The following is a 61720-nucleotide window of genomic DNA, read 5'->3' as shown; positions in this document are numbered from 1 at the left end:
GAAGCAGTATTGTAACAAATTCAATAAAGATGTTTTAAATGGTCCAAATCAAAAAAATCTTAAAAAAGAAAAAAATCCCTCAAGCTGACAAAAACCATTTAAGCCACTTATGCAAAACTAAGTGGTTCATTTCATGAACGTAAGTGAAATGTAATTTAGGTTATTTTTTGTTAATGTCTTTGATAATCATAAAACTTAAGTCATCTTCCCCAAATGGTATAAGATAATCACTTTTCACCAACCTCCTTCAGTCTGGAAACCCCCAATGTAATAACTAATCATTGTAAAGGCTAAACAATATCCTCCTTTTCACTTTAGAAGATATCCTGTAATGCCATGCCTCTGAACTTTATACCAGTTTTGAGTCTGAAATCTCCCCTTTCTTGCTTCTCATTCAATAAATTATTCATATCAAGTAAAGTTCTCTGAGTTTTCTTTTGACAATACAAACAACACTCCACTAAAAATCAAGGAAAGAGGTGCTTTAAGGGTTAGAAACAGGGCTGGCTTCATGGGTGTGACCCAGGCCATTGTGTTCAAAAGGGCCCTGTGCTTGGTTTAATGTTCTGCTATAGCTGTCTTGAAATTAGCAGTAATTTCTGAACAAGGGGCCTTGCATTTTTATTTTGTGCTGGGCTTCTCAAATTATGTAGATGGTCCTGGTTAGAGAATATATATAACAAGGAGAAAGGGATGAAACAGTGATGAGCATTGAAGAGATGTCAAGAAATTGATCAGAGCCTGATGGGTATGTCCCCCTTATGCTTGTGCAGAAAGATATGATACTGATGTATTAACTGATGCATTTTTTCCCCCTGTCCACCTCTGTCTCTTATCAATCTCCTTACCTCCACTGGGGCAGCTTCTAGGAAGATAAGTAGGCAATTCTCTGAGTATTAAAACAGGCCTTTGGAATAATAGCAGAAACAACTCTCTTGAGATAAAAGGTGTTCTGAGTTGCAAGAGCCTGTATTCTGAAGGCTTTAGAACAGAATAATGGTTTTCGAAGAAAATATTCTCAGTTCAAGACAGTTTATCCATCCTCTCAACTATGATATCCATGAGAGAAGAATCAGAGCACACTTAGATACTGTTGTGTTCTGGAGAGGGTCCTCTGCCTTGGTGCCCACTTCTGGGGCATGCCCTGGAAAAGTTTTGGGGCTCCAGTGACAAAGAAGAGCTGTGCTTCACTTCCTGAGTTGAACTGGGAGAGATAGCAAGTTTTATGGGTCTCCCCTCAGCACCATGGTGGGGAAGCAATAGATATGGTAGAGGACTGTCTGCCCAGGGGAGCCTGAGACACCCTCACATGGTCCCCCAAACCCAGGTGGGCTGGAAGCAGCTGAATGCTTTCCTGAGAGACCAAGTGATGGGCACAAGCCTCCAATAGAGAGGACTTAAGAGACTTTGTGGTCAGGAGTAAACAGGATCCATATGTACCCATGACCTGAGGCCAGGTGGGAAAGAGGATATTTCAGAGGATGCCATTGAGGGCAGACAGGATCAGGGACCAGAGACCCACCCGGATGCCTTGGAATTACCTACATACCCTGAGCAGGGGCAAAGTGCATCAGATATCAGGGTAATAGAACATAAAAATAGAAATTAAGTCAGCTGAAGAAAAATGAAATACATTTTAAAAGCTTGCACTTGTGGCCTGAGAGTCTTACCTGCTACACATACTTTTCATAGGTGCAAATATTTGAGCTTAGATAGTCCCTTGGAGCTCATCAAACACCTGGAAAAAAAATGTGATTTAAGAATAAACACCATCTGTTCTTTTAAATGTTTTTACATTTCATGAATAGTTGAACCAGTGTCTGGCTCCTGAGATACTTTGATAAACATCTCAGAAATTGACACGTGATGTTCACCTTTTTAGAGGAGTTATTCTTCAGATTTGGCATACTTTTAGCAGTGGAACCCTCTCTTCAAATGAAATATGAAGTACCTCGATATACAAACAGCTAGGTGGGGTGTTCTGATGGGAGATTAGAGTCTCTCCCTTCCTCACTGTCCCCTTTCACCCTGAGGTGGTCCTAGAGACACCTCCCCCCGCCACCACCACCCCCCTCCACACACACACTTGTAATCCTAGTGACTTGTGTACAAGTTGGAAAACCACCACTTGTTCAGACTGTTCTAGTTTTGATGGCCTCATAAATAAGAAGGTGGAGGAAGATGACCTTTGAGGATTGCTATCAACCATAAAATTCCACGAATAGGAATTTGGGGAGAAGAGATATTTTCTCACATTTTAACCAGATCTTTAAGTGACTGGAATAATTTGCTTGTCTACCTTAATTTGACGAACCAGTTGGAACAAACTCTGGTGGGTAGGAGAGTCTTTTGAGGACTCATAGGCAGTAGGAATAATATATTTTCAATTTCACTGGTGTTAAATCCAACAATGAAGCAGAACGAATTATATTCTCCTAAGAAAGTAAGAATGTCTTTCCAGAAAAAAAGAGTCCTTGGAATAATTATTTGTCCTCGGCTCTTTGGAAAATCACGGTTTACTGCCAGATGGGTATAGAAGAGGAATGATTTTATTCATGTGAATGTCAATATTGCCTTTAGGAGGTAGGAATGTTAAAAATAGTGTTTGAAAATTTTGGAGTCTAGTTACCATATAATGAAATCTCAGCTATAATCTTGCCCTCTCTGAGAAAAGTATTATTCTATTTTTGTTAAATATTTAAAAATTAACCCATAAGGAAATGAAAATCATCATTTTAATCTTGCCTCATATTTGTTTAATAATCTCAAATGATTAATTTTCTAATTAAGGAAATGGAATTGATTTTGGAAAGTTACCATGTAGCATTCATGGTTGAAGTGTTCAATATTTCATTATGACATTTAACCCAGTTTAATAAAAATTCTGCAGTTTTCTAGGAGAGCATTCCCCAAATGTGTCCTATTGCTGCTGTAAGAGATTAATAGAGGTCACACACAAAGTATTTCTATATAGAAAGAAGTTTGGGAAACACCACATACCTATATATGTTTGGGTTTGCATTTCAATATCCTAATTAAAGCTCTTAACAATTTCCTTTATAACAAGTGCTTTCGCTTCAAGACTATTTATAGACATAGAATAAGAGGCAAAGACAGGTTTTTTTTTTTTAAAGTTATTCTCAGCCCCTATTTATTCTCTATTTATTCAGAGACCATAACAAGGGGGAACCCACTTCTAATTCTTCGTTCTCCAAATGCACACATTGACAGATTATATGGTCATTCTCAGCTGAGACTCTAAAGCAGATGAAGGTCTGAGTATAATGAGGTTCCTCTCAGAATTCTGAGGAGGAGTACAGGTGAAAAGACACAATTTTGGGTTGAGTTGTTGATTTTTATCCCTTCATCAGGATGAACTCTGACATGTGATATAGTGGCTACACTGTCCAATATGGTGGTCACTAGCCACATGGAGCTATTTAAATTTAAATGTAATTAATTAAAATTCAATAAAAATTAAAACTCAGCTCCACACTTGCACTAGTCACATTTCAAGTTCTCAATAGTCACAGGTGAATATTTCCATCATAGAAAAAAGTTATACTGGAAACAAAGGTCTAGAACACTTGTCCCAGCCATTGAACCCTAACTCAAGATAAGAATTTTGGGGGCTTCCCTGGTGGCGCAGTGGTTGAGAGTCCGCCTGCCAATGCAGGGGACACAGGTTCGTGCCCCATTCTGGGAAGATCCCACATGTCACGAAGCGGCTGGGCCCGTGAGCCATAGCCGCTGAGCCTGTGCGTCCGGAGCCTGTGCTCCGCAACGGGAGAGGCCACAACAGTGGGAGGCCCGCGTACCGCAAAAAAAAAAAGAAATTTAACAGTGGTCATCTATAGGAAGGGCATGGAATGTAAATAGGGGAATTAACTATACCTTCTTATTATTTGATCTTTTAAAAAAACCACAAGCGAGCATACTTTCATAACTTTTAAAAACGAATTAAATGGTGAAGAAATAAAATAATTGGCAAGGAAAAGGAAAAAGAAAAATTTAAAGTAATGTGTTCTAAAACAATCCCATATAATGTAGTTAAATGATCATTTTAATCTGAAGCACATGGCGGTCAATAGTTTTATGATACACAAGAAAGAATACAGAGTTTGGAGCCAGACGGATCCAGGATTAAATTCCAGCTACCCAGTACTTAGAGTAGAGCTTTGGGAAGGTCACTTTCACTTTTAGAAACTCAGTTTTCACATTCATCAAATGAATATAATCATACCTTCCTGACAAGGAAAATTATGTTGGTAAAATACATGGCATACTGCCTGTGCCATAGTATTTGCTCAATAAGGGTTGCTGCTGTCTTTCCACTATATGCAAGCTGTCTGGATCGAAGTCTCAACTTCAGTTTCTACATCTGAAAACAAGAAAAATTAGTTCCCATTATATGGGCTATAGAGAGATGAGCTCAGGCAATCAGCAAATTGTATTTTTAATATCTCTGCACAAATTTCCTAAGAGCTAATTACAGATGATTTCAAACGCACAGAATAAAGGAAAAAAATATTAGTTTCCATTAAATCCACTTCATAATCAGCCTACAAAAGACCATTCTAGTTGAATACCTTCCCAATGGTATTCTCTTATTTTGTTGCTCACAGCATTCTGAGTTGATTCCTGTGTTGAAGACTGCTGGCTCACATAGTTGGGTACTGATGACAGTGTACATCTTAGCGAACTTATCTTAGTTCAAAATCTCCCCTTAGACCATGTTTAAGAAATACTTTTTTAAATACAATTTTTTCTTATGGGTTTTATTAGTCAGGATCCTCTAGAGAAACAGAACCAATAGGATACATATGGATATATATGAGGAAATTTGTAATACGCATTGGCTTATGCAGTTATGGAGGCCAAGACATCCCACAATCTGCCACCTGCAAGCTGGAGAACCAGAAAAGCTGGAGGTATAATTCAGTCCAGGTCAGAAAACCTGAGAACCAGGGGAGCCCATGGTGTAACTCCCAGTCCAAAGTTGAAGGCCTGAAAACCAGAGGGCCACTGGTATAAGTCCCAGACTCCAAAGGCCAGAGAACCAGGAGCTCTGATGTCCAAGAGCAGGATATTCGGATGTCCAAGCTCAAGAAGAGAAAGAGGGGATTCACTTATTCTCCTCCACTTTGTTCTACTCATGCCCTCAATGGATTGGATGATGCTCATCCACAGTTGGTGAGGGTAGATCTTCTTTACTCAGTCTACTGAGTCAAATGCTAATCTCTTCCAGAAACACCTTCACAGACACACTCAGGGATAATGTTTTACCAGCTATGTGGGCATCTCTTAGCCCAGTCAGGTTGACACATAAAATTAACCATCACATGGGTTTTCTGATTTCCCTCTGAAAATATTCCCACCCATCCACAAATGCATATACTATATTATTTTTTCCCAAAATATTTTTTGCTCACATTTAGAAAAAGAAAGAAGAATCATCTATTAGTGGTTTAAAAAAATGGAGTATTTGTCTGTGCTTGACCAAGGCCTCTGACAAAATTCCAAGCCAGCTTTCCATGGGCAATGAGGCAGCTTTATTTATTTTGCATGTGATAAATCATATCTTTATCAATCACTTCTCTATAATATCTTTGTGTGTAGGAAGAGGCATTTGGTATAAAAATATTAAAGGAAATATATTTCTTAATCTTTTCCATTTACTCTGTGAGTAAATTCTATAAAATGTTGTAAAATTTAACCCATAAACCTTTTAGTCTCTATCTCTAGTAGATATCACCACATCGAACAAATTTAGCAATGATTCCTAAATATCATCCAATGTACAGCCTATGTTCAAATGTCCCTGGTGTCTTAAAATACATTTTTCAATCACATTACAAACAAGTTCTGCATATTATATTTGGCTATAAGTCTCTTAAATATATAAAGCAAAACTTACAGACCTAAAAACAGGAATATCCAAGTCTACAAGAATAGTGGGAAAATTTACATATTTTTTCACTAGGTGATAAAACCAGCAGTCAAAAATTCATCCTTGATAATGTTGGTGGGAATATAAATTGCTACAGCCATGATGGAAAATACTTCCTCAAAGAATTAATAATAGAACTATCAAATGATCCAGCAATTCCACTCTTGAGTATATATTCAAAAGAAATGAAATCACAAGAGATACCTGCACTTCCATGTTCACTGCAGCATTACTCACAATAGCCAAGATATGAAAACAACCTAAGTGTCCATCAATGAATGAATGGATAAAGAAGATGTATATATATACAACAGAATATTATTCATCCATGAGAAAGGAGGAAATCCTACCATTTGTGACAACCTGGATGAGTCTGGACAGCATTTTGCTAAGTGAAATAAGCCAGACAGAGGAAGACAAATAACATATAGTATCACTTTATATGTGGAATCTAAAAAAATCAAACTTACAGAGACAGAGAGTAGAATGGTGGTCGCCAGGAGCTGGGGGTGGGGAAAATGAGGAGATGTTAATCAAAGGGTACAAATGTTCAGTTATAAGATAAATAAATTCTGAGGATCTAATACACAGCATAGTGACTATAGTTAACAACACTGTATTATATATTTGAAATTTGCTAAGAGTGTAGCTCTTCAGCATTCTCACCAAAAAAAAATTTTTTTAAGGTGAAAATATCATTAAAGGTAAAGAAGATTTGAATAAGAGGATTAACAGACTTGACATAAATGACATATGCAGAACACTCTACCCAACAGTGAAAGAATTCACATTCTTCCAGGTGTACATGGAACAAACCTTAATTAATCCCATGTTGGGCAATAAAGCAAGTCTCTACAAATTTGACAAGACTGAAAACATACCAAATATGCTCTTTGATCATGTTGGGATTAAACTAGAAATCAATAATAAAAAGAAAATTAGAAAATAACCCCAACTGCTGGAGAACAATCACATACAGTTACTTAACTTCTGAACCAAAGATGTCACAGTGGAAACATCTGGAGTATAACAAGGCAGAATACTTTAATAAACTTAGGAAGGAGATTTCTTAAACTGGAAACAAAAAGCACTAATTATAAGGGAAGCATTGTAAAACTGAACTACATTAAAATGACAAATTAAATGAGTACTTTCTTTTGGGAAGAGGGTAGAGTTAGTGACTTAGAAGAAATACAAAGGAAACTGCTTAAGGGGTGAGCCTGGTAATGTTCTATTCTTGATTTGGTTAGTATTTACATGAGTATATTCATTTTGTGTAAACTCATCAAGCCATAAATTTATGACATACCCTTTTTGTACATGTATGAAAATTTACCAAAAAAATTATTCTAAAATATAAGGTTCCTAGGCATAAAACTACCCCCCCCCCAAACACAACTCCTTTAAGGAGAAAAAACTAAAACTAAAAAAAAAGGTGTAAAGACAAATTAGAGATTTACACTACATTGAAAGATGGAAAGATCCAATAATGTGGAGATGTCAAAGATATGGATAGGATATTCTCCACTTAAAACTTTATATGAAGAAACCATGACCTACAATGAACCCATGGGCTTCCCTGGTGGCGCAGTGGTTGAGAGCACACCTGCCGATGCAGGGGACACGGGTTCATGCCCCGGTCTGGGAAGATCCCACATGCTGCGGAGCAGCTGGGCCCGTGAGCCATGGCTGCTGAACCTGTGCGTCCGGAGCCTGTGCTCTGCAACGGGAGAGGCCCCAACAGTGAGAGGCCCGCATACCACAAAAAAATAAAAATAAAAAGAATAAAAAAAAATAAAATGAACCCAGACACTATTTTTTTACTTAATTTTTTTATTGTGGAAAAATACACTTCACATTGAAACCTATGAGACATTGCTGCAAAAACTATACTAAAGACTGAAAGTGTTAGCCTTAAATGCTTTCATCATTAAAGAAGAATTAACAAAAAAATGATGGATTCTTAGTATACATATTAAGAACATTGCAAAAGATCAACAAAATATACCAAAAGAACTAGAAAGATGGAATTTAAAGATAGGAAACAAAAAAATTAATAAATGTAAAGCAAAAAAAAATCAAAAGATAATAAAATCAAACTCTTCTTGAGTCTCATTAAGAAAAAATTGAGTAGTCCCCAAGGGCCCTTCAGCCAGCCACCCTGGGACCTGGCCCTCTCACCAGTGGGTAGAACCAGCCCTGGGTCCTCTCGAGCTGCAAAGACAGCCATGCCAGGGACTGCACCTGTGTACCAGTGGGCCAGAACCAGCCCAGGACATCCCAGGCTATGCAGCAAAATTCCAGGACCCAGTCCTGCACACTAGCAGGTCAGTAGCTGGTCACACCATAACAGAGGGCCCATGCAGCCCACATAGGGGGCACCCTTAGAGCATATAACTCTGGTTACTAGAGAGAAGTATGTTGCTGTGTTTCATGGGATGTCTCCCACATAAGGCCACTTCTCCTAGATCAGGAAACATAACCAACTTACCTAATACATAGAAAAAAAGACAGATAATTAGGCAAAATAAGGAGACAGAGAAATAAGTTCTAAATGAAGGAACAAGGCAAAACCTCAGAAAAAGAACTAAACGAAGTGAAGATAAGCAATCAACCTGATAAACAGTTTAAGATAATGATTGTAAAAATGCTCAACAAACTCAGGAGAAGAACGGATGAACACAGGGAGAATTTTAACAGAGAGTCAGAATATACAAAGAAGAACCAAATGGAGCTGAAGAATACAGTAATTGAAATAAAAAATACACTAGAAGGAATCAAGGGTAGATTAGAGGAACAGATCAGCAAACTGGAAGACAGAGTAGTAGAAATCACTCAAGCTGAACAGAAAAAAGAAAAAAAAATTTAATGAGGAGTTTAAGAGAGCTCTGGGACAACAACAGGCATACTAACATTCACATCATAGGGGTCCCAGAAGGAGAATAGAGAGAGAAAGGGGCAAAGAACTTTTTTGATGAAATAACAGCCAAAAATTTCCCTAACCTGGAAATGGAAATGGACATCCAGGTCCAGGAAGTGCAGAGTCTCAAACAAGATGAACTTAAAGAGGTCCATACCAAGACACACTGTAATTAAAATGGCAAAAATTAAAGATAAAGAGTAAATCTTAAAAGCAGCAAGAGGAAAGCAACTAGTTAAATAGAAGGAAACTCCCATAAGATTTTCAGCTGACTTTTCATAGGAATCCTGCAGGCCAGAGGGGAATGGCAAGATATATTCAAAGTGCTGAAAAGAAAAAACTACAACAAAGAATACTCTACCTGGCAAGGCTAGCATTCAGATTTGAAGGAGAGATAAGGAGTTGTACAGACAATTAAAAGTCAAAAGAGACCAGGACCACTAAAACAGGTTTACAAGAAATGTTAAAAGGACTTCTATAAGTGGAAAAGAAAAGACCACAACTAGAAATACAAAAATTACAAAATGAAGAATCTCATTGGTAAAGGCAAATATACAGTAAATGTAGTAGATCAACCAATTATAAAGCTAGTGGGAAGGCTAAAAGGCAAAAGTAGTCAAATCATCTATATCCACAATAGACTGTTACAGGATATACAAAACAAAAATATGTAAATTATGATGTCAGAAACAGTAAACATCGGGGGGGGGCTAAAAATGCAGGACTGTTAGAATACATTTGAACTTAAGAGATCATCAACTTAAAATAAGCATGTATTTAAATAGGTTGTTATAAATGAACCTTGTGGTAACCACAACCCCAAAATCTATAATAGATACAGACACAAAATAGAAAAAATAAAAGAGAAATTTAAACATAACACTAAAAATAGTCATCAAATCACAAGGGAAGAAAGCAAAAGAAAGGGGAAAAAAGCACTACAAAAACAACAAGAAACCAATTAATAAAATAGCAATAAGTACATATCTATCAGTAATTACTTTAAATGTAAATGGACTAAATGCTCTAATTAAAAGACACAGGTGGATGAATGGATTTTTTAAAAAGACCTATATATATGCTGCCTACAAGAAACTCACTTCAGAGCTAAAGACACACACAAACTGAAATGGAGGGGATGGAAAAGGTATTCCATGAAAACAGAAACAAAAAGTAAGCTGGGGTAGCAATACTTATAGCAGAAAAAATAGCCTTTAAAACAATGACTGTAACAAGAGACAAAGAAGGGCATTACATAATGGTAAAGGGATCAATCCAACAAGAATATACAACAATTATAAATATATATGCACCCACCATAGGAACACCAAAATACATAAAGCAAATAAACATAAAGGGAGAAATTGACAGTAACACAATCATAATTGGAGGCTTTAACACCCCACTGACATCAATGGACAGGACATCCAGACAGAAAATCAAGAAGGAAACACTGGCCTTAAATAACACATTAGACCAGATAGACTTAATATAAACCACAAAGCTATGAGAACAGAAATAAACTTCAAAAAACACAAACACATTGAGGCTAAACAATATCCTATTAAACAACCAATAGTTAGTGAAGAAATCAAAGGGGAAACAAAAAAATACCTGCAGACAAATGAAAATGAAAACACAACAATCCAAAATCTATAGAATGCAGCAAAAGTGGTTATAAGAGGGAAGTTTATAGCAATACAAGCCTACCTCAGAAAACAAGAAAAATTTCAAATAAACAATCTAAACTCACACCTAAAGGAACTAGAAAAAGAAGAACAAAGAAAACTCAAAGTTAGTAGAAGAAAGAATATAATAAAGATTAGAGCAGAAATAAATGAAATAGAGACTAGATAAGCAATAAGAAAAATCAATGAAATGAAGAGCTGGTTCTCTGAATAGATTTTAAAAAAATTAATAAACTTTAGTCATGCTCATCAAGAAAAAAAGAGAGAGGGCCCAAATAAATACAATTAGAAATGAAAGAGGAGAAGTTACAACTGACACCACAGAAATACAAAGACTCATAAGAGTTTACTACAAGCACTTATATGCCAATAAAATGGCCAACCCAGAAGAAAGGGATACATCTTCAGATATATGCACTCCCTCAAGACTGAATGAGAAGAAATAGAAAATATGAACAGATTGATTACTAGGAGTGAAATTGAATCAGTAATTTAAAAACTCCCAACAAATGAATTCCAGGATCAGATGGCTTTACAGATGAATTCTACCAAACTTTTAAAGAAGAGTTAACACCTATCCTTCTCAAATTAGTCCAAAAAATTTGAAGAGGAAAAATGCTTTTGAACTCATTCTATGAGGCCAGCATCACCCTGATACTAAACCAGACAAACTCCCCCCACCAAAGAAAAAGAAAATTATAGGCCAATATCACTGATGAACATAGATGCAAAACTCCTCACCAAAATATTAGCAAACCGAATTCAACATGATTAAGTGGGATTTAATCCAGGGATGCAAGGATGGTCCATATCTGCAAATCGATGTGCTATATCACATTAAGGAATTAAAGAATGATCATCTCAATAGATGCAGAAAAAGCTTTTGACAAAATTCAAAACACACTTATGATAAAAACTCTCCAGAAAGTGGGTATAGAGAGAAATAACTCAACATAATAAAAGTCATATATGACAAACCAACAGCCAAGATCATACTCTATGATGAAAAGCTGACAGCATTTCCTCAAAGGTCAGGAACAAGACAAGAATGCATGCTCTTGCCACTTTTACTCAACATAGTATTGGAAGTCCTAGCCATAGCAATCAACAAGAAAAAGAAATAAAAGACATCCTAACTGGAAAGGAAGAAGTAAAACTGTCACAGTTTGCAGATGACATAATACTATACATAGAAAATCCTAAAGGTGCCACCACCAAAAAGTATTAGAACTAATAAATGAATTCAGTGAAGTTGCAGGATACAAAATTAATATACAGAAATCTGTTCTGTTTCTATACATTAATAACAAACTATCAGAAAGAGAAATTAAGTAAACAATCTCATTTACAAGTGTATCAAAAAGAATAAAATACCTAGGAAATAACCCAACCAAGGAGGTAAAACATTTGTACTCAGAAAACCATAAGACATTGATGAAATAAATTGAAGATGACACAGACCAATGGAAAGATATACTGTGCTCATGGATTGGAAGAATTAACGTTAAAACGACCATACTACCCAAGGCAATCTATATAGTCAATATAATTTCTATAAAAATACCAATATCATTTTTCACAGAACTAGACAAAATAATTCTAAAATTTGTGTGGAAACTCAAAAGACCCTGAATAGCCAAAACAATCCCAAGAAAGAACAAAGTTGGAAGCATGATGCTCCCTGATTTCAAACTATACTACAAAGCTACAATAATCAAAACAGTATTGTACTGCCACAAAAACAGACACATAGGTCAATGGAACAGAATGCAGAGCCCAGAAACATACTCGCACTTATGTGATCAGTTACTTTATGACAAAGGAGATAAAAATATACAATGGGGAAAAGAAAACCTCTTCAATAAATGGAATTGGGAAAATGGGACAGTTACATGCAGAGGTATCAAACTGGAATACTTTTTCACACACCATATACAAAAATAAACTCAAAATGGATTAAAAACTTAAATGTAAGACATTAAACCATAAAACTTTTAGAAGAAAACAGAGGCAGTATGTTCTTTGACACTGATCTTAGAATAATTTTTTTGGATATGTCTCTTCAGGCCTAGGAAACAAAAGCAAAAATAAACAAATGGAACTACATCAAACTAAAAGGCTTCTGCACAGTGAAAGAAACTATCAACAAAACAAAAAGGCAGTCTACGAAATGGCAGAAGATATTTGCAAATGATATATCCGATAAGGGGTTAATATCCAAAATATACAAAGAACTCATACAACTCAACATTAAGAAAAAAACAACCTGATTAAAAAATTGGCAGAGGACTTGAATATTTTTCCAAAGAAGATACATGAAAAGATATTTTTCCAAAGAAGATACATGAAAAGATGTTCAATGTCACTAATCATCAGGGAAATGCAAATAAAGACCACAAGGAGATACCACCTCACACCTGTCAGAATGGCTATTGTTTTAAAAAAAAAGAAAAAAGAAAGAAAGAAAGAACAAATATTGGTGAGAATGTGGAAAAATGGGAACCTTAGTGCACTGTTGATGGAGATTTAAATTGGTGCAGCCACTATGGAAGACAGTAAAGAGGTTTGTCAAAAAACTGAAAATAGAACTAATATATGATCCAGCAATTTCACCTGTGGGTATTTACTGAAAGAAAACAAAAATATTAACTCGAAAGATATATGCACTCCAATGTTCATTGTAGCCTTATTTACAATAGCCAAGATATGGAAGCAACCTGTGTCCATCAATAGATGAATGGATAAAGGAGATGTGGTATACATGTTATAATGACAGATTACTCAGCTGTAAAAAAATTAAATCTTTTCATTTGCAACAACATGGATGGATCCAGAAGATATTATGCTTAGTGAAATAAGTCAGACAGAAAGATGAAATACCACATGATCTTACTTACAGGTGGAATCTAAAAAACAAAACAAATAAATAAAACAAAATGAAAACAGACTCAAAGATACAGAGAACAATTGGGTTTGCCAGAAGGGAGTGGGTTTGTGAATCAGTGAAATAGGTGAAGGGGGTTAAGAGGTATAAACCTCCAGTTATATAATAAATAAGTCATGGGAATATAATACACAGCATAAGGAATATGGTCAATAATATTGTAATAACTTTGTATGGGGGCAGATGGTTACTAGGCTTATTATGGTGATCTTTTCATAATGTATGCAAATGTCAAATCATTATGTAGTACACCTGAAACTAACATAATATTGTATGTCAACTATATTTCAATTTAAAAAAGAAAAAATAAAATAGATACTACAGATTTTTCTTGATTCTAAGAAGGACTCATAGGATTCTGTAATGAAAAAAATAACTCAGGTGAACTAATACAGATAGCAAAGTAGGGGGAAAGTTTTCCTAATCTAAGGGTGAGGACTCAGTCTAGATCTAGGATATTTGGGTGTGGTTAAGGGAAGACTTCTAGGATGTTCTTGAGGTCAGAAAGAGTATCGTGTGTTCAAAACACTCAGTTTCCATACCTGGGACCAAGCAAACAAGGATCATATAGGGTAGAACTTTGCTTGAATGCATGAATGATATCACAGAATCTGTCTCTGCAAATAGCCACAGGGTGGCAACAAGACAAAAAAGAAGAAATATATCTTATTACCAAGATATATACTATTGAAATATATGATATTATTATATGTAGATACAAACTGGATAAAGAAGCTCTGGATAATATCTGAACACTATTCCAGAGGGAAAACTTTTTTTTCTCACTCTTGTAAGCTTTCAACTCAGAGAATTCTACCTGCTTTGCTTATTTCATCATGCAACTTAACACCACATATGTTAGTCACTCCCTGTGTGTCCAATCTACTATGTGGATAAATTGGATCCCTAGCAACCAGGAAGTACATGAATAATCTCTGTGAAGCTCTTACAGTGCGTTAGTGATTTGAATACTAATTAGTATTTGTAAAGTAGGAGGAGAAACAGGAGTTAAGTGTTGGTTGATTTTCTACCTGATAGTAACAAACATATCACAATATTATTGCAAAGAAGAGCATCCTACTGTCCTTTCGTCCTGCCAATTTAAAGAAAATGAGTCTTTACCTCAATCTACTTGGAAAATTTGAAACAGATAAGGATAATTAAAACATGGTCTTCAAAAGGCATAAAAATAATAGTGAAACCTATGCTTCCACTCCTAACCTAAAATCTTTTCTACTTGTCACACTCACATACACAAGGACTTATTTTTTTTTAACGTATTTATTGGAGTATACTTGCTTTACAATGGTGTGTTAGTTTCTGCTGTATAACAAAGTGAATCAGCTATACATATACATATGTCCCCATATCTCCTCCCTCTTGCATCTCCCTCCCACCCTCCCCTATCCCACCCCTCTAGGTGGACACAAAGCACCAAGCTGATCTCCCTGTGCTACGTGGCTGCTTCCCACTAGCTATCTGTTTTACAGTTGGTAGTGTATATATGTCCATGCCACTCTCTCACTTCGTCCCAGCTTACACTTCCCTGTCCCCATGTCCTCAAGTCCATTCTCTACGTCTGTGTCTTTATTCCTGTTCTGCCCCTAGGTTCTTTAGAACCTTTTTTTTTAGATTCCATATATATATGTGTTAGCATATGGTATTTATTTTTCTCTTTCTGACTTACTTCACTCTGTATGACAGTCTCTAGGTCCATCCACCTCACTACAAATAACTCAATTTCGTTTCTTTTTATGGCTGAGTAATATTCCATTGTATATATGTACCACATCTTCTTTATCCATTCACCTGTCAATGGACACTTAGGTTGCTTCCATTTTGTAAATAGAGCTGCAATGAACATTGTGGTACATAACTCTTTTTGAATTATGGTTTTCTCAGGATATATGCCCAGTAGTGGGATTGCTGGGTTATATGGCAGTTCTATTTTTAGTTTTTTAAGGAACCTCCATACTGTTCTCCATAGTGGCTGTGTCAATTTACATTCCCACCAACAGTGCAAGAGAGTTCCCACAAGCACTTATTGAATAGATTCAGCTGGATATCCACAGCTGAAACTTGTTCAAAATGTTAGTCATCATCCTACCCCCAACTCAAAAGGTACACCATGGAACTCTCCATCTCTCCCTCTAAATCTACTCTTCTGCATTTTCTATCTTCATGTTCAGTACAAACACTGACCCACTTTCTAATTCAGAAATCTGGGAGTCATCTTATCTCTTCAACTTTTGCCATGTCCATAAAAAAACTCTCCCCTCCTATTGATTCTACCTCTTAAATTATATTTAAATCCCATATCTTCTTCATCTTCACTGCCACCACTTCAAGCCATTATCACAACTTTCAGATTCCTGTAATAGCCTCTTAATTTCCTCCTGACTCAACTTTTGCTCTTCCTCCAATTTATTTGGTATGTATTGGTTCCAATCAATCCTTATAAAATGCAGATCTCATTGCCTCTCTCCTCAGTTTAAAATTCAACATTGTTCCCTATGATATTTTGGATTAAACACAAGACTTTTAGTTTTGTCTCTAAACATATAGTACAACATATAGTAAATACTTTGTTGAATGAGTTAATGTATTCACAAATACCAACATTCTAACCCTGAACAATGAAAATATTCTAAGTGTATTAGCTGGGATATAAATTCAGTTGCATGTGACAGGGACAAAAAGCATTAATGGCACAAACCACAAAAAAGAGTAGATTTCTCTCTCAAGTAAAAGTCTGAGCTAGTATGGTGGCTCTGCTCCCTGAAAATGTGGGGGGTCCAGACCCCTTTTTCCTCTCTTTTTCCTAAGGAGTTGCCTTTGTCCATGTAGCACAAGATGGTACACCACCATGTGCATATTCCAACCTCTGGGAAGGGGTAAAAAGGAAGGGGCGAGCAGATACCGACCCTTTGACGATATGACCAGGAAGTTGTCCACATAATTTCTGGTCACATTTCAAGGGAAACCATATCCACACATAGCTGTAAAGGAGGCTGGAGAATGTAGATTTTATTTTGGGCAGGCTTGTACCCAGGTAACAGTTGAGGGTTCTTTGACTATGGATGAAAGGGAGAATGGATACTAGGGGACAACAGTCCGTGTGTAGTGAAACCAATGAAATAATTTACATATTGAGAGCAATGTAAAAATACGGTTTAAAAACTTCAATAAATCAGACTTCCATTTCTCAGTAAGACATGGAAAGTCCTGTCAGGGTAACACTACTACTGCAACAACTAGGAAAGACCAAATAAATTTTTTTTAAATCATATTTTAAAAAACTCAGTGAACTACAAAAGCAATGAAGACTATGCTACTCCGGCTGCCATAACAAAATACTTTAGAGTGGCTTAAGCAACAGAAATGTATTTCCTCACAGTTTTAGAAGGTGGAAGTCCAAGATCAGGTTGCCATTCATCAGGTTGTGATCAGGTTCAGGGGAGGTCATTCTTCCTGTCTTACAGATAGCTGCCTTCTTTTTTTTTTTTTTTTTTGCGATACGCGGGCCTCTCACTGCTGTGGCCTCTCCCGTTGCAGAGCACAGGCTCAGCGGCCATGGCTCACGGGCCCAGCTGCTCCGCGGCATGTGGGATCTTCCCAGAATGGGGCACGAACCCGTGTCCCCTGCATTGGCAGACGGACTCTCAACCACTGCGCCACCAGGGAAGCCCGATAGCTGCCTTCTTGCCGTGTGCTCCCATGGCCCTTCCTTGGTGCATGCTCATGAAGAGAGAGAGAGCAAGCTCTCCGGTGCCTCTTCCTATAAGGGCACTCACTAATCTCATCATGAGGGCCCACCTTCATTATGTCATCTAATCCTAATTACCTCCCCAAAGCCCCATCTCCAGACACTATAACACTGAAGCTTAGGGTGTCAACACATGGATTTTGTGGGGGATATAAACATTCATTCAATAACAAGGCCTACTACTCATTCCCAGATGAGCTGTCAGTCACCAGCTGTTCTTTCCTTGGAGGCATTTGCTGATCCTGGGTTCAGAATGAAGGTCTGGCTTAGCCAAAAGGAGAGCCTCTGCTCAGGGAAAAGATAAACCAGTAAGCTTTTAGTGGTCATGTGGGATGGAGTAACACATTGGAGACTTGAGGGGCCTCAAAAGCACAGTAAATTCTGGAGGCAAGTGGGACATTGGGGAGTTAGGCTTCTAAAAAGCAAGGTGAAATCTCCTGCAGTTTTACATACTTGAGAAAAGAAGATCAGCCAGGGGAGAAGTCCTGTCTCAAGCACAGGATGGTTTCCACATGAAGATGTTTGAGTGAGGCACTGTCTTCATCCAACGGTGATTCTTGGGGAAGGACCAAGCTATGTTCTGTGAGTGTATAATGCTCAAGGCAAGAGGAGAAGTACCTCCATCTTCAAAGAAGAGTCTTGGGGCTTCCCTGGTGGCACAGTGGTTGAGAGCCCGCCTGCCGATGCAGGGGACACGGGTTTGTGCCCTGGTCTAGGACGATCCCACATGTCACGGAGCAGGTGGGCCCGTGAGCCATGGCCACTAAGCCTGTGAGTCCGGAGCCTGTGCTCTGCAACGGGAGAGGCCACAACAGTGAGAGGCCTGCGTACCACAAAAAAAAAAAAAAAGAAGAGTCTTGGTAGTATACTCCAGCAGCCCCTGCACAATGAAAGTTAGAAGATAACTGATGAAATCTTCAGAGAGCTATAAAATTACTTCCAACCTATAATTCTATATTCAGTGAAAATATCTTTTAACAGTGGTGGTGGGACTTCTCTGGTGGTCTAGTGGTTAAGACTTCACGCTTCCAATGCAGGGGGTGTGGGTGCGAAATCTGGTTGGGGAACTAAGATCCCACATGCTGCACAGTGAAGACAATAAATAAATAAATAAATAAATAAATAAAACAGTGATGGTGAAATAAGTACATGTCAGACAAACAAAATTAAGGGAATTTGTTGGTAGAAAGTTTTCTCTAAAAGTAAAATTTTAAAGTGTCTTCAGGTAGAGGGAAAATGATACCAAACAGAAACATGAAAATGCAGGAGGAAATGAAGAACACCAGAAAGGGAAACTAAATTGGTAAATATAAATGAGCATTAATTGTACAAAACAATAATCATAATGTCACATGAGGTTTACATTATATTGGGTTGGCCAAAACGTTCCTTTGGTTTTTAAGTAAATATAAAAGACACATTTTTCATCTTCTCCAAGAACTTTACTGAACAGCGTATTCACTGTTTTGTTCCACTACCTTCTGCTGTTTTTCAGGCAACTTCATAATTCCATCTTCCCAAAACTTTTTATCTTTTGAGCAAAGAACCATTCCAGGTGCCTTTTCCAGTCTTCCACGGAATCGAAATTTTTTTCCATTAAGAGAATTTTGTAAAGGCTGAAATAAATGGAAATCCGAAGGTGCAATGTCTGGTGAATATGGCAGATGAATCAGAACTTCCCAGTTGTAACTGTTTTTGCCTGGTCATCAAAGAAACATGGTCTTGTGCTATCCTGATGGAAGATTATGCATTTTCTGTTGACTAATTCCGGACTCTTTTCGTCGAGTGCTGCTTTCAGTTGGTCTAATTGGGGGCAGTACTTGGAATTAATCGTTTGGTTTTCCAAAAGGAGCTCATAATAGAGGACTCTCTTCCAATCCCACCATATACACATCAGCTTCTTTGGATGAAGACCAACCACTGGTATGGTTGGTGGTGGTTCATTTCATTTCGTTTGCTCTATGATTTCTTCTGTTCCACATTATTGTATAGCACCCACTCTTCATCACCCGTCACAATTTGTTTTAAAAACGGAACATTTCCATTACATTTCAGTAGAGAAATACGGTCTCTACTGCATGCGGAAATAAGGTCAAGAAGGTTTTTTTCGCTTAACTTATATGGAACCCAAACATCAAAGCGATTAACATAACCAAGCTGGTGCAAATGATTTTCAAGGCTTGTTGGATATTTTAAGTATGTTGACTATCTCTTGCATGGTATAACGTTTATTGTTCGCAATTAATATCTCGATTTAATTGCTATCAACTTCAACTGGTCTATCTGATTGTGGAGCATTGCCCAGCAAGAAATCCCCAGCACAAAACTTTGCAAACCACTTTTAACATGTTCGATCAGTCACAGCACTTTCTCCATACACTGCTCAAATCTCTTTTTGCATTTAAATTATGTTTTTACCTTTCTTGAAATAGTAAAGCATAATATGCTGAATAGGTTGCTTTTTTTCTTCCGTCTTCGATATTAAAACGGCTAATAAAAATTCACCAATTTTGATGTTTTTTTTCCATTACAAATAATTGTAACTACTTTAGGATTTTTAATATAAAAATATATTTTTATATAAATATAAAATATATTTATATTTTTTATATAAAAATATTTTTTTGAATTTTAATTTTTTTATACAGCATGTTCTTATTGGTTATCTTTTTTATACATATTAGTGTATACATGTCAATCCCAATCTCCCAATTCATTCCCCACCCTCCCCCCACCGCTTTCTCCCCTTGGTGTCCATACATTTGTTCTCTACATCTGTGTCTCTATTTCTGCCTTGCAAACTAGTTCATCTGTACCATTTTTCTAGATTCCACATATATGCGTTAATATACGATATTTGCTTTCCTCTTTCTTACTTCACTTTTTTTTTTTTTTTTTTGCGGTTCGCGGGCCTCTCACTGTTGTGGCCTTTCCCTTTGCGGAGCACAGGCTCCGGACGCGCAGGCTCAGAGGCCATGGCTCACGGGCCCGGCCGCTCCGTGGCATGTGGGATCTTCCCAGACCGGGGCACGAACCCGTGTCCCCTGCATCGGCAGGCGGACTCTCAACCACTGCGCCACCAGGGAAGCCCAGGAAAGAGAATTAACAGACCAATCTCTCATAAACACAGATGAAAAATCTTTAACAAAATATAGACAATTGAATCTAGTGATACATAAATTGAGCTTATTCTAGGAATGCAAGACTGGCTGCTTAACATTTAAAAATTAACCCAACCACATTAACATAAAAAAGGAAAAAGATTATATGAACATCTTGATAGATGCAGCAAAACAATTTGACAAAATTTATCTCTCCCTCATGTATGACATATACATACAAGTATATGTATATATATACATACAAAGCCTTCACAAATTGGGAATAAAAGGCAACTTTCTTAAATAATTAAAGAATAATACAAAACAAAACAAAACAAAAAACAGCAAACATCATACACAATGGTAAAAAGTTGAACACTTTCCTTCTAAGACTAGGAATGATACAAAGATGCCAGCTCTTACTACTTATAACTGATATTTTACTGGAGGTCCCAGCCATTGCAGTATATTAAATGTGTATGTATGGATTTGAAAGGAAGAAAAAAATGTCATTATTTGTAGATAGCATGTTTATATGCCAGAAAATCCAAAAGAATCTATAAACTATGTGAACTAATAATTGAATCTGCAATGTTGCTAGATAAAAGGTCTTATTTGTATTTCCATATCATTTACAAATAGAAAATTACATTTTAAAATATACTATTTATAATAGTATCAATATATCAATGACACAAAAATAATTCTCGCAAAATAAATATCACAAAATATTTGCATTGCCCCAACACTGAAAACTATAAAAATCCTTAAGAGAAACTACATACCTAAATAAATTTAGAAATAAACTTTTGGGACTATCCCTGGTGGTCCAGTGGCTAAGACTCCATTCTCCCAATGCAGGGGGCCTGGGTTCCATCCTTGGTCAGGGAACTAGATCCCACATGCTGCAACTAACAGTTCGCATGCCACAACTAAAAGATCCTGCATGCCGCAACTAAGACCCAGTGCAGCCAAATAAATAAATATTTTTTAAAAATAAATGAACTTTTAATATTCAGAAAGCTCAATATTGTGAAGATGTCAATTCTTCCCAAATTAATCTGTAAATTAACACTATTCCAATCAAAAACCTAGCAGGATTTTTTTGGAGAAGCTGACAAAGTTGGTTCTAAAATTCATATGGAAATGCAAAGGGCCAAGGATATATAAAATAGATAACTACTAAGGACATACTGTAAAGCACATGGAACTCTAATGGCCTCTATGGGAAAAGAATCTAAAAAAGAGTGGATATATGTATATGTATAACTGATTCACTTTGTTGTACACCTGAAACTAACACAACATTGTAAATCAATTATACTCCAATAAAATTTTTTAAAAAATCAACTATCATACTATACTAAAAAAAAAAAAAAAAAAGACCAAGATATCTAAAGAAACTGAAGAAGAAGAGCAAAGCAGGAAGATTCATTCTACCTGAGAACAAAACCCATCATAAAGCTATAGTAATGAGGACCTCATGGGATTTATATAAAGTTATATGAACTACCAGTGACTACATTAGAAGGCCTATAAACGAATGGTCATCTGATTTATGACAAAGGTAACAATGCAATGGGTGAAAGAATAGTATTTTCAGTAAATGTTGCTGGATTAATTGGATATGTGAATAATACATATATACATATGTACCCCTTCCTATACCATTACCTAACAATTAATTCCAGATGGATTGCTGATGGATCGCTAAATGTGAAAATAAAACAATACAGCTTTTAGAGGAGAACATAGGAAGACATCTTCATGACCTTGCAATAGGTAGAGATTTCTTAAAGACATAAAGGGCACTAACACAGAGAAAAAAAATCCCCATATGTATATCTAACAAAGGAGTGATATCTAGAATATGTACAAACTTTTACTAATCAATAAGAAAAAGACAACACAAGAGAAAACAGAAAAAACTTTTTGAACAGACACTTCAGAAGAGGATATCCAAATATCCTAAACCCGTGGGAAAAGGTACTTCAACCTCATTAGCCGTCAGGGACTTCTAAATTAAACCACAGTGAGATTATCACTACACAGCTACCAGAATGGTTAAATTAAAGTCAGAAGATTCCAAGAGTTGAAGAGGACGTGTATGTAGCATTTGGAATTCTTATACATTGTTAGGTTTGTAAACTGGTACAACATTTTGGACAGTATCTACCCAAACTAAAAAAGGGTACATACAATAGGATTTCATTTACATGAAGCATACAGAGGCTGGCCTGTGCCATGATGGTAGAAGTCAGGATGATGGTTACCCTCGTGGAGGAGGGCACAAGTGCTTGCTAGGAATACCAAGGAGTATTCTGAGGCAGGGAATTGCTGTCTCTTGATCTGGATGCTGCTCACATGAATGCTTCTAGTTGTGAAAATTCATTAGGGTTTTCCCTTACGATATGAAAAACTAGTATAGGTATAGTCTCCAATAAAAAGTTTAAAGTACACTAACAACTCATTTTTAGCGAGACGTTAGACTAGAAGGTAGAACTGAAGAACACTATTAATTTTCACCGTATAATAATACTGTTCCAAAGAACTTATCTTTTCAACTCATCTCATGGTCTTAGCACAACCTAGGACCTGCTGTGGGAGGCTGAGACAGGGGAGGTGGCGGGAATCCTTTTTCCCAATCAGATTTATTTCTATAGCCTATGTTATTCGCAAGTCCAGTTCTCGCTTGCTCACAGTTCTAAGTGCCCTCTTTTTCCTCTCTGCTTCTAAAAACAAATATAACTTTTGCCTAAAATAGTAGGAGAAAATTGCCTATGTATTCTAGGTCCTAGAAAACAGGCCCTATTTTGACAGAGCATCAGTTCCACAATTCATTTTTTCACATAATTACATAATTCAGACTCATTACCTAACAATACTCATATTTTAACTGTATCTTTTTCTGTATATTTTATTCCAGAGCAACGAGTTTTCTACCTCCCATACAACCATTTCGCTTAGGGCAGATGTCCCAAAGGTTTCTCGTCACATTATAAACTACTAAGAAAGGAAAGGGCTTTGAAGCTTTGTGAATAATACGCACTGAGAACCTTCTAGCATAGTGGTCATTCACTGCACATTCAACAATTAGTTTTTGAGGGCCCTTAGGGGAACAGGCAATGATCTGGGCACTGGAGATACAATGGAATAATGGTCAAGCATGCAGGTTCTGAATTTAGGTAGCCTGGGTTCAAATTTCAGCTATATAATTTACTACCTATGTAAAAATGATCTATTAATTCTACTATTTTTATGACTCAGTTTACTCATTTATGAAATAGGGATACTAGTAATCTCTCTCTCTTGGCCTTGTCAGGAAGGTTAAATGGCATATGATGTGAAAATCACTTAGCACTGTCCTTGGCACGTGATAAGCACTCCCTACGTCAGCTATAATTACCAGAGATCACACCTAATGATTTTTGCCAAATCACTTGTTGACAAATGACAAACTTAACCAGCACCACGCCTGCCTGCCATGTCCTCTCTGCCAGCCACCCCATCCACACTAGCCGGTAAATGACAAACACATGAACTGAACTAGCAGCTAGGACTGTGGCACTGGAAAATCCTGTCCATTCCAGCTCCTGCCTTTTACAAATGATGGCACTGAAGGCCAGAGATGTTGCCCCTCTTGCATTGAACCTCACACAGCTAATTTGGGAGTGAAGCTGGTATTAGACCTTGGGTCTCCACATTCCTAGTCCAGGCACTGGGGTGGAGAAATCTGTAAACTGGAAGATTAGCCCATTCTCTCAACTGGCTCATGTCTGACCCCGCCAAAGGGAGCAAGTTAGTCACACTCCTCCTAGTGGGGCAGGGGAAACCTCGCTGTAAAATTGTCTATTTTTAGCCTCTGTATATGGCCTGCTCTCTGCAAACTCACTCTGGCTAACAGACTGCTGTGGGATTTAAGGCATGGTGTTGCGTGGTGGTTGCCATGCCAACGAAATTTGACAGAAATAGAGTTTTCTAGTAGATTATTCTGGTGGAGGCTTGAAAGCCAGATTACAGCTCTGACTCTGAAGCTTATATGATGCAAGTGATTAGAACTGGTAGATGCTAGGTACACAATTACACTGGTTGAAAAACAGAAGACATGAATGCAATTAGTTGCATTAGGGAGATGAAGATGTAGCAGCAGATGCTACTTAATCCTTACAGTCAGTCTGGAGAGAGTTCATCCATAACCTCCCAGGATTTTCATAATTACCTGACACTTGGTGTGTGAAATGATTTGTCTGATTCCAAAGGACTGCCTCTGATCTTCAGGCCACTTATGAGCTCTGCAACCCAGGGGACTCTGCACACACATGCGTGTCGCAGACATGGAGAAGGTATAGGAACTGATCTGGGTTCCCTTCTCAGGAGCGTATTCACATCGGAGAGGGTCCCTGTTCAGTTCTTCTAAGGTCAATTTTTGGTTAATGTAATCACCATATTTAATATATTGTAAAATACATTTCAATTCTAGAACTAGGATTTGAATCAAGCCTAACTCCAGAGTTTGGACTCTTAATTACACTGATGTGATGATTCATTTGCAAAACAAAACAAAACAAAAAACAAACAAAAAAAGACAACTACTGGGATATTTACAGTTAAAATAAAATCAAGGTTGAAATGAGTAAGTTCTGAGAAGAGAGACACCCTATGGAGTCAAGAAGATTCATTAGAGTAAGTGTCCGCAGATGAAAAAAACCTCTCCTTTGACAAGAAAACCCAAAGGTAACTTTTATTCTGGTTTCATATTTCAACAGACTAGGAATATTCCAAAAGAGGTTTAAAAAAAAAAAAAAAAAAGCTGAGTCATCAGTGTCCTTTAGAAGGAAAGAAACCTCCCTTTAGGATGATAAATCTTCACTTTTGCTGGGGGGGGAGGGTGCCCCTCAGAGATGGGGGTGCAAATGGTGCGGGTCTCGTTTCTTTATTTATTCACAACCTTGTACTTTTCTAGATTTAGTTCTGCCGGTTAACTTAGCACGAGGACACTCGCCAGGAAGGTTAGGGTAGACTCTCTAGGCTAGTTATTTGGGGATGTTAGGATGAAGAGGTCCTAACATATACACCCGGATCTTCCAGCCGGCAGATTTTCAAAGAAGATGCCCAGCCGTGCTTCATCCTGATGCACACTCTCCCACTCCCCAATAACTGTAAAGCGCGAAAAAAGCCCTGCCAGGGCCTGCGGAAAGCGTAGCGCCTCCGAGGCGGGCACGCTTTCCTCCTTCCTCTCCAGGGGAGCGATCCCAGCACCGCTCCCAGTGATGTCAGTGGAATCCTGAGCCCGATCCCGCTCCACGGCTGGGGGAGGGCAGACGGGGCTCTCGGCGGCTGAGCAGAGCAGGGGTGTCCCCTGCGAAACCACGGCAGTCCGGGACCCCCAGTGCATAAGCTCTCTCAGCGCGCGGGACCCCGGCGACCGCGCACGGCGCCCCCGCCGGCCCGCGCCACGCTCCGCCCTGGACGCCGCTCGTCCCGGAGCGGGGGTGCGCGGGGAGTGGGAGCGGACCAGCTCAGCCTGATTTACGGCTCTGCTGAAAACCGCTTCGCACCCGCAGCAGTAGAAGCGTCGCGGCGGCAGCGGCAGCAGCAGCTGCAGGTGCAGCAACAAGTCGGGTAAGTGGGCATCAGCGCCCGCGGCCCAGCCCCGGGAGCGCGGCAGAGGGGGCCTTCCGGGCTAGGCAGTAGGTCCCGTCCCCCGCACCACTGCGGGGAGTTGGGCTTCTCGGCCCCCGCCTGCGGGAACTCGTGTGCGCATGTATCCACTCTGGCACCGGCGGGTTGGCACGCTGCGGGGCAGGGGCGGGGAGAGCTGGGACCCCCGAGGCACAGTCATTTCCAGCCTGCCCTGCTTAGGCAGAGGAAATCAGGGCTTGTCCGCCCACCCTGTGAACTGGAGCTTCCTCTGGGCCATTGAAACCTTGCGTACTCCCGGAGAGCGTGATTACCCATTTCCCCATGCAGGGATTCCACCCCTTCCCCTTGCTCCCTAGAATCCCGAGTTCCCCTTCTTCACCTTTGGCCTGAGTTTCCGGCCAGGGTTGGCATCCTGTCTCCAGAAAACGCGTGGTCCAACAGCCTGGTGTAGCACAGGAAGAGGGTCCCCTCTTTGGGGGCCCGAGGCTTATTAACCTGGAAGCTTTGCCTAGCTATGTGGGGACCGTTGGCGCCTCTACTTCTGAAGAGGTTGAGGGGCCTAGGAACAACACTTCTCAGTCTAGACCTCTGTTTGGGGCCCAGCGCTTGTTACATTTAAGAAGAAACCCTTCCTGGAGGGAATAGATAGGCGCTGCTTGTGGAACCGGGTTGCTAGCAGTCATCTGTTGCTAGGGCTAAGATAATAAATGTCTGCAAGGAAATAAGAACTTCCCGTTATTAAAAGAGTTATGCTGATACCTACCTGGTTCAAACTTTGGCCATCCTAGAGGTTGTCGTGTTAAAACAGAGACAAGACAAATCCATCCAGAACACTCTGTTTTAATAAAATCTTGTCCGTGGCCCCACTTAACGTCCAGTAGTATTTGACATATTGGGTTTCCAGATTTCAGTAAATCTGGAGTATTGGGGGGGGGATCATTATTATGATAACACTTTGATTTAAATCATCATGGCAATAATTTAAAAACAAAATTAAGGGTAAAAATCTCAGGTTGAAAATTTTTCAGCTGATTGTGTGCTTAATGCCACTGCACCTAGTTTGAGTGATAACCTTTCCTATACTTGAGGAAAGACTGCTGAGCTTGCTGTCTTAGGACCTGTTTTGGCAATTCATGTGAGTTTTTCTCATTTTTTGGTATTCATGCTTATCAGTGTCATCAGTAAAATAGGACACTTTTTTTGCAGTTACTGTACTAAATTCAGGAGGGCAGGAAACTTGAATTCCACGTTGGAATCTGACACTGTCCATTTGACCTTGGATTAATTACTTTACCTTCTTGCTCCAGTCTTCTCATCTGTGGAAAGGGAATGTTACCCACCTTTTTTATCCCAAGCAGGGGTTGGCAGACTTTGTCTATAAAGGCCAAGTAGTGAGTAGTTCTGACTTAGCCTGCTGTAGAGCCTGCGTCTCAACTACTCACTCTATCGTTTAGTGCAAAAGCAGCAGTAGACAATACGCAAATGAGTGGAATGTGGCTGGATCTGGCCCATGGATTGTAGGTTTTTAATTTTAGCAATAAGATATTAAATGCAAAAGTCATTTGGAATTTAAAAGCCTCTGTCCTCATGGAGATGATCAGCGACAATCATTTCAGTAGCATTTTTTAAACAGACGTGCCAATTACCTGTTTTATTCTCCCCTGCCCAGGACTTTGAGAGTAATGCAACAGAAGGCTTTTGAGGAAAGCAGATACCCCTGGCAGGAGTCCTTTGAGAATGTCGCTGTGTGCCTGCCGTTCCGCTGCCCGAGGTGTGGGGACCATACCAGATTTAGAAGCCTGTCCTCATTGAGGGCCCATCTGGAATTCAGTCACAGCTACCAGGAAAGAACCCTCTTGACAAAATGCAGCCTCTTTCCATCCCTCAAAGACACACACCTAGTCACTTCCTCAGAACCCCTGAAACAGGGAAAATTGCAGAGCTGTGGCAACATAGTGAAGCAGAAACCGAGCTATGTTAACTTGTGTAGCATTTCGCATGAACACTGCAAGGACAGGAAGCCATTCGAGGTGGTGGCAGAGAGGCCTGTGTCCTATGTGCAGACCTACACTACGGTAGACCTACGTGCAGACTCGCTGGATGGCCCGAGGTCCAGTCCTGGCCTTCCCACCTCAGACACCAAAGCAGCTTTCGAGGCACATGTCAGAGAAAAATTCAATCAGATGGTTGAGGCCGTGGACAGGACCATTGAGAAGAGAATCGATAAACTCACCAAAGAGCTGGCCCAGAAAACGGCTGAACTGTTGGAAGTTCGGGCAGCTTTTGTGCAGCTGACTCAGAAAAAGCAGGAAGTGCAGAGACGAGAGCGGGCCCTGAATAGACAGGTGGATGTGGCCGTGGAGATGATCGCAGCGCTGAGGCAACGCCTGACGGAATCCGAAGAGGAGCTTCTCAGGAAAGAAGAGTAAGTGGTGATGAAACAGGATGCTAACCCCGTTGCTTTAGGCCCTTCCCACACCCTCCCAAGTTACACTCGAATGTTAAGCAAGGTCTGGTTTTAATTACTTGCAGGTACCTTGGCTACATCTCCCATTGATACAGTTAAATGTAGGAGGCATAAGGCTTTTAATACTATTTACCCTCTCCACTGTGGTCTCCAGCTCAGCAATGTGAAAGTCAAAATATCGAATTCCTTCTCACCTTGGAAACTGTAAACCACTACAAATAATTTTTTTAGAGAGAGGAGTAGTGCAGTCTGTTCATGGGACCCTTTCCTGGCCGAGGTCGTGGGTGGGGTGGGAGGGAGCTGAGCAGGAAGGCAGAAAGGGAGTGCTAGGGGACCCTTTCCGTCTCACTGACAGTCTCCAGGCAATAAAATCAAGAACATGAGAGGCTGTCTTATTCAGGTATACTCTAAATATAAATAATTTTGACTTCTTTGCCATTTTGGACTACCTGTCCATATTAATTACATGTCAGTAGTGGAGAATCTGTTAATTGTAATTTTTATTTTGAAGAAGCAGACATTAGGAGACCCAGAGGAAGCTTCTGAGATTTCCATACTCTTCTGATTTAAGTTTGAGAATTTTCTTTTTGTAAAATACTAGACTAAGTCATGCCTGCTTGCAAAGAGTTGACACGGGTTTTTACAAGTTATAGGTGATCAGAGAAGCTGATAAAAATTATCACACTTGGAAGAGCATTTCCTTATCAATGAGTATGGATTCAACCCAAACTAGAAAAGTATATGTAACAATGCAGTGTTATTTCCCAAATGCTTAATGTTGGATTTAATTTTAAATGGAGGCTCAGAATTCACAGAACCAAAGGATGTAAAAATTGATTGACTGAAACAGCCTAAAAGGCAGGTCTTCAAATAAGTTGAGTTCTATTATACAGATTGTCTTAATTTCATGCTTTCTTTGCCCTGTGGCACTCTTCTATTTTGTGTTGTCTCTTAAAATGTAGTAAATTAAAGCTTCTCTACTTGGTAAGAGGCTGAGAAACCCTATATATTAAAGAGATCATCACTTGCTATTACTAAATGCTTACTGCCTACCTAGAGGGAAAGCCTGCTCTGCTCAACTAGGTAATTTTAAAATCATGTAGTGAGGACGGATTTGAATCAGCCATTGATTTATTGATACTTTGCTCCTAGGGAGATGATCTCCATCGAAAAATGTTTCTCTCTTGGCTCTTGACGTTTCCTGGTGGGAAGCTAGTGCCTTGACCTGCTATAGCACCCAGGGTGACTAACACTGTACCACTGAAAAAATGGCAGATGGTGTTGCTGTATGTGCAGAGAAAAGCCTAGAATTAAATTAGTGATATTTCTGTTTGATTGATGAGCACTGAATTTAAAAGGCAACCAAATTAATTGTGTGCATTTACTTGTTTGTCATGTTTTACTTATTAAGTACACAAGGAATAATGGACATGGGATTTGGGGTGGTGGTTGCCTGGAGTATGGGAAAACAATATGATGGTAAGGAGGAGCATATGGTTAGATCTAGGTTATTGTCAAGGATCTACCTTTTATTTTGGGTGATGTGTTCAGGGGTGCTTTATTATTAAAAATAACTGGTTAACTAACTTTAGTAAAAGTGGGCCATGCATGAATCCATAGTGATAATATGTTATATATGGTTAATCCAGTGCTGTTACCTGAGGACCAATTAAAAAACTAAATATACTTGTAAAAAAAAAAAATTTAACAGGGTAAAATTGTATGTGTTAAAAGTCCTCCCTCCTCACCAAACATCCCCCACCCCATCCTCTGGAGACAGCCGCTGTTTCGTGCAGTGACTGTCCTTCTAGACCTTTCCTGTGTCCATACAATCGTATGTACTTTTTATGCACATACAGAGTTACTGTGTTTTCCCAAGTGGAATCATGACACATATTATTCTAATCAGTTTGTTACTGAGGAATACATGGTTTTGTTCCATTTTTCCTGATACTAAAAATAATGTCTCAGTTAACATCCTTGTACATATATCTTCATTCATGTTTTTAGGTGTATACCTGCAGGTAAATTATGAATTGATTTTTAGTATGACATTTTTGAACTACCAGGGGAAAAAAAGCAAATGACATTTAAAAAAACACCTTAAATGAAAATTCAGTGAAACTGCCTTAAACTTTTAAACATAAAATAAACAAAGTCTTCATTTTGTTAAGCCTTCATTTGGCCTGTGCCATTAATTTCTGTATTCAAGCCTCAAATAATCACTCTTTCTGTACATAAAATAGAACTGAAAGAGTCTTCTTTCCAGGAAGGACAGTGGAGCTCTTGGTCTGAGAGAGCAACTGTGGCCAACAGCCTCAGTGGCTACAGTGTCTAAACCCCCCACCCCAAATGGGGAGCAGAGCAAGCCAGCTGCCCGTCTGTCACACCACTGAAACCAGGGTGATCTGACTACATCTGCCAGGCTGGGCCATGCTTCTCCCTTCCACCACCCCCTCACAGTGCTAAGCCTTCCACCAAAGAGATGACCTTTCACATATGGAAGACCTGCTTGGCCAACGAACATACCAGGGGCTGTGCTCTCCTGTTAAACCCCTCCAAACGAGCTCTCAAGGCCCATTTGTGAGAAGAAGTAGGTTGTTACAGTCCCATTTGAAATGGACTTAAACTCTAGGGACCCTCTAAGACACAGATAGTAGATTTGGTTTAAAAAAAAGCAAACACCTAGTATTTGACATTCACATGAGGCTCTCTTGCTTATGGATTTTTCCCATCACTTTAAAATTCTTTCTTTCATACTGAAAAAAAAAAAAAAAGTCTTGAGGGCTGATTCTGCCTTGAGGCCATCTATAGGCTGAATCAACTCAGATTACAGAAGTCATATATATGCTCTGTAACAGAGGAGATTGTTTGAATTGGCAGTGTTTTGTACTTTTGTCCTGAGTCTCATTGTACCTCCACAGAGAGGTGTCTTTATGTTTCTGGAGTGCAAATCCAAGAAAGAAACTACTCATTGTCTTCACAAAGTTTGTGCAACTTTAAAAGTCCTATGGAAACAGGTGCTGTATTTACTTGTTCAAGAGTATTCAGAGTTTGTAGGGTAGTACTGCCCTTGATCAGGTAAATCAGTCCCAGCCAACCTTGCAGTAAGGTATCCCTTAACAAGAAAGGACAGATTGTAGCTGATTCCTGGCTGGGTTGGTGACCTGGGGTTGGGAGAACATCAGCTTAATAGCAGTAACCCTAAATTTACTTGCACACCCATCTGTTGGTAAGATTGGAAGGCCCTGACTGAGCCCCTGGGATGTGCCCAGCACTGTGCTAGGTGTGCCTGAGGGACATGAAATTCTTGGTCTTTTTCCCTAAGGAACTTACATGCGACATAGGAAGAATAAAACATACCCATGTTCAAACTCAGGGTAGTTTGAAAAAGTGTTTAAATACAAGCCACAGTTTCAAGTTGATGAACATTAGAGAACGCATTTTTCCCATGTGGTGAGGCCAAACTGAAGGAGTGAGGGGGAAAGGTGGGATTTGCATTGGTAGCTGGAGGACCGTGACATTGAAGGACATCAGAGAGGTGACTGTTATAAACGAACCCTGAGGAGACTGTATAATTTTAGTTCTGGAAGGTACCCACCTTCATTTTACAGATTTGGAAAATAAAGCCCAGAACAGTAGAATGACAAGGACAAAAATTTAGTAGCAAAGCTGAAACAGGAACCCAAGTTCCCTATCTCTCTGCTGAGTGCTTTTTCCATTAATTCACTATGCTTCAGCCAGATTTTTGAATATTTGCCCAGAGTATCAAGACTAAGGTAATACCAAATCTGGACCATTTTGGAATGGCTTGCTTCTCTGCTGTGTTGAGAGGGCTGCCATGGTGACATCATTTATTCTTCTGATGAGATTAAAGAAAATGTCAGGTGGCATCAAAGGTATTGGGAAATGGGGAAATGGTGGCGTCATCAGTATAGTTGTGATATTAAGCTTCTGGAACACCAACCCAGGACTTGTAACGTCCAACAAGGGCTTTCAACTTGACCCTCTGGATGTCTGTTCCCAGTCAGGGTAGAGTATGTGCCACTACCAGCCTTTGATGGCAGTGAGGGACCTCTTTGTAATTCCATCTCTAATTTCCACCCTGCTCCCTTGCGAGCTATGACAGATAGAGTCTTTCCCTTCTTCCTTCATCATGTGACTTGTTCCCAGCCTGGTGTCAGCCAGAAGACAAATCTTTATTGAGTGCTTGCTGAGTGCCACGTACTGTTCTAGATTCTGGTCATACAGTGATGACCAAATGATCCAGTTCCTGCTTTCATGACAGGAGTAGACCAGCAGATAAATTAGACATTAAACATCATTAGGGGTACGTTATTTTTATTTATTTATTTATTTATTTTTGCGGTATGCGGGCCTCTCACTGTTGTGGCCTCTCCTGTTGCGGAGCACAGGCTCCGGACGCGCAGGCTCGGCGGCCATGGCTCACGGGCCTAGCCGCTCCGCGGCATGTGGGATCTTCCCGGACCAGGGCACGAACCCGTGTCTCCTGCATTGGCAGGCGGATTCTCAACCACTGCGCCACCAGGGAAGCCCTAGGGGTACGTTAAAGAGACATCGAGGGGTGGCTTGAACCAGGAATGTCCATTTAGGTTTCTATCCAAAGCTGGCTGTAGAATGCTGTCCTTTGAAGGACAAGTTTGACTTGGTAATTTGCTTTGCACAGCTAAACCCTCTTGCCACTTAATTACGTCTTTCCCAGTTTTGATCAGTTAAAGCAGTGCGTGGACAGCGTGGTCTCCAGTCTGATCCATAGCTAGGAAGCAGGCCAAGAAAAATCAAGTTTAGATGTAGAGTTCAGTGGGACAGGGAGGTGTCTGTTTGCTCCACATTTTACTGCATTTATGTAAATGGGTCCTCTCTATCCAGGCTGTGTTCCATGCAGACTTACAAACCAATGTAGGAAAAACTGGATGTCAAATATTCCCTCTTAGAGATGGCATCTGGTAAAATTTGGAGACCCCCCCCCAAAAAAAATTTCTATTTGTCTCTCTCATGTCTGTCCCTCCCTCCCCAAACTACCCTCTCTGTCTGGACTGAGGGGCTTAGAATGTGGTTTTGATCTATTTATAAGAATAATTTGACTTTCTCCTTAGAGTTATTTTTTAAGTTCTTAATTAGAACCATATATTACACTTTTTGGTGTGTTCCAGGAAGTCAAAAAAGAGAGATGAGGCAAAGGGCTGACATGAGTAGAAATGTGACATGGCTCCCGATGTGTGGCGGGTGCGGATTCCACCCTGTGGGCCCCGCCAGGGATACAGGAGCTGACCCCGAGCTGTGAGTGTGCAGCCTGGCTTCCAGTGCTCGGAGGTGGTCGGCTCCAGCTTTATGATTTGCCTCGTGGCTGACGTTACAGTCTGTCTGAGTGTTCTGTGATCAGTAGCTAGGCTATTTTTAGCCAGGGGTATTTTTACTGTTTCATATACCTCTGAAGAGGTTCATAAATCAGTAATGCAAAATGAAATTTAAATAACTTGGTAGAACTTTGCCCTGGGATAGGAAGCTGTTAAAGTGTTGTTTAAGAACAGGAGAGAGGCATCAATTTTAGATCCCACCTCCATTTCTGCAGCAGGTACCTGTGTTGTAGGTTACTTACTGGTTTTATGCCCCAATACTTGTCTGGAAAAAGAGACAAGGAAACCTAAGTATCCTTTAGTCAGCTAAAGATTTTTGACTGGAGATGTAGTTAGACATCTCATGCATTCAGCAGAAATTTGTGGAGTCTCTGTTGTGTGCTGGGCTCAACATTAGGTGCTGTGGGAATAACAGTGTAGGAGCAGGCCAGGGCCCTGAACTCACTGATGTTGTGATTGACGGCGTCAGTGGCACGATGAGTCCCTGCAGTGTGTGCTGGGATAGGCTGCGTGGTCTGCGGGAGAATACAGCAGGTCACCCAGCCCACACCTAGGTGAGTGGAGCCCTCAGGTTAGAGGGATCGTTAGAGTGGGGGCTTGGGAAGGGACCCTGGTGGAGGGAACAGCATCTGCAGAAGAAAGCATCTGGCTTGTAGGCTGAGTGGAGTTCACTGATGCTGGAGCAGAAAGGAGGTGATGTGCAGTGATGAGACCCAAGGGGATGGTAAGGCTAAAGGATGGCCATGAAAGGTGGAAACGTAGGGAGATAGACATGATAAATGGTTTGTGGATAGTAGATTACAGTGAGTGATATGATCAGTGTGTCGTCCCTCATTAACAATGCATAGTTTGGGACTTCCCTGGTGGTCCAGTGGGTAGGACTCCGTGCTCCCAATACAGGGGGCCCGGGTTCCACCCCTGGTCGGGGAACTAGATCCTGCATGCTGCAACTGGAGTCTGCATGCTGCAACTAAGAAGTCCACATGATGCAACTAAAGATCCCACATGCTGCAGTGAAGATCCAGTGTGCCACAACTAAGACCATTCGCAGCCAAAATAAATAAATAAGTAAATATTTAAAACAAACAAACAAAAACAATGCATAGTTCAATGCCAACGTAAAATCGCAATGAACACCACGGTGCATTAACATGCATTTCCCTCTATCTCGATACCTGCTTCTAGAGTGTGTTGTTCACATGATAGTATATCTTTGATTTTTTTTTTTTAAATTAACCCATCTTTAACCCACCTCAGAAGAAGGAATTGAAGGGGTTCAATCTGTAAAAAAAATAAAATATTATCTATGTTTTAGACCTTATAACCATCTTGTAAATAAATGAGTGAATGTGAACAAATTTTTTTTTCTCAATAAAACTTTGATTGTACTGAAGGGGCTTTTTCACTCAATGCCTCCTTCTACTATGTTTGTTTCTGAATGCCTGTGAATCTCAGGATACTGAAAGATTTCTAGGTCTGCAAATCATTCAGCATGATAACGAATTTCAGGCCAGTTTCTTATACTATAGTGGTATTCTGGTATTTTTTCCTTTAGTATCAGATATTGCTTTAAATAAGCATATTTTCCACTGAAGCTTAAAACCTTGATTTCAGTCATTTTTAATCTTTTTTTAAAAAATTAAATAAGAAGTCAAAGATAGGGCTGGAAGCAGCCTAGAATCAGTTAGTTAATTTTCCCAGAGCTGGTCTGCACCCACACCTGGATTGAATTTCAGGTTTGCCCTTCTCATCTGGCCTTCCAGCTTTACACTGTATTCTGAATTAAGGTTGAGAACTTAAAATAAAACCACACAGGTCTTTTACTCTACTGTCTGATAGCTTGTGTTATTCTTTTTCTTAGTCACATTCAGCCCAGCTTTGTAATTTTGTATTTATTTCAGTATTTGTTTCTTTTAATGTCTGCTTCCCCCACTATGTGAGGGGTCTGTGCACAACAGCCAGATCCAGCCTGCCACCTGTTTTTGTGGAGCCCCGTGCTAAGAATAGTTTTGTTTTGTTTTTTTTTCTAAGAATAGTTTTTATATTTTTAAATACTTGAAAAAAATTCAAAAGAGAAATAAGAATTCATGATATATGAAAATTATATGAAATTCAAATTTCAGTGTCCATAAATTAAATTTTATTGTTACACAGCCTCTGTGGCTCTTCTGTGCTAGGCAGACTTGAGTAGTTGCAACGGAGACCATATGGACTCCAGAGCCTAAAATATTTACTCCCTGGCCCTTTACAGAAAACATTGGCTGACCCTTGGTTAGACAGTAAGCTTCATGAGGACAGCCACTGGTTCATGAATGCCCTCGCACTAAGCCCAGTACCTTGTAGCATTCAGTAGATGTTTGTTGAGTTCCTGAATAATGGAGTAAATAAATGTATGGATTGTGGCTGCATCGTACTAGAGTTCTAGCCCACGTCGTCCACCCTTACCAGAGTTCTGAGGTTTAGGACCACCCTGTACAGGGCATGGCAGCAGTTCTCAAACTTTTTGGCCTCGCTTCCCCTTACACTCTTAAAAAAATCTGAGGACCCCAAGAACCTTTTCTCTGTGTGGGTTTTGTCTATCAATATTTACTGTATTAAAAATTAAAATTTAGAAAGTAAAAAAGAGTAATGCATATATAAATAATGATATTAAATCCATTACTTGTTAACATAACATATTTTTGTGAAAATGAACAATTTTCCCAAAACAATTTAGTGAAAAGTGTGGTATTGTTTTCAAAGTTTTGCAAATACTTTTAATGCCTAGCTTAATAGGAGGCAGCTGAACCTTAGTTCTGCCTTTAATCTGTTGCAAATTTGTTGTTTTGGTTGAAGTAGATGAAGGAAATCCAGTTTCACACAGATATGTAGGAGGAAAATGGAGAGGTATGTTAATAGCCTTTTGAGAGAATAGTGGATATTCTGCTTTGATATTATGCCAGAGCTTGACAATTGGTAATTTCTCAAAGGTTAACTGCAATGTGGAATCTGAAACCACATCAGTGAACAAACATTTCCTTCTCCCCTCCATTGAAATCCATTGGTCTGTCTTGCACTTTGAATGGATATTTTACTGTTTGGAGTGTAATTATTAAAGAGTACAAATGCAAAGTAGTTAAATCTCTTTCTTTTTCATTCAGGAAATTCACAAGATTCCTTGGGAAAATAAGAGGTCTTTCTGGACATTGTTAATCCAGACTGAACAGGATGTGAAAGGGGGATTTGTACATGTGCTATTCCACAACTTATCACTAGTTTCTATTCCTGTTTTTACCTAATACAGATAGCCAAACATAATCTCAGTGTGAACTTCTCCAGCCCTTGTCTTGTGTAACTTCTCTTTTAAAATTAAATCATCACTGTTTTAACTTTTTAAAAAAATTTTTCTTAGTTGATGTGAAACATCCATAAACTGAAATTAGGTTAGCATTGGTGCCAGGTTGTTTGGAAAAAAGGGTATTAACTTCTTAGCTTTAGGGGACAAGATAATTGAATGAGGGAGGTTAGAAAAAGATGCTTCATTTTTACATGACATAACACTCCAAAATCAAATAGTGGCATTAATGTTTTAAAAATTTTATAGGGAACCGGTAATAAAACATCACGTGATTTAAAAATGCAGCCTCATTCATAAGCTGTATTGCATTCAGATTTGTTTTCTTGCTTTTGAGATGTTAATTCTATGGGATTAAGCTATCAAATATTGCTGTTTTATATTCTAAACTGTACTGCCTTGAGAGCTCAAGAATAGTAAATATGCACAGAGAAAAAAAAAGACTGGAAAAAATACACCAGAATGTTCACAGTAGTTACCTCTGGGTGGTAGGATTATGGGTCATTTTTTTTGTTTCTTTCTGTCCTTTTTTAAACATTGACTACAACAAATATTTATTGAATATTATGTGTCATGTATAGTACTGAGTGATGGGCTTACAGCAAAGAACAAAAAGCTGATTCAGGGCTTCCCTGGTGGCACAGTGGTTGACAGCCACGGGTTCGTGCCTCGGTCCGGGAAGATCCCACATGCCGCAGAACGGCTGGGCCCTTGAGCCATGGCCACTGAGCCTGCGCGTCTGGAGCCTGTGCTCCGCAACGGGAGAGGCCACAACAGTGAGAGGCCCGCGTATCACAAAATAAAAAAAGCTGATTCAGTCCCTGCTCAGTTAGATCTTCCATAGGTCACTTTTTGTATTTCCCATAATAAACATGAAATATTTCTGTAATGAGATAAATATAGCAAATATTATAAACCAAAATGAATTGAAAAAATACACTGGTTCTTTTTTCTATGTTTTTGGTTTTGGTGGGCGAGAGGGTTGTGGGTTTTTGGTTGTTTCCCCTGTAAGTACCAATTTGGAGACTGGCTTATGAGTCAGTTATCCTAAACATCACCACTAAACATCACTTGACTCCAAATGAATTGAGGCCTTGATATTGGAAAGAGGAAGGATCAGCCATTTCCTGGGCTTTGTTTTCAGTGGTGCTTTTGAGCTGTGTGAAGATATTCCATCCAAAGGTTCTCAGTTGTAACTAAGAACCATGACAGGGCTGGATGTGGCACCTGGATGGACCCTCCACTGTTTTGCTGCTGGTTGGCGTTTGTGACTTACCTAGGAGGCAGGTCAGAGCCAAATGACGGCAGAGCTTGAAAACTGGCTTGTGTCCATGGCTTGAACAGCTTGGAAAGTGCACATCTTCTATTCAGGGCTCATACGGAAACATCTGGAAATAAACTTGAAACTTAATAATGAAAGAGAACTTTCCAAAAGGACTCATTTCCTATATGTGACTACTTCTTAGCTCCTGAAAGACGATGGAATTATTATGGGCTCTGGGTTTATGTTTGATCTGGATAGGAAACTAGAAAAAAGGGGACTGGTATGATGAGCAATTTTTGGAGTGAGTCATTGTTAGAACCAGTCTCTTTTCTGTTTTTATAAATATATAATTTTATAAATATATAATATAACATTTTACAGAGACGTTTGACTCTGTAGGAAGTGTCAGAAAAGTTTCAGTATGGCCAAGTGTGATGTAATATGAGAGAAAAGTCTTGACTAATTGTAAAAGTGGCTCCCTGACTAGTTGTACAGAATAAAGGATCTGGAAGCCACCACCAACTGTTTTGCAAAGACCTTCTTTGAAACTATGACTTCCTGAGCTGAACATCCCTGAAGTTCTACTCTCAAGAAATTATGGAGCTTAGCAGAAAATAAAAATCAAGTGGAGGTTGAGAAGATTCAGAGAAGGCAATGAATTTAATGAACTCTCTAGAACAACTGCATGAGGTTAGATTTTAAAAAAACATTTAGATTTAGATTTTTTAATCTAAAATGAATGAAGTTTAGCAGGACAATGATCAAAGTCCTTAGAATCTTGGTTCTGCCTGAGTAGAACATGGCCAGAAACATGAGGGACCACTCTTTGAAGGTTGAGAGTTCAAAGACACATAAAGGAAATACTATATCCAACAGGTAGTGAAATTATGGAATTTATTAGCTCCAGTGAGTGTGACAAAACATACAAAGGAGATGGCCAAAAAGATCTTCATGATTTCTTATTAAGTGAGGCAAATCAAGTGAGAGAATTGTGATATTGTATACCTATTGGTAGTACTGATTTGTGTGTGTGTGTGTGTATGTGTGTGTATTTGTAGAGACGTTTGTGAGGATGGTTACCAAAATGTAAACAGTGGTGGTCTTAGGATAATGGGGTTTCAGGTGATATTTTCTTCATTATATTTTAATGTGTTTGTATTTTTTATAAAGAACTTATTTAGTTATAATTCAGTAAAGTGTTATTTTCATACTTGCATTAGAAATAAAAAGATATAAAGTAATAATATAGTTATTAAAATTTTTCTGGATTTCTGAATCACAATGAATTATGTAGGTAAAGGTATTTTGCTCAACTTTTTAGGGAAGGGCAACCTGAACATTGCTTCTCCTATGTCAGCTAAAGTAGATTCCCCAACAGACCTTGGATCTACCTCAAGATGGCAGTTCTTGGACTGTTTCATTCTTAGCTCAAAAATATACTATTGGACATGGTGACTCATTTTATATGCTTTGGTGTTCAGTGTGGCCTCTTGCTTCCATACTTCCTTCCCTGTAGTCTTTTATTCCCCAACGCCAGACTTTTAAAATGTAGTGGCCAGTGGTTTCCCACCTCATAATAAAATCGGGCACACTGCCCTGTGAGGCCCCACCTGGCTCCCTGCTCTGCTGTCCGCCCCTCCCGCTCTGCTCTGTCCTTGCAGGAACTCCTTGCTGTACCTCAGACCATTCTGCACATTCCCACCGAGGACCTGGTTTGCTCTCCCAGCTATCTGCATAGCTGTTCCTTGCTTCCTGGTGTCTGTTCAAACACTGCCCCATCCAAAAGGTTGTCCTGACTTTGCTTTCTATAGTTTCACTTACTCCTTCCCTTCCTCCATCATTCGCTGTCCCCTTGCCCTGTTTCTCCTTAGCACTTACTACCATATGACATGTGTGTTTATTTGTATATTTTATAGCGACTATCTTCTTCTACTAAAATGTAGTCTCTAAATGTATCACTTAAAATGTAATTTTATCTCTTCTATCATGCTGTGGCCATACTGCCTAGGGCAGTACCTGAGGCATAGTAGGCACTCAGTAAATACGTACTGAAGGAATGAATTCCTGTCTCGCTTCTCCATTTTGTGTTCTGATGTTTTTGCCTTGCAGAGAAGTGGTTACATTCAACCATTTCCTGGAAGCAGCCGCTGAGAAGGAGGTTCAAGGGAAAGCTCGGCTCCAGGACTTTATTGAGAACCTGCTGCACCGGGTGGAACTGGCGGAAAAGCAGTTGGAGTACTATCACAGCCAGCAGGCCGCTGGCCTCCACCGGGACACCAGCGAGCACGTGGTGAGTCATGCAGGCCCCGCACCAGGTGTGAGGGCTGTGATATATCAGGTGGGGTAAAGGACAGAAGAAAAGGGAAATGGGGAATGATTTGCAGGAATTTTCTAGACATCATTTGAAAGCACTGCCCTGGCCATGCCTGTGTCGTGGAAGTGATACAGGTGAGTTCAAGACACTTGGAAGTAAGCAACGTCCTGGATGCACGGTCTCCATTTCTTCACCCTCCAGCTCCACACCAAGCTGAGTTGATAGAAATATTTTTATATTGTAGAATGACAGCTTGAGGTATACAAAGAAATCATCTGTCCCTACCTTGGTGTCAAGTATATTGGAAGTTATTATCCTGTTTCGGAGCTCTTCAAGGAATCTTCTGAAAACTTTCATGCTTCTTAGTTAGCAAAATTTAACCACATTTTTTCTTAAATAGGAAGGAAAACACTATTTGGTAGTCTCTATAGGTGAAACATTCTTTAAGTGGATTTTCAAAAAGACTAAGAAAAATTCACAGGTCATATGCTATAATACATTTTTGCATACAATTTTACATATGGTTTCAGGGACTTAAAAAATGCCTAGAGCCCAAATGAGAACCCTGAATATGGATGAAGGTCCAGACTCTCATAAGTGGCTTTTTTTTGGCTACATTGGGTCTTTGGTGCTGCGTGAGGGCTTTCTCTAGTTGTGGCGAGCGGGGGCTACTCTTTGTTGTGGTGCACGGGCTTCTCATTGCAGTGGCTTCTTTTCTTGAAGAGCATGGGCTCTAGGTGCAAGGGCTTCAGTAGTTGCAGCACGTGGGCTCAGCAGTTGTGGCGCACACGGGCTTAGTTGCTCCACAGCATGTGGGATCTTCCTGGATGTGGATTGAACCTGTGTCCCCTGCATTGGCAGGTGGATTCTTAACCACTGCGCCACCAGGGAAGGCCCTCCTAAGTGGCTTGATCAAGATTACCTGGTCTCTTTGGAGGGTGGGGTGTTTACAAATAACCATGCTGTAGGTGACGGAGGTGGATGGTCATCCTTGCCCTCTATACAATTTCCTTGGTGGTATAAACAACAAAGCCAAAGAATGGATTTTTGCCAACCTGAAGTGGTTTATTTATAACATTTTCATTATCCATTTAATTTTATTTATGCTTACCACCTTCCCAGAAGATTTAAAGATGATTCTTTTACTAACCCCCAAATGGACTATATATATGAGGAAAAGAGAAAAAGGAAACATTTATGCTAACCAAAAGGTTAGTAAGGTTGCTATTGATTGATTGAAAAGTTTAGGTTGAGCAGTCTGGAAGCCAAGATTAACAGGAAACATGATTAAATAATCGAAGAAGGAATGAAATGAAAGGCATGTGGATAAAAGAAGGAAGACCGGATGGAGAGAGACAGCAGGAAAGAACAGAGACATGGAGGAATGAAAGAAATGAAGAATCTTACACAGTGCCTACTGTAGTAATGCTCCCTCAGTCTTCAAGCTGTACAGTCGGGCAAGTGCCAGAACTTCCCAGTCAGGAACAAAGTAGACTGGAAGGAAGTAAATGTGTCATGTTTGTGAGGTTTCAGTAACTGTCATCAAAGCAGTTTCAGCTACCTGACGTATTTATTATTTTCCAGGTGGGTGTCTGTGGTCTCCTGAGAAGGAACGTTTATTCCCCTCCTCGATTCCCCAGTCACCTCCTTGGGAAATGCAAGAGTGCAGTCTCGGCTGGAGGGACACTCTGAGCCCCTTCCTGCCTCCTGCTTCCATCTTGCCATCTCTCAGGGGAGGGTTGTGGTGTGAGGTCACTGAGCCCAGATGTGAGGTGAGAGGGCCTGGCTTCTAGATCATTCCCATCCTGCTTCTCACTGGATGAGACAGTTTGTCTTCCTGGGCCTATCATTCTATAAAATGAAGCAGTTAGACTAGATGCTGTATAAGGGCTTTTGGCCTCTTAAATTCTCTGATCATTACCTGACTTTGGTGGTTAGGAATTCTAAAATTAAAATGTAGCCATGATATTTTCAGTATTTAGTCTTATTAGTTACCCAGAACTAAGAAATGTATAAATTATTAGTAACCCAGAGCTAAGAAGGTCTCAGAGAAAATAATGGAAGGCAACGAGAAAGAAAGGAAGCCCATTAGTTCTCGCCTTTATTTATATTTCTGTGCTCGCTTCTTCTGCTGACTTTACTTTTCCAGCTTGGAAACTGAACACCTTTAAAAAGACATGGCCAGTCATTACTTCTCATCCTGCTGTATCATGTAATCAAAAGTTGGACGCATCTCAGCTCTTCTAGTCAGATGTATAGATATAAAATTATGTGTGTGTATGTGTACACATAACATATATATACACACACGTACACATAAGTATGTGTATATACATACACACACACACACACACACACACACACACATATATATATATATATACATGTACATACAAATATGGTAGGACATTTAATTAATAAATATTTGTTTTTGTTCTTTATGTCCCCAAACCTGACATCATCTGCCTTCTTCAGATTTGATCTACATAAGGAAGAGTTGACTAATTCAGATCAAATAAAGTGCAGTTAAGAATTTAGAAGTGAGAGCTGTCTGTGAGTAGGGCACGATCAGGCTGTAGTGAGGTGAGCTGACTTTTGGAGGAAGGACACACTGTCCTGAGAAGACCAAGAATGAGATGTTTGATTTCTGAAAGTATGGGCAGATGTGGTGTCCCCTGTTTTCATGTATAGTCCTCCAAACTCTACTTTGGACCATAGTGGACCACGTTATGAGACAGTCTACAAACACTAAGACCATTTTACCTTTTTAATTCGTCTGTTTCATCATAATAAAATACATTCACCACGTCTCTGACGTAATTAAACTACTCAGTCTGGCCTCTCTGGTATCGGTGGCTATGGATACATGGAAGAACTTGGATTCTTTTAGCAGGAGAACCTTTGAATCGTATCTTTAGTAACCTATTTGGCCCAGCTGAATGAAGGTGCAGGGCACCAAGAAGCTTCTGGAGCCTCAGCCCCGCCCAGGAGAGCTCCTTGCCTCGGTGCGCCCCAGGATGGAGCGGAACTTTCTGACTGCCCCCGCCCCCACCTCCGCTCCCTCCTCCAGAACAGTGGGGAATGCTGTCAGGAGCCTGGCCGGCTGTTGCCATCTCCAACAGGCTGCTGTACAGAAACAGTGCAGCCTTGTCATCTCGCTTCTTTTCTAACCCCCAGTTCCTTCCCTCTCTCCTCTTCCCTCTTTTTCTCATTACCACCTCCAGAGCCTAGTGACATTTCTAGATTGACGTGTTAGATTGCTTCTTTCTAAGATGTCTTCTAGCTTTAAGATTCTTTTGTGCTCTAGAAAAATTTCCTTCCCCCTCATATTTAGTGCCTTTTCTGAAATAATGTTTCGGCATATGTATCTTTCCCTTAATCCTCTTGGGCAGTTATGTTCTTTTTCACCTGGCTGATTTCTAAAAATGTAATATGCTTACTCAGATAATCTGTCTGTATGCTCAGAAACATGCTGTCGAATTAGACACAAAGTGACCTAATATCCCATCTGCCAAAATCACTCACAGAACTGCTCAAATGGAAGGTCATGAAATAGCTTGGATAATCTTATTTTAAGCATTGCATTTATTTCCTGCAGGTTGCTAAATTAGGACTAGCAGTAATTCATCTAACATATTTACTGGGGATGCAGCGCTTACTGGGTGCTGAGGAAACTGCTGTGAACGAGATCGACGAGGTCCCTGGTCTCAGGGAGGAGGGGCACACAATAAGCAAACAGATAATGAAGATAACTTCGTGTAGTGATAACTACTATAAAGAAAAAAGTAAGATGATATGTTTGAGATGGCCACTTTAGCTTTAGCAAAAAGCTTTCAAAAAAAGCCTTGCTGAAGAGGCAACATTTGCACTGTGACCTGAATAACAAGGACGCAGCTCTGTGAGAATTTGGAAGTGGAATATTCTAGGCAAAGGAATAGGAAATGCAGCTGCCTCAGGAGGGAACAAGCTTGGCATGTTTGAGTGGTGGGTGATAAGTCAGAGAGGTAGGAAGGATCCAGATCAGGCTGGGGCTTCTTGGTCATATGAGGAGCTTGCATATGTTCCACTGCACACGGGGAAGCCACTGCAAGGTTTTAAGTAGGAGGTGATCTGTGTTTTAGCAAAATCACCCTGCTGCTCCGTGGGGAACTGACTGGAGGGATGCAAGGATGGGCGACAAGTTAGAAGGCTCTCCTGTTGTGGCAGGTGAGGGGGGATGGCAGCTTGGGTAGAACCGAGTAGAGAGAGGTGAAGGGTATCGGATATGTTCTTGGAGGAAAATTGACAAGACCAGTTGGCCTTGCTGAAGGATTAGATTTAGCTGGTGAGGAAACGTGAGGAGTCAAAAATGAGTCCAAGGTTTTGGCCTGAAAAATTGAGTATATACAGAGGGGAAGTTGGAGGAGGGCTAGGTGTCCAGTTTTCCAAAACCTATAATAACCCGAGACACCATATTTGTCTTTTAGAAGTACTTAAATTGGCTGTCAGTGCAAGGTTATTTATATTGTTTCAACCTGAAACCTTGACCAAGGACTCTCTTGATCCCCATCTTCCTACCTTCCTCTCCCTAAATAAAAAGAAGACAAAGTAGTGGGACCAGGAGAAAATGGAGGTAGGTAGTTGTGCTAAGTGGGAAGAGCATTTCCATCTGCCTCAGGCTGTGGAGGCCGGAAGGAATCCTGGCCTCTTGTGTTCACAGGGAGGAGAGCACATGAAATTCTTTGGTCCCTGTGATATCAGCCCCACCTCCACCCCAAGCCTCATAATCTAGCAGATCACTGTTGGCCTTTTCCCTGGTGAGAGAAGCACACACACACACACACACACACAACTTTTGCATAAAATTCCAAAGGGAATTATGTACTCATATGCAATACATCATTACACTATATGCTTGCATACATACATACATACAGTAAAGTTGAAAACATTTTATCATGCCTCAGTAATAGTAATTTTTTTTTAAGTGGGAAAGTATTTAAAGGAAGAAAAACCCTGTAAGTTTTTAGAGTTTATATACACACTAAAATCCATTCAAGGAGCCCAGCTGATGGGGAGCGGGGGCAGGTGGACTGGGAGAAAGAGGGTAGAAATGCTGATGCCTTTGGGGTTCCCGGAAACTATCAGTCTGGTGTTTGCTGGAACCATCTGTTCCCCCTTCTTTGTATATTGCAAGACCTCATGACCCTCATGCAAGGAATGTGCTTTTTTCTGTTCACGTTTACTACTCTCATGCCAAACCCAGCCAGCGTGGACAGGGTCAGCAATAATGCTGACTTGCAATTGTGTCCCAAGGCAGAAGGCAGGAGTCCCATCTTACCTTCTTAGGTACGTGACCCTCAGAAGTCTGCTGAAGAAAGCTGCTTTCTGATTTGCTCCTGACTGAAGCTCAAGCTTCACACAGAAGACCTGGAGGAAGATCCTGTTATGCTGAGCTTGGTTTTTGGGGTGATTTGAGTACAGCAGGGTGCAATGTCTTGGCCACGCTGCGCCAGGATGGCCCTTTCTCCACATCCTCTTTGTCGTCCTCTTCTTCTGTCAGTCTGCCTGTGGATGTGACGCCACTTCTTTCAGTAAAGGCTGCACGAGGGAGGTTGGGAGTACGCTATAAACACACTTGCCTATAAAGTGTCTGGTGACATCTGGAACACAAAGTGATAATTATCATTTATTCTGCAAATGATATCTGAGCCCAGCCACAAAAGTGCATGCAGATATTTTATTGAGATTGGAAAATAACCTCAAAGATAGATGGCCTCAGGACATTTGTAGAGTTGGTCTTCATATGCTCTCATTTTAGAAATGATGTATTTTAGGCAATAAACATTTTATGCCAATTTTCCCCATAGTTGATACACTGTGACCAAACATAGCTGTAGTAAATTAGCTGCAAATACAGCCTGAATCAATCAAGAAATAATGGCACATCATTCCAGTTTTTAAAAACATGTTTCTTCAAGTGTTGTTCTCTTGAGGGGCTGTTTAACTTTTTGAAATTTTTGAGATCTGCTGATACTGGCTTATTGGAAATCTCAGAACAGGGAGCCACAGAGGCTTCCTGAGTTAGCAGAACTGAGCATGAGACCTTCTTGTTCTCTGTGGTGATGAATGGTGCCACGGGCAGTGATCCTGATACCAGTTACCGGCTTCTTTAATGGGAATACAATTTCTTAAAAATATAAGCAAGGAGGATTTTTAAAACCGAATCCAACCTTTAAGTGAAGTAATGTTTTGTCTTATTTGTTTTCCTTCAGCTTACAGATATCTCCTCAAATAGGAAATCCAAATGCCTGTATGTATATCTTTTTATACTTAGGCTATTTGATAATGTTTGCATAATATGTTTTCCTGTTGTAGTTTATATGATATCTATAATATAAATGGATTTGAGAGTTTCAGGAGAAAATTTACCTGCTTGTGTACGTAACTTTCTAAAATGTGGATGTGACTTTTAACTCTGCTAATAGTCTGAGTATATGGCAGTATGATAGTACTGCAGGAGTCTTTTTAAAATATTGTATAACTTTCTCATTGTGCTATAGTGTAGTCGTATATCTCTATAGCACTATTAATGTAGTGTGCACACTAATTTTTATATATATATAAATTTATACTGTGAATCATATACTTTATGATAGCTGTACTACAGATTTGTTTGAATCCCCTAGAAGTCACTTAAAGAGTCAAGAGATATGGGTTCTGGTCCCATCTTCTCCATAGACCACTGTATATATTACCCTGGATAGTCATTTAAGTTTTCTATACCTCAGTTTTTATCACTGGTAAATGAGACTAGTAATATGTCCCTGGGAATTTAGTATCATGAGATCACTTCATGAAGGCCATATAAATTTTTGGAAGAAAAATATCAATATATATTATTTGTTTTACTGGAAGCATTATTGCCACCTTAGCATGCAGGAGTGATTGTTCCATGAGTAGTTTTCATTCCTTTAAGGATTTAAAGAAATCTTTCTTTCTGCTCATCTCCCTCCCCACCCCCAACCATTTGTAGAAGCCGAGGGCACCCACATTCTGTGTGTAACCACCCTGATCTCAAGACCCATTTCCATCCAAAGGGAAGGAGCTACCTGAAAAAAGCCAAGGATGACAGAGCCAGCATGCAGCCTGCTAAGTCCATGTATGAACAGGCTGAGTCCGCAAGAGAACTCTGCAGACCAGCAAAGAAAGGGGAGCCTCTAGGATTTACCCGGAAAGGCAACATAAGGCCCAAAATGGCCAAAAAAAAGCCAACAGCGATTGTGAACATCATCTAAAAGGGTGGGTGGCTCTGGACAACCACCACTGGGCTTTGGGAATGTTCTTCTAGGGGTTAGTAATGTTCTTTTAGACACAAACCATCATAAAACACATTTCATGTCCATATAGGCACCTGGATTAACCAGAATTTAACAAATGGAAATCTCGGTGAACCAGAATTTTTTACAAGTCCCTTTTGGAAGCAAGAGGCAAATTACAGAAAGAATTTTTTTTAAATGCAAGCAGTCTTGTTCCAAACTTTTAGTAAAATGAAGCTCCAACTTCTAAGATGATTAGCCCGTCTCCAGCCGTTTCCACATCTGGAGTTCTGTGCAGTGGTTAATTCTCAGGCCCAAGGCCAAAGAAGATGTCAGGCACTGGAAAAAAACTCAACCTGTGCCCCCTGCTCTCTGAATTGTGAGGCAAGGAATGGGAATGTAAAGTTCTGTTAATAGTAGTGAAGTAAACATATTTTTGTTTGTTTTTAACCTTACCCTCAATTAATTTGGGAGCTTCCAAAATAAGGCTGTTTCCCTGAGTATTCTGATTAATCAAGATTTCAGTGTTTGGGTTGCTTCAAGGACTCATTCTGTCAGACTTAAGTTGTCATTTTGACAGACTGTTTTCTAGTTTGTTTCATTTAGGTTTTTGTTTCCCTGTATGTATGTTTAGTCTTATTTTGATGCACCTCTGCTCTCTTCTTTGGCTGAGTATTCTGCACCCTAAGGCCAAGCTGCCAGCCTCTTATCTTAATAACTGCTTCTACTGCTATGGTTGGGGAGGATAATAGAACACTTTTGATGGGCACCCATCACCAGTTCAGGGTCTGAATGGTTGGATGCCAGTGGATTGCACGTTTAGTGCATTGTGAGCCATCCCGGAGACACCACAGATGTTACTCAGCCCTTTCCTAAAACCTGCTTCCCAGAGGGTGTCAGCATCCTCTCTGTTAGCTGTAGACATGACTTTCTCCTCGCTGGCCTAACTTTTTCCACCTCCTGCTGCTTCTGTGCCCTTTTATGACTAAAATACATGTTCTTACCTTTCAACCAAGTATCTGATGTATTTGTTGTATACGGCCTTCTAAAGTAATTTCTGAAATAAACAGTGCATGTGGGATCCAGAATCTGAGATTGTCCTCCCCTCCCTGCCTCCCTAAAATGGCCTTGGTTTCCATAAAGAACCATCTGTTATGAACCTCCTGCTTTACAATTTTCCTCAAGAATGAATTTCCGTGTTACTTTTTTTTTTTTTTAATTAGCAGTATCATCAGGTCTCCTGCAGAGTTTACAGTGATGACATTCTTTTGGAAATAAGAACAATTATGTCCACAAATATATACATTTATTTGTATAAATGTACAGCACATAACACATACAAAATATATATGTCAAGTATATTAATAATTTATTTTTAAATACTCATGAAAAAGGTGTGTGTTTCTGGTGGGTGGTTTTTAAACTATATATGTTCCTGTAAATTGAATTCTCTTATTTTAAAAATTAAAGCTGTAACCTAATTAACATTAGTAGAATTATGATTGTTATTGCAATAAGCATCAGATTAGCAATGCATTAAACATAGGTAACAAAGCAATTACTTAAAATGCCAGTAAACTGAAAAGTGTAACTTATACAAATGCTTTGAACCTATCATAGTGAAAATGTTAATTTTTGAATCTTCACCTTGACTTCTGGCTCACAGGGGTGGGCTTTTCGCGTGATGTATAGGCAACTATTAAGTGGGAAAAAGCATTGCTGTGAATATCACTGTTTAGGCTAACACTAAAAACTGTAATGTTATAATAATTATTTATTTGGAGAATTAATCTCCTTCAAGGTTATTTTTTATTGATGTTTATACCATGATTGCACTTAGCCTTTTACATACTAAAAAATTGACTTGTTTGTTGTATTGCATGCTCTTTGTCCCATGATGTGTGTGTGCAATGACAACAGTTTGCTTTTAAAGGTGATATAAGCCAGATTTTTCCCCCATTTTATTTAATGTAACTTACATTTTCAATTTTCATTTAATATGCCTAGAGGGCATGACAGCTCTCTTTGACAGTGGTACCCAGTGATCTTAAGAAAGCACCATAACGTCATATCTACTCTATGTACATTACACAAGAGAAATGATTTTAAGGTTTATTATATTAAAAAAATTTTTTTAAGTTCTAACTAAATTCTGAATCTTACATAAGGAGATGCATTATGTATATTGTGCTTCCTTAGAGACATAAATTTGCTTTTGATACATGGGAGCCACCTCATTCTAAGGGATATCCCATTTACATGCCTTGGCCTGAGTCTTGTGCCATGTCCAACTTGGGTCTTATTTTTAAATATTTTCTTTGTCTTAATAGGCAGTCAACCTTAGAATTGCTTTTTTGAAGAAATCACCAAAGTTTCTGGGAAAACATGTTCAAGTTTAAACTGAAGAATGGATCTAATTTTATTATTTGCTTTGTAAGGAAGAAATCTTTATTTCAAACCTTCTTTCATTCTCTTTTCCCAAACTAGGTTACAGATTCTTAAATGCAAAGTTCAGATTACTTAGACACTGTTTTCCGGTATTCTACAGGGTCATTCTGTTGTATGGAAGTAGGAATATTCTGTTCCCAGATTTAAAAAAAAGTTTTTAGATTATGAAATAATAATAAAGCTATATTTATGACTAACATGTTGGTATGTTTTGTCTAGTTGAAGTGTTTCCAGGGAACCAAGTGTGCTTGTCTATTAACAGTGAACAAAATAGTTCTTCATGAATAAGTTGTTCATTGTACATATAAACACTATGATCTTGTACCTATAAATTTTCTTGAGAACTTAGCTTGATCTTTTTTGTTTATCATAATGCCTCTATCTAAAGGTTCTTTTTACATATGTTCACACTCAGAAGTCCTCATTAAAAGCTCATTTGGCACTTTTCTCCCATCTTCCTCCACAACCATGAGTAATTTTCCTACACTGTATTTTTAAACTTATCAACTCTTAGCAAAAACCATGAACAGATTTCACAGTGTATATCCCAGACTATATGTGCTATACATTCTAGTCATTACAAGGCTCAGAAAGTGATCAGGATAGTTAACAGAATTATATCATTGGCAGAATTACTCAGCCATTGGTCTTTTAAGAACCAAGGAATTAGGAAAATTTATGGGATTCCATTTGTTCAGAAGCTGTTAGAGCTGTTAGGGAGATGACCTCCGTCTGTTCTTATGCTTACTCCTGTTAAAGTTAATAGGTGCTCGCTTCGGCACCCATTTTATATATATATGTGCTCGCTTCAGCAGCACATACACTAAAATTGGAACGATACAGAGACGATTAGCATGGCCCCTGCACAAGGATGACATGCAAATTGGTGAAGCGTTCCATATTAAAAAAAAAAAAAAAAGTTAATGGGTTCACCAGGTCATATTATTCTTGAGAAATAACTGTGGCATTCTTGATTATCTCTGGGCATTAGAAAACATAAATAAATCCCCATATCTCAATTCTGTTCAACCTGGATCCTTGAAAAATGAATTCCAGAGATGGCATGCATGCATGACCTAAACACAATCCCTGGAAACATTTCAAATATTTAAAAGATGGCGGACTTCAGAAATTGGATTCCTTTTGGTGAATTAAGGTGGTGAATTTTTTTCTTTTCTTTTTTTTTTTTTTTGTCCATGTTTGGCATCAGTAAAATGCACAAATCTGAAATTTTCATTTAAGAAAGGTATCTTCAACCTGCCCTATGATACATTTACTCTGGGTTTGCAGCCATTATTCCAAACCAGAAATGACTTTTATCCATTCAAGGAACCTCACACATAGGCAGGCCCGGCTCTCCTGTCTGCCCTGTAGTAGGGACGTTGGTAAATAATTTTTTTTTTTTTTTTTTTTTTTGTGGTACGCGGGCCTCTCACTGTTGTGGCCTCTCCCGTTGCGGAGCACAGGCTCCGGAAGCGCAGGCTCAGCGGCCATGGCTCACGGGCCCAGCCGCTCCGTGGCATGTGGGATCTTCCCGGACCGGGGCACGAACCCGTATCCCCTGCATCGGCAGGCGGACTCTCAACCACTGTGCCACCAGGGAAGCCCAGTAAATAAATTTTGTGTATATCTGAGATGGTGAATGAAAGCTTTGGTACTCATGTCCTGTGAGAAGAGGAGACACAGCTGCTGTCCTTGAATATCTGAAGTGCTGTCACAGGCAAGAATACTTATTTTTTATGGCTGCAAAAGACATTACTAAGACGGTGAGTGAAATTTCTAAAGAGGCAGATGGTAAGTTATTAAAGGAAAAATGTCTAAGTGCAACACAGAGTAGGTCACCTTGTTGAAAAGTGAGGATCCTTCGAAGAACACTTGTAGCCCTGGGATTCTGTCATATGTGATACTGCATTATTGTAAATGTTGGCTGCATAAAACAGCGTTGACGTGACAAATTGATTTTGGAGATTTTTCCCATTGACTTGGACTTTGTACACATATCCACAGTTATCCTCATAACATGCATTTGAGGTAGGTAGGGATGCGGAGGTATCACTTTCTTCCCTTAGCAGATGCAGAAACAGCAGCTGGGGAGATAAGAGAGATACATGTGGGCAGTGTTACCTCAGTCAGAACCAGGTGCTTCCCAGGAAGCATCACACCTCACTGAAATGTAGTTTTAGTGTTTAAAGAGAAGGTACATTTTTTGTACAACATGGCTCCTGAATGCAAGCCAACCACTTCATCTGGTGTTCGGTTGAGTCAACAGCAATTATGTCCAACACTGGGGGAGAAATTGGCAATGCTGGACTTACTAAGAGGTGGTGTGGTGTGTCAGGTTGCAGTATTGCGCCTTTCTCAGGCACTTTCTTCCTCACACATTTTTCAGATAATTTTGATGATACTTAACTTTTGCCATTCTTGTAACAATACTTATGACTTCACCGTATTTTACAATGAAAGTGGGGCTTATGGTGGTTTGAAAGAGTTGTCCAGGGGTCACGAGCTCATTCATAACAGAGTCAGAGCAAGAATCAGAATATTGTCTCCATGAATCTTGGCCAGTGCTCTTTCACAATACTGTGCCTCTTCCTTGACAAGAGTCCCAGATAAGGGTCCTAAATGCATGCATTTGTTGATTATACAGTGGCTCTCAAAGTCCTAAAATTCAGCTTAGTATTTATTATCAATTATTGCACTTACTTAATGCAAGCCACTGTGGAGGATATAAATATCACCACTCCGTAATTTCTACACAGCCCCTGCTTTATAACAGAGCCACCCCAACTTGCCAAAGAATTCCAGAGTTTCAGATCTAAGTGTGTTAGAGTTTAGTGCACACATTTTTGGACACTTCAAATTGGTAGTTTGCTGACTGATGAGAGGGGCACTGCATTTACCTTGGTCAGATATATCATAGAGAAACAGCTGATCATATGTCTCAATCCCTCCTCTTTGTTCAAGGGGGAGCATCCATTTCCCTTATTCTCAAGAAGGTACCACTTTATTTTTATCCCTACTTAAGTCTGCCTGTAACTTGACACCACAGCTGAAATTTCTTATACTAATATAATCCTAGACACAGAGGGCTGGTAGAAGGAAATGAGATTCTTATTAGGTGAGGGACACCCTTGCATAAACACAAAGGAGCTTACAGGGGGGTAAGGGCAAATGAGTGGACACACAGTTAGTTACTGGGACTCAGAACAAAGCCCTGAGCTTGCCTGCAGGCTCTGGCTCTGGCCTACCTCTCCCACCTCCTCTAGCCCCACACCTCTACTCACCCCTCTCCAGACCAGCTTCCTTCCAGAGCCTCACCAGTATCCTGCTCTCCCCCTGCACCACAGTTATGCTGGGTTAGGCCTTCTGCCTGAAATGCCTTTTTCTTTCTTCTCCTCCTGGTTAATTTCTACTCAGCCTTCAGATTTCAAGTCGTCACTTCCCCAAGGCAGCCTCATAACTCTTAGAACACCACATATGTTCAGGGTCAGGTCTAGCATATCTCACCATTGCCTTATCATTTAGAAGGGAGCTGCTCATCAAAGTGAATGCCCAGTTTGGCCCAATAGCTTCAGCAACTCCCAGTTTAAGTTCTCACCAAAGAGATCTTGTCAAAATCACTGGAACTAACTACACATCCAACAATCCACTTATCCATCCATCCATCCATCCAGCCAGCCAGCCAGCCAGCCAACCATTCACCAGTATTCACTGGGGGCCCTTTATGAACCAGTCACTGTAGTAGGTACAAGGGATATAGGCTGCCTCCTAACCAGATATATTTGGGGTAGCTGGTGAAGTTTTCTGAAACATTAAGGCCAATCCATCACTCTTGGCTTTTCTGGAATGGGATCTACATTCCCCGGACTGGCCCTAGGACTTTTGTAGTCTTATAGGACTACAGTATCTAAATGGAATCCCTGACTCAGTCATTCTCCATCCCATGATATGTGGCTGAACCACACTGGCACCATTTTGTCAGCTCCATTTTAGGCCCACAGTCCTACTCCATCTCTTTTTCTGAGTGACTGAGCTTTAGCCGAACTCACAAGGAATGCACCAAACCAGAGGAGTTCCCTGTCATCTTTTACCCTTACCTTCAACTGATATGAAAACTTGAAGAGTGCTTTTTGCTGACGCAGATGGTTAATGGTCATGAGACACCTGCCCCCCACCCCGGGGGGGGGGGTAAGGAAAAGCCCCCAGTTCCAGTTGGTGCGGACATGCTTCTCACTTGGTAGTCAGATTCTATTTTTATCTTTAGCCCCTTTATATCCCCCTGTACCCCTCTGGCAGTGCAGAGTGAAGCTGCGAGTGCCTCCGAATCATCTCTGCCTGATCCTTCCTGCCTGAATGTAAGTTACCCACAATAAACTTCATAATTGCACTTTATGGAGTTGCCTGCTTCGTTTTTCAGTCACAGAGTTCTGTCTTAGTTCAGATGATATTATTAAATATCTCCGCTTCCCAACATGTGACATTATTTTCTTCACAGCATTGATTACTATCTGAAATTATTCATTTACTTGTTTATTGTCTGTTCCCTACTGCTGCCTCATGGGAGTACCTGTCCATCTTATTCATTGAATACTGCCAAAATCCTGACTGATGAAAATTTGTTCAGTGAATCAGTGAATTGGTTCTAGAGAGAAAGGCCTTCTCCTGAGCTCAGATTGGAACAAGGCTAATGGATAGCCACTGATGACTGGGAGGTTACAGTGAAAAGACTTGGAGGAATCCCTGCAGTATGTAAAATAGAACATAGAGAGGAATCTTTTGGGTGCCCCACCTGGTCTAAACATTCTTCTTCCTTAGATGAAGGCAGTTTGCAGACAATGCTGGTCCTCCCAGGGGTAACATAGGCTTCTGCAAAAGGGAAGCTGGGCTAACAGGCAACCCTACCTCTCCAGCTGGTAACAGAAACTCCTCTGAGATGACTATAGCAATCATTCTAAAACTTTGGTGGGACTAATAATCACTTGGGGAATTTGGTGAAAATACAAAGGTCTAGGACGTATCCAACTTCACCAAGCAATGAAATTGAGCAGGACCCTGTGGGGCCCCTCTGTATCCCCCATTTCTTGTTTGTAGAAAAAGGCTTTCGTTTCCTAGGCCTTCCCTGAGTTCCAAAGAGCCAGACACAAGCAGTTACTAATTAGGGAAGTGAGGGAATGCAGAAACAAAGGAAAAGCAATTAAGCAAGAAAAGTAATGATAATATATCAATGATAAAACAGAATCCTAGTTCCTCCTCAAGGAATATACATAACAATCTAATACATATCTTTGAGTTGTTCTGCAGAAACTAAGACCCCAACCCGCCAGGTAGAGGAGGGTGACTGCAAGCACACAGACCCAAGACTGGTTGGAACCAGAAGGTTGAGGTGCCTGTTCTCCTTGCTTGGTGCCTGCAATAAATACTGTACTTTACCACAACCCAGTGTCAGTCAATTGGCTTTGCTGCATGGTGGGTGAGCGGACCCAAGTTTGGTTCAGTAACAGCATCTGTGTTTTCTATTAGCTCTCTAGCTAATTCTGATACGCACCAAAGTTTGATAGCTACTGCTCTGTATGGCTGCATATCCCAAAATTTATTCCATGGAACGCTAGTTCTCAGAGTGTTAATGGTTAATTAAATTATCAGATTAAATGTTTCCCTACTGCAGATGGTTCAGAATCATTAAAATGCAAATGTGCATCGTGGATCTCTCCGAGCGGAAAAAGTGTACTATGCTTCCTAAACTTATTTGGCCATGGAACTATTTCTTCTGAGGTACATGTATTAACACCTTCTGCAACTACTGTAGTTAGTGTTCAGAATATACTTTGGTAAACATTTCAAAATTGCAATCACTGACTGCCAGCCTTCCCGCTGCCACCCCCAGCCGCCTTTTTGGGAGAACTTCAGATCTATCTTAAGGCAGTGCACATTTAACAGCCAGAGTGGCCAATTTTAGGTGATTTGGGGGTCACCTAAAACCTTGCTTTTCAAAGTAGTCTGTGAAGCAATTTCCTGCATCACTTGGGAGTTTGTTAGAAATGCAGAATCCCAGATCCACCCCCCACCACCAGAGCTACTGAGTTGGAATCTGCATTTTAATAGGATCTCTGGGGGATTCATTGGCACCAATATAGAGAAGTGGTTGTTTTTTTTTTTTTTGTGGTACGCGGGCCTCTCACTGTTGTGGCCTCTCTCGTTGCGGGGCACAGGCTCCGGACGCGCAGGCTCAGCGGCCATGGCTCACGGGCCCAGCCGCTCCGCGGCATGTGGGATCCTCCCGTACCGGGGCACGAACCCGTATCCCCTGCATCGGCAGGCGGACTCTCAACCACTGCGCCACCAGGGAAGCCCGAGAAGTGGTTCTTAATGAGGGCAAGGGTGGGGAGGAGGGAGACAGAAATACATGGGGAGCCATTCAATATGCAATTACTGGCCCTTTCCTCATCATCCCCTATCAGAATTTCTGATTCACTCTTGGAAAAGGAGAGAAGGGGAAAAAGTCCCTCTTGGTAATACTGATATACTCTCTGGATCTTCCTTTCTTTGGCTTAGTTTTTCCAAGCCTGGGCTCCTGACTGAGAGAGTCGGGGACAGCAGTCCTCACAGATTCAGGAAACCCAGCAAGAAGCAAACCCTTCCTGAAATTTAAAGTGTTTATCAAACAATAAATTATATAAATGAACTTCTGTGGATATAATAGAGAGAGAAAAAACTTGGTTGTGACTCAAATCAATTAGTGTCAAAATTGCGTGGGATTTCATTATTGTTCTTAGGCTTCTTAGCACAAGTGAACTAAAATTAAAACTCACAGTTAGTCTGTCTCTTTATTCTTGAGAGCTTTCCCCTCTATCTCTGAAATACTTTGTCAAGTGTACCACCCTGTGGGTCATCCAAGTAATCCAGTTTCTTTTTTTCTGTTACTATGGCCTTTCTCCAGTTTCTGGCCTTTGCTGTAAACCTAGATTCTCTCCTTTGCCTTGCCTTTTGATTTTCAGCCAGTATTATCATGATGTGCCTCGGTGTGGTTTTCTTTGTATTTATTTTGCTGATGGTTGCTTCTTGAATCTGTGGCAGAGTTTCATAAATTTGTGTGTTGCTATCATTCTTCATTTGGAAAATTCTTGGCCATTATATCTTCAAATATTCCTTTCGCATCATCCTCTCCTGTCCTTCTGGGGCTCATGTGTATTACACATTTTCATTGTGTCCTACATATCTTTTGTGCTTTATCCTATGCTTTCCATTCCTATTTTCTTTGTGCTTCAATTTAGGCATTTTCTATTGATCATTTTTGCTGTTCATTAATCCTGTCTTCTGTTTCTTTTTTTCTTTTTTCCATATTTATTTATTTGACTGTGTCGGGTCTTAGTTGTGGCATGTGCGATCTTTTAGTTGTGGCATGTGAACTCTTAGTTACAGCATGGGGGATCTACTTCCCTGACCAGGGATCGAACCAGGGCCCCTGCATTGGGAGCACAGAGTCTTCACCATTGGACCACCAGGGAAGTCCCCTGTCTTCTGTTCCTAAGCTCTATTAAACCCATAATATCATATATATATATATATATATATATATATATATATATATATATAAATTTTTTTTTTTTCAGTACGCGGGCCTCTCACTGTTGTGGCCTCTCCCATTGCAGAGCACAGGCTCCGGACACAGAGGCTCAGTGGCCATGGTTCACGGGCCCAGCTGCTCCGCGGCATGTGGGATCCTCCTGGACCGGGGCATGAACCCATGTCCCCTGCATTGGCAGGTGGACTCTCAACCACTGCGCCACCAGGGAAGCCCTAGATATTCATTATTTAAAGAATGCTTTTCATCTGAAATATTACCATGTTTTCCTAGTACTGAATCCAAAAAGCACACATCTGATATCTTGAAAGTAGAGCCTATTACTTCCAATCCCTTGATGACAGAAAATAGGAAAAATAATGGATTAAAGATTTTTGAGAGGCCTCGGATCATTAAATATTAGATGGCAGCTTACAGCTCAAAATAAAGTTTTCCTATTCACATTGAAATCTTATAAGAGAGAAAGGGAGAGAGAGAAAAGGAAGTTGAAAAGACATGTGCAGTAATCACACAGCATGAGGTTATTACTGGTCTGATGTGCTTCTTCAAACCAGTTATATAAACCTTGAAGGCAAAGTCCCTCTGTAGCTCAGTAATCCAGAGAATTTCAGATGATTTGAGATCTAACAGACCCATTTTATTAGCAGAAGAGTTATTAGAAATAATACTAAAATGTGTATTTCTTTTTTTTTTTTTTTCTGACTGAGTTGGGTCTTCATTGCTGCATGCAGGCTTTCTCTAGTTGTGGTGAGCGGGGGCTACTCTTCGCTGTGGTGCACAGGCTTCTCATCGTGGTAGCTTCTCTTGTTGTGGAGCACAGGCTCTAGGCGCGGGCTTCAGTAGTTGTGGCTCAGTGGACTCTAGAGCGCAGGCTCAGTAGTTGTGGTGCACAGGCTTAGTTGCTCCATGGCATGAGGGATCTTCCTGGACCAGGGCTTGAACCCATGTTCCCTGCATTGGCAGGCGGATTCTTAACCACTGCGCCACCAGGGAAGCCCTAAAATATGTATTTCTACTCAAGAGAATCAACCTCAATAAATGTACTTTCTTTGTTTACCAAATGACCACTTAAATTGTTCCTCAAAATTTCCAACATTGGTCATCAACTCCTTGAATCTACTTGACGTAAACATACTATTCTTTCTCCTCATTTTGCATCATTATAATGTTTATTCATACATCAGCCTAATGCTGATTATTACTGTGCATCCTGTCTGAAGAGCTTGGAGTACATTGTTTTAGTACTTTGCGCCATAGCAGTCATTTAAAAATTACTAGTAATGATTCCAGTGGATAAAACATTCAGTAGTCTTTCATAAATAGAAACTGCTCTAAACATGAACAAAATGTCCATCTCATTTCTTTGCTAATGCCATGTTTCATTCAACTAAAGATATTTCCTGCAGCCTTTACCTCTAAAGGGTTGGCATAGAAAGTGAGAGAAAATTAAAATCATCTCATGTCAATCAAAACCTTGGGACATTTGCTAATATTCTTCAGAGCTACTGCAGGGGAGGAAAAATAATTTTCCCTCTACCCTTCTAGGTTCTTGGCTGAGACTCCCCTGTAATAAAAGACAGATTAACAAGAGAGAAACATTTAAAAATACATATACAGCTACGTATAGATATGAGAGCCCCACAAAGATATGAGACTCAAAGCAGTGACCAAAGCACACAAAGAAACAATAGATTTGTGGAGAACTGACAAGACAATGGGGTTTTGGCTAGGGGTAGTAAAATGATGAAGAAGTAACAATGTTTGTTTAATACAGCCTTGTTGGCCGTAAATGCCCCTGACTCTGGTGACAATGATGCCTTTTACCCTCCTGGTACAGGGAGTGTAACTTTCACGTGGAAGATTTATCTTTAAGGGGGACAAAAGGGCAGGAGAATCCTTTTTGCACCAGCTGTTTCTCAAGTACTTTTATTCAAAATAATCAATATGTCAATGGGGCATATAGATTGGGGTGACATATTCCGAACCCCCACACTATTTACCTAACTTAAGCTAGATATGCTTCATCATCCACAACTCAGACATTGTGGTGGCATTTCTGCCTTACAGATGGACAGGACTTTAGAGATCTTTAGCCTCCTTCCTATTTTATACTTGGGGAAACTGAGATATGGATTGATATCATGACTTTCTGAGAATCACCCAGAGAGTAGCAGAGAAAGAAGGACAATCTGAGTCTCTTAATTCTCTTAAACTTGAGGCTCCTTGAGAGCAAGTAACAAATTTACTTTTCTTCAGAAACTTACTTTTCTCTTACATTGCATCTCTATATAAAAAATACCTAAATCAGATTCAGGATTTATATTGTGTATTGTATGCTACCTTTGTGCAAATAGAAAATGGAAATAATAGGAAATATATATTTGTAAAAGGAAACAATGGAAAGATAAACTAAAAACTAAAAAATTAGTTCCCTTTCTTAGGGGAGGGAGAGAACAGGAAGGAGGGGAGAGGGATACAATGAAGACTTCTCTGAATTACTTTGTTTTATGATTTTGATTTTGGAATCGTAAATGTTTTACATAATAAAAACCAATTTAAACGTGTAAAAATTGAAAATAATGACAAAAATTCACAAATAACTAAAGGAATGAAAAGTAGAAACCAACATAATTACAGCTAGGAACGATTTTTAGTGGTCTACCCTCCAGTGGTGATATTCAAACATAACGATGAAAGACTCAACACTGATGAATATTTCTAATGAAAGGAAAGCCAGCAGCAAATGTATGTATTCTGCTTTGATGCAGTCTATTTATTCTCAAAAATGGTGTAATATATGTTTCACGGCCAGTCTCAGACTGTGTCATTCTTAAAGATGGTGTGTACTAGTTCTGATTTGGGCTGTATTAGGCAGATTAAATTCAGATCCACTCTCTGCTACTCATGTCACCTTGGGCAAATTAGTTAATTTCTCTATGCTTTCATTTGCATATACATAAAGTGCAAATAGTGATGGTTCCTACCTTAAGGACTTGCTGTGAAGATTAATGTAGATAATCCACGTAAAGAGTTTAGCACAATCTCAGGTATATAGTGAGAGCTCAATAAATTTTAGCAGTTATTTAAAGAAACACTGCTTCAACAAGTAAAAATAACTAAAAAATAAAAATAAATAGATTTTATATTAAAAATGTTAACTACATTATACATACAAAAGAGTATATATATGGGCATAATTTTTTTAAATAATAAAATGAACACTCAGGTACTCCTACCCAGCTCAAGATACAGAACATTTATAAGGAATTTTCAGGTCCTTGCAAATAATACTTTCTTTAGTTTTGTTTTAGAAATTAAAAAAAAAAAAATGAGGTTTTAGTGTATCTTTTGTGATTAATCTTTTCTCAACATTTCTTTATTTAGGATTCATACTAGCTGCATTTCACCCAGTTTCATGGTTGTAAGGTGCTCTATTATATGAATGCACCACAACTATTTTAAAATTCCACTCTACTATAGATGAGCATTTGGACTGATTTCAGTTTTTTGCTATTACTAGGGTCAAATGACAAAAATAATACAATTTAGTAATGAGTGTGATGACTTAACTTCCAGAGACAAAGTATATGTGGTTACTGTAATCAGAATGATTTTACCCACAG

At 39.7% G+C, this 61720-nt stretch overlaps 1 protein-coding gene and 1 non-coding gene across 2 annotated transcripts; both read left to right on the top strand.

Moving 5' to 3' along the window:
• Positions 1 to 25263: 25263 nt before the first annotated feature.
• Positions 25264 to 50712, top strand: ZNF365 (zinc finger protein 365). Its single transcript, XM_059055285.2, has 5 exons — positions 25264 to 25991; positions 27682 to 28437; positions 40565 to 40745; positions 47024 to 47061; positions 47785 to 50712. The coding sequence occupies exons 2-5, from the start codon at positions 27695 to 27697 to the stop codon at positions 48044 to 48046; spliced, it is 1224 nt and encodes a 407-aa protein (XP_058911268.1). The 5' UTR covers positions 25264 to 25991; positions 27682 to 27694; the 3' UTR covers positions 48047 to 50712.
• Positions 50713 to 51314: 602 nt separating this feature from the next.
• On the top strand, positions 51315 to 51421 carry LOC131751770 (U6 spliceosomal RNA). Its single transcript, XR_009334327.1, has one exon. It is a non-coding gene; the product is annotated as a U6 spliceosomal RNA (small nuclear RNA).
• The last annotated feature ends 10299 nt before the right edge of the window (positions 51422 to 61720 follow it).

The sequence above is a fragment of the Kogia breviceps genome, chromosome 2 (genome assembly GCF_026419965.1).
Source record: "Kogia breviceps isolate mKogBre1 chromosome 2, mKogBre1 haplotype 1, whole genome shotgun sequence".
NCBI lineage: Eukaryota > Metazoa > Chordata > Mammalia > Artiodactyla > Physeteridae > Kogia > Kogia breviceps.
Note: the sequence above shows the minus strand (reverse complement) of the source record. Positions and strands in the feature narration are given on the sequence as shown.

Excerpts from the sequence above, each read along its gene's own strand:
- ZNF365 (XM_059055285.2), top strand. The coding sequence starts at position 27,695 with ATGCAACAGAAGGCTTTTGAGGAAAGCAGATACCCCTGGCAGGAGTCC. Across the intron at positions 40,746-47,023 it reads GGGACACCAGCGAGCACGTG|CTTACAGATATCTCCTCAAA; the intron begins GTGAGTCATGCA and ends GTTTTCCTTCAG. Across the intron at positions 47,062-47,784 it reads AATAGGAAATCCAAATGCCT|AAGCCGAGGGCACCCACATT; the intron begins GTATGTATATCT and ends AACCATTTGTAG.